Source organism: Barbus barbus (genome assembly GCF_936440315.1).
Source record: "Barbus barbus genome assembly, chromosome: 2".
NCBI lineage: Eukaryota > Metazoa > Chordata > Actinopteri > Cypriniformes > Cyprinidae > Barbus > Barbus barbus.
In genome coordinates this window covers 1,170,706-1,242,794 of record NC_136730.1, presented here as the reverse complement: position 1 = coordinate 1,242,794, position 72,089 = coordinate 1,170,706, and the positions used below count along the sequence as shown (strand labels likewise).

The 72,089-nt window shown below is 40.7% G+C and overlaps 3 protein-coding genes across 12 annotated transcripts in view; all 3 read left to right on the top strand.

The window, feature by feature from the left end:
• The first annotated feature begins 21,184 nt into the window (after positions 1–21,184).
• LOC306878729 (calcium-binding protein 2-like) lies at positions 21,185–27,551 on the top strand. The gene is made up of 8 exons (XM_079431237.1): positions 21,185–21,320; positions 23,201–23,245; positions 23,454–23,598; positions 25,702–25,732; positions 25,844–25,987; positions 26,071–26,180; positions 26,667–26,814; positions 26,944–27,551. The coding sequence occupies exons 2-8, from the start codon at positions 23,208–23,210 to the stop codon at positions 26,970–26,972; spliced, it is 645 nt and encodes a 214-aa protein (XP_079287363.1). The 5' UTR covers positions 21,185–21,320; positions 23,201–23,207; the 3' UTR covers positions 26,973–27,551.
• A 2,017-nt stretch (positions 27,552–29,568) lies between these two features.
• Positions 29,569–49,358, top strand: LOC306884781 (transcription factor p65-like). 2 transcript variants are annotated; one of them, XR_013785481.1, is made up of 12 exons: positions 29,571–29,696; positions 38,257–38,295; positions 39,019–39,155; positions 40,151–40,296; positions 41,830–41,921; positions 43,131–43,265; positions 43,337–43,441; positions 43,605–43,820; positions 44,245–44,319; positions 44,902–45,000; positions 45,924–46,906; positions 47,441–48,022. XR_013785481.1 is itself a non-coding variant. In XM_079440971.1 (11 exons), exons 1-11 carry the CDS (start codon positions 29,690–29,692, stop codon positions 46,601–46,603), a joined length of 1,731 nt encoding a protein of 576 aa, XP_079297097.1. In that variant the 5' UTR covers positions 29,569–29,689; the 3' UTR covers positions 46,604–49,358. The 2 variants fall into 2 exon arrangements, 1 of the variants encoding a protein (XP_079297097.1); XM_079440971.1 differs by having other exon boundaries at positions 29,569–29,696; positions 45,924–49,358.
• Positions 49,359–61,713: 12,355 nt separating this feature from the next.
• LOC306888084 (uncharacterized protein) overlaps positions 61,714–72,089 on the top strand; it is a 17,013-nt gene continuing 6,637 nt past the window's right edge. Inside the window, exons 1-7 of one of the 9 annotated variants that reach the window (XM_079446215.1) lie at positions 61,786–61,970; positions 62,042–62,151; positions 63,290–63,362; positions 64,172–64,265; positions 64,360–64,479; positions 68,429–68,519; positions 69,252–69,343. In XM_079446215.1, the coding sequence (XP_079302341.1) occupies positions 61,958–61,970; positions 62,042–62,151; positions 63,290–63,362; positions 64,172–64,265; positions 64,360–64,479; positions 68,429–68,519; positions 69,252–69,343 (593 nt within the window). In that variant the 5' untranslated portion in view covers positions 61,786–61,957. The other 8 variants (XM_079446217.1, XM_079446223.1, XM_079446219.1 and 5 more) reach the window with 8 other exon arrangements.

Sequence of the window (72,089 nt, the reverse complement as noted above, 5' to 3'; positions counted from 1 at the left end):
AGAGTGGGCATCCTAATAGCCATTGCTATTGTTGTGTTTTTTGTACTGTTCTGTTGTGTTGTGCCTTTCATCAGATCCATGCTGGCCAATGCTGCAGCCAAACAGATGCTTAACATATCGATAAAACCAACTGGAATTGACATTGGGTATACCCACAGACACACTGTGGACCTGGACTAGACGAATTGGATGACTTTGACCTGGACGATGCTGTGTAACACCTTCCTGTATAACAACGGAGTGGTAGGGAAGGGGTGCCTTTTGATTTTTTATAATTTTTTATTTTAAACTTTCATAGAAATATGATGCGCATGCGCGACGAGTGGTGATGGCTGCTTAGTGTTTCGGCGCTCCGCCTCAGATGTCCTTTTTCCCTATAAATTATCCCTGCTAAGACTTACGCTGAGTTTTTGAGTCACCTTTCTGTTTAAGAAGCTTCCGAGATGGCATCTAAACGGGAATTGCCACATTCACCTTCCAAAAAGCGGCCTAAAGATGACGAACGTCTACATGACGCCATTGCTGAGATGCTAGAAAAGCAATTGAGCGCCATAAAGTTAAGCATGTCGTCGATCGTTCGCGAGGAAATTTCAATGATTTCTACGCGACTTGATTCCTTGGAAAAAGATGTTAAAGCGTTTGGCGACAGATTTGACTACATGCAAACCACTGTGCGCGATATCAAAAAGGATTCGATTGCTAGCATATCTCGCCTGGAAGATTTGCAGGAAAAACTTTGGCTTTATGAAGACAAGTCCAGACAAAACAACCTAAGGTTGGTGGGTCTACCTGAAGGAGTCGAAGGTGGCAACGTAATCCGGTTTTTGCAGACCCAAATTCCTAAGTGGTTACCGGCCTTACAAGGGAAGGAGATTGAAATTGAACGCGCGCATCGCCTGTACGCGAACGAAGATCCCACCAGGAAGAAAGCACGTCCCTTGATCTTCAAGCTTCTTCGTTACAACGACAGACAAGCGATCCTGAAGGAAGCCAGAAATTCACCTTCTCTGAGCTATGAAGGGGCCAAGCTGTGGTTCTTCCCAGATTTTAGCAAGGGCACGTCTCAAAAAAGGAAAGCGATGTCAGAAAAAAGGAAACGCCTTCAACAGTTGGGCATCGAGTCGTTCCTGTTATACCCAGCGGTTGTTAAAGTGATAAACGGCCGTGAGCAGATCCTTTTCAAGACCCCCGCAGACCTCGAGAGATTTGTCTCTTCCCTGGATACCGACACGCGGATGGAATCTACCATGACAACGGGAACCCCCAACGACTAATTTCAGCTCCCTAGACTCGGTGCTTCATTATTTCAAGTAGGGACATAAGTTTCTATTGCCGTTATGGACATTTGGATAGGCGGGTCACTGATACCTGGGTTTTGCCTCATTGTTCGAGTGCATGGCCTCAAATACTTTTATTTTCCAGGCAGGTAAGAGAGTGTGTTTTATCTCTCTGCATGCTGCCATTTGTACTCTGTTTGTATTTTCGTTGGTTTGTTTGACCACTACGTTGTTTACACCAGGGTTTGCCGTATTCGATTATGCTATTAATATTGTGTTTATGTGGGGTGACATTTTGGTTTACATGATAACTATGGTTTCATCTGCAGCAAGCTTTTATTTTTTGCCGTATTGTTAGGATGACGGATTTCAATCTGATATCGTGGAATGTCAATGGTTTGAATTCCCCTGTAAAAAGAACAAAATGCTTAGATTACTTGCATCGTAAGCGCGCCGACATAGCTCTCATTCAAGAATCCCATCTTAGGGCCTCAGATGTCACTCGTTGTCAAAATAGGCATTTCAAAATCATAGCCTCCTCATCTCATACGAATGCTTCGAGAGGAGCTATCATACTTCAGAATAGAAGATTTCCATTCTTAATAGAGAAATCGGGAGGTGATGGATATGGGAGGATTACATATGTTTCAGGATCATGGAATAATTTAAAAATAGTTTTTGTTTCAGTTTATGCTCCCAATAATTTTGATGTAGATTTTTTCCCCTCTCTTACTAAACTCCTCCTTAGTTTTGCTGACTACAGCTTGGTTATGGGTATGGATGCTAATGCAGTTGTTAAACCTTCGATTGATAAGTCTCTTTCCACAGTATATGATGATCAGGCTTCACAGGCTCTGAATGATCTTATTGCGGATAATAACTTGTGTGATATTTGGAGGATGAAGAATGAAAACTGTAGGGACTACACTTTTTATTCTTCCCGACATAAGACGTTTACGAGAATAGATTATATTTTAATATCTAAGTGTCTTATTCAGTGTGTAAACAGTATTGGTATTCTTCCCAGGTTGATTTCAGATCATTCGGCGGTGATTTGTAATTTGTCTCCTCCTGTGAGATCCCAAAGGTCAAAGAGATGGCGTTTTAATATAACTTTGTTATCAAAAGAGGATTTTATTAAACAGCTACGGGCCAGTTTGTCAACGTTTCTTTCAGAGAACTCCAGTTCAGCTGCTAACCCACAGATTCTATGGGAAACAACCAAATGTTTTTTGAGAGGAAACTGTATTTCTTACGCCTCTTTTGATAATAAATCTATAGTAAAAGAACTAAATCGTCTTGAGGACCAGATCAAAATAATGGAGAAGGATTTGAAAGAAACTTTTTCAGAACAGAAAAGTAAGATTTTAGGTAACTTAAGATCTGACTATAAGGCAGTCTTACTAAAAAGGGCAGAGTTCTTGATCCATCGCACTAAACAAAATTACTATTTTAATGGTGAACGGCCCACTAGATTGCTGGCGCTTAGGCTGAAACACAATGACTCAATGTCGTCAATAACAGCCATTAAGGATAGTATGGGCATCCTTCATACTACCCCGGATGAGGTGAATACTATATTTAAGAATTTTTATGAGCATCTTTACAGTTCCGAGGTGGGTTTGGAGGATCAACAGAGAATTGAATTCATATCAGAATTAAATCTCCCTCACCTAAGTGATGAGCAACGTAATTTTCTTGACTCTCCAATTGAACTAAGTGAACTAAAAGAAGCTCTAGAGTCTATGAACAAGGGTAAGGCCCCCGGTTTGGATGGTCTACCCCCGGAGTTGTATTTGGTGTTATGGGATATGATTGGACCACTCCTTCTTAATTCCTTTAATTTTGCAACAGAGACAGGTTGTTTCCACAGAGATCAGAATACTGCCCTTATTTCTCTGATTCTGAAAAAAGGGAAGAACCCTCTCTGTTGCTCCAGCTATAGGCCGATTTCATTAATCTGCACGGACACTAAGGTTTATGCTAAAGTTCTAGCCCGTCGTTTAGATCAAGTTGCTGGCTCTCTAATTTCTTATGATCAGACAGGATTTCTTAAGGGACGTTGTGGTATGGATAATGTCCGACGTCTTTTGAATATTATAGACGTGCCCAATCCGACTGAGGATCAACGAGCTATTCTTTCGCTAGATGCAGAGAAAGCCTTTGATCGGGTCGAGTGGATGTATCTCTGGTCAGTCTTGAAGTGTTTTGGCTTTGGTCCCCATTTCATACATATGGCACAAACTCTCTACACAAGCTCTTATGCACGGGTGTTGACAGGGATGAGTTGCTCAAGTGCTTTTCTGCTGGGCAGAGGCACAAGACAGGGCTGCCCACTGTCACCACTGCTGTTTGCCCTCTCGTTAGAGCCTCTGGCACAAGCAATTCGTCAGGATCATATAATTTCCCCTATTACTATAGATAACTCTAAACACCACATTTCTCTTTTTGCTGACGATATCTTATTATATTTGTCTAACATTTCTACCTCTATTTCTCAATGTCTCAAAATATTCGATGATTTTAGTAAAGTAAGTGGTTATAAAATTAATTGGGAAAAATCAGTACTAATTCCTCTGTCCGGGCCGGGTGATACTGCGTCTGTGCCCTCTTTAATCCCAGTTAGTAATACATTCACATACTTAGGAATTCAGATCCTTCCCTCACTTCAGGCAGTGGTCAAGCAAAATTATAGTTCCTTACTCAATAATATTAGACGAGATCTAGACAGATGGAACGCATTACTAATTTCTTTGCAAGGTAGGATTGCAATCATCAAAATGAATGTTCTCCCCAGGCTGTTATTTTTATTTTCCATGATTCCTCTTTCTCCTCATAAAACTTTTTTCAAAGAATTGAACTCCATTATAATTAAATTCATTTGGAACAACAAACGTCCAAGAATTAAACTTAGTACCTTACAGAGAAGTCCTGCCAAAGGAGGTTTGGCGTTTCCTAACATCCAACTATATTTCTGGGCATGTCGGCTGCGCTCCATCAAGACTTGGTTGGAAGTAAACTCTGAGATTGCTTGGCGTAATATAGAAGCTTCCGCGGTGCATCCTCATCGACTACAAGATATATTATTTATTGGGTTATCTAAGAAATCCCTAAAGTTTGATAACAAAATTGTGGACAACTCTCTTAAAATCTGGTATGATGTCTGTAAATTCATCGGATGTTCTAGCAAATTTACTAAAGAGTCCCCAATATGGAATAATCATAACATACAATCTGGGAAAAAGCCCTTTGTCTTTAAGTCCTGGTCTGACCAAGGTGTATTTGTTCTGGGTGATATTTGTAATAATCAGGGCCTAAGGTCCTTTCAGGATTTGAAAGAAGGCTATAATCTTCCTGGACATTCCTACTTTCTGTATTTAAGGTTAAGAAGTGCAATGCGTGCTTATGGAGTACCGTGGAACTGTAACCTGGACACTCATCCACTGATGGACTGTGTAAATTTCTCTCAGACACGTGGAGTAGTATCGTTTATTTATAACAAATTGCTTAATCACGGCTCCGGTGCACTTCCCATCACTACAATATGGGAAAAGGAACTGGCCCCTTGTAAACCAAACTGGGACGGGATATGGGAAAGCATTCCTGCGATCTCCAAGAATCCGGCCCATCAACTTATACACTTTAAACTGATTCACAAGGCCTATGCAACACCATATGTGTTACACAGAATGAAGTGATTGCCTACCCCTTTGTGTACATTGTGTAATTCAAATACGGTGGGGACCTACATGCATATGTTCTTTGACTGTCCACTTATTAGTAAATTCTGGGATAAGGTGTTTCTTGTGGTCTCAGAACTTTGCAATAGGCTTATTCCTAAACATCCCATTATTTGTCTGTTGAATGATGATTCTGATCTTAATCTGAATGTTTACCAACGTAGAATGCTTCATACCGCACTAACTGCAGCCAAGAAGGTAATCTTTAAAATTTGGTATGAACCCACATTTCCGGCTGACAAAATGTGGCTCATAGAATTAAAAAATATAGTGCTGTTAGAGTGTTCAACAGCAAGAATTAATAGAGCTAAGCCAAGAACAATTAAGGCATGGTCAGAATTTGTTGAGAAACTTTCTGATATGATAACTAGATAAATAAATATAGTGAAAGGTAAATAGTGGATATTTCAGATGTGTATAAATGTGGTCACCCCTAGAGTGTATATTTTTATTTATTTTTCTTTATTATTATTATTTTTTTTTTTTTTTTTTTTTATGCAAACCCTGGCTTGTATATAGTTATTGTAAGCTATGTATGCTGGCTTTGTTCTACAATAAACAAATAGTCATAAAAAAAAAAAACTTTCATAGAAATATTAGAGAATTTGGATAGTGTAGGGAGAAAGTTAGGGGTACTATGTATTTTCCTTTGGCATATGCCCCTTCCTGAAGTCATTCACTCCTTATATCATTTATTTTGAAGTTGTTAATTTACTAACCTTAAATGTATAATGTGATTACAGCACATTAGGAAAGAAAGGATCGACGAGCACCTCAGTACTTAGCAACATGATTAGATTCAACTGGAGGTTTAAAAACCCATCATCTACTCCAACACCAGATAGGGCTGGAGAAAGCTCCTCTGGCAATGAGGGATAACATCACCAGATAGCGCTCTAGGCTACCGGATATGCCTAGAGTTCCTCTGGCTACGTGGGACAGACCAGTGTTTTGTTTTTTATTAGATGTGTTAATTAATCATTCATATATTCTACATAACCATGATACCCATGGGCAAGGCTAGAACATTTTGTGCACACGCTTACATACACAATGATGGTTGAATTATTGACCCCCAAAGAAGGTATAGATAGGAAGACAGATTATTTTACTCTTCTCTAGTCAAGGGTGAGGAGAGATGTTTGGGTCTGGCTTCCTCTGGAGTGCAGTTCCATGAAGAAACCAATTGTTAAGAGGTAATGAGGGACCATTATTGGTTCATAGAAAGAGTAGAAGGATGGGTGGACTCATGTAATTGCACTCTGGGTGAAGGATTTGATGGTGAGACTTGATAAAGTCTCAGAGGGGGGAATATATTGTGAAATTTAGTAGTAAAGTATAGAAATGTTATTATCTTACTGTAGTAAAATATAGAAATATTATTATCTTACTAACATTACTAAAAAGAGAATGTAAAATCATGAAAGTAATCAATATATTGGATAATGTGTTAAATTAGTCTAAAACAGAATATCTGCATATAGACTGTGAGTTTACATGAGCAGAGGTTGAAAGTTCCAGAGCAATATGCCAGGTGTGGACCAAGGACAGTAAGAAGAATGAAATCATTGAGAAGAATGAAATCACCTCCAACCAATGGGAGGCCAGATATTTTAAAAAGGGCCGTTTCAGCTATATTCCACCATTAGATTACAGACTGGGGGAGCTGCAATATATTGGTGGCAGGCCAAATAAGATATGGCTAATAAAAAACAGAAAGCGCTAACCTTGACACATTGTTGATAGGCAATTGAATGTAATGGAAAATACACACTTGCCACTTTGACATGTAACATGCATGAGATTTTTTCCTCACATTTTCTCCTGTTATATTGCTTATATTTATTTTGTGACATACTGCCAAGTATGGTGACCCATACTCAGAATTGGTGCTCTGCATTTAACCCATCCAATGTGCACACACACACCGTGAACACACACACACCGTGAACACACACACACAGCAGTGAACACACACACACCGTGAACACACACACACAGCAGTGAACACACACACACCGTGAACACACACACACAGCAGTGAACACACACACACTGTGAACACACACACACACACACCAGTGAACACACACACACACCGTGAACACACACACACCGTGAACACACACACACAGCAGTGAACACACACACACACCAGTGAACACACACACACAGCAGTGAACACACACACACTGTGAACACACACACACACACACCAGTGAACACACACACACACCAGTGAACACACACACACAGCAGTGAACACACACACACTGTGAACACACACACACACACACACCAGTGAACACACACACACACCGTGAACACACACACACCGTGAACACACACACACCGTGAACACACACACACAGCAGTGAACACACACACACAGCAGTGAACACACACACACTGTGAACACACACACACACACACCAGTGAACACACACACACACCGTGAACACACACACACCGTGAACACACACACACAGTGAACACACACACACACAGTGAACACACACTCGCGAGCAGTATGCTGCGGCGCCCGGGGAGCAGTTGGGGGTTCGGTGTCTTGCTCAAGGGCACCTCAGTCGTGGTATTGAGGGTGGAGAGATATTTATATTAAAGCCTGCCCTGCAGTATGTGATAGTATGACAATATGGATTGATAATGAACACGATTGATGTCCAGCTAGAAGATGCTTCTTCATTCTGTTCCTGTGTTTGATGGATGAACAGCTTTGGGAATTTTTACATTCTGTATGGGTTTGCTTTTAATTTGACCCTGTTCAATCTGATCTTCTGGCCTGAGCATTTAGCAATTCTTAATTATGTTTTGCTTTAATTATGTCTTATTGCTTTCTTTCTTTTTATCTTGTATCTTAGTTTTATACTCTGTAAAGCACAGTGGTCAACTCCTGTTATGTTTATTTGTGTTATATAAATAAATTAAATGAAAAAAATGAATGATCCTCTAAAAGGGCTAGGGAGAGATTTATTCTGCATTTCTATTTAATAAACGTGCTACATTGGAGCACTTTAGAGTCTGAAATAAATTATGGGTTATTTTAACTATTAAAAGACCAAAATAGTGGCACATTATGGAAAATACTTACACTTGATTGAAAAACAATTACACTTGAATACAGTATATGACCACTGGAATAGTCTCTTATTGACAGATGCAGAATGGCACAGAGAGTGTTTGAGATCTCAGCTGATCAGATGGATGCTGGAACAGAGAGGATGAAGCATCAATGTGATTCAATATCATCCTCATTCAGTAGAATTTGTTCAATTTAACTGACTTTTTTCTTTCTGTGTCATTTTACACTTCACAAACTGAGCAGAGATTAGGTGAATTCAATAGAGATGTTTGATCTTTCTACTGCAGAAAATAACATGGTGAAATGGTCAGTGCAGACATTTACTTGAACTTTGTTTCTCATTGGCTTTAATGATCCTTGCTAGTTAAGTCAGAATTATAATAAAGATGATGTCCACTGTCTTGGACTCCAACAACTGCTCAGGTGTTCACAGACGCCCGAGGAGTAATGTCTGCCATTTCTTTAGCAATGATACTGAAGAAATGGCAGACGTTGGCAGATGATTTTTGAAGTTTACAGTGACATTACAGAAGCTTACATCACTTTACATACAGTACATTTAATGTAAGATGTGATTATTTTCTAGAAATAAAAATTCCAGAAACTGCTAATTGTGAACTTTCAGTATTTGATTATTCTTTCTTACTAAGTTCTTAAAAATTCCAGCCAAAATCAATCACAACAATGCATACACAATTACAGATAATTAAGCATATAAATTGTTAGTTTGTTCACCTGATTTCTTGGCTTCATTTTTGAAGTAAAAGTAATGCTTTTAAGGTCTATTTTTAATTTTGACTTGTTTTAATAAAACTATGTAACCTTAAAATGTTGCATATGTTTTTGTGTCAAAATCAATATGAAGCTTAAATGTTACATTTTTCATAACCATAAACGGCATTTTGCAGAATTGTATGACTGGCATTAGTGTAATGTGGCATTTAAAAGTGTTAAGAATGAATAAGTTAAAATGTGTTACAAGGGTCAGATACTGTAAATCCAACTTTATAGCCAAATATTAAGCGTATAGTGTGAAAAGCTCACACAAAATTGACTAGGGATTATCCGTTTCTATAGTGACAGTCAACAAAATGAACCTGCCACTGCATAAAAATGTTACTGGCAGCTATAAAACACAATGCATTACATTTGTATGCTACTGATAAATATTGCAGAACACAGAAACCATGTCAGGTAAAAAATTATTACAAACAGTTTGTTTGTTTGTTATTAATGACGGCAATAAATATTGCTAACCTAAAGAAACAACAAAATAATAACAGTGTGAACACTTACATATGGTTTTATATTATAGTACATTATAGTATCTATATCTATTTTCCCCTTTTTTAGAGCAGTAATAGCTTTCTTTGAAAGTGCTGCCACCACGTGGTACAAGCCATAGCTTGTAGCTCTCAGAAAACTCCCAGTTCACAAGCTGTAATTACGAGTTCTACCAGGACGTGAACGCTTTTTACAAGTTGACTCACTCAACAATGCCTTTATTTAATAATGAAAATAGATATGAAAGAAAATATGAAAAATATACACAAGAGTGATCCTAAAACAGGCATAGGTTGATCAACAGCAAACTTAATCCTGAGGGAGAGGTGAACGGGGAATCCACAAACAGAAGACAGTCCAGGCAAGGTGCAAACACAAATCTAGTTTCCATCCAGAGTTTGCGCTATTGCGCTGTTTTGTTATCGACAAAGAGAATATGCGTTAAAAAAAAACTTCTACAGCTTCTGTCTACTGTCACAGTGCACACAGCAGGGAGGTACGCAGACACGGATGTAACTCAAAATAACAGACTTTACTGGAGACAGGGCAGGACAAGGCAAACTCACAGACATCAAACACTGTAGACCAGACGAACTCTAACTGAACAGACTGTAAATACACAGGTAAATCAAAGATAACGAGACACAGCTAGACAAGGATTAACTAATGATCACATAGGATGAGGACAGGAAACAAACCAAATATGGGCATGGAAACACAGGAAGCACGTGGAAACACAAGACACACAACAGAGGTCTGACATCTACAGCCTGTTTCCATCCAACAGGCCTTTTACCGATAATATGGTGTGCGTGATGACTAAAAAAACGAATTGTCGCATAAGTTTTGGTGTAACGCAAAAAAAAATTGCCCTTGAGCTGTTTCCATACATACTTTCTCCTATTGCGTAAATTATAGGCCATTGACTCGTAGGCTGTTCTTCATCCATTAGAAACAAAACAGCCTTAAATTGTATAAACCTACATAAAATCATTTTTATTAAGTGACATGAGGTTTTTTTTTTTTTTTTTTTTGTACTTTGTTATGGACTAGATCTAGATAGGTCACTGTTGATGTCATAATAAAATATCAAATTCAGTTAAGCCGGGCTCACACTGTGCGATTTTGGCCACGATTTGGTCGTCTGAGACAAATTTTGAAAATCCTAACATCCTAAAAGATTCCTATAATGCTAGGCTAAAATCGGTTGTCTAGATCGCTGGTTTGACATGTTCACCGACAGCCGATTAATGGCCGTTGCGATCAATTTTTTCCTCCGATTAAATTCTGGCAGTGTCAGAAGATTTCAGACACTTTCCTCAAGTTTCCTGCAGTGTGACATCTCCTACGACGACCGTCAAACCAAGAACCAATAGGAGCACTGAACTTGATGACGCAATTAGCGCGACAACTTCAAACCATTCATTATTTGTAAAAACAATATATGTACAAAGTAAAGTTTACTTAAAGTTTATTTATTAAGGGGCAGGATGTTTAAAGTCGAATAACAAAATTAGCTCAAGTTCGCTCTGTAGAACTGGAAGTCCATAAAGTCCTCTTTTGCCCAGCCATGACTTGCTCCACACACGTCGTCTTTTTCATTTATTTATTTTTTTTAACATCAAGGCATGTAATTAATAAAACTAACGCTACACGTTGCTGTTGTTTGCTAGCTACCATTATAGCGAGAGAACGCGGGTCACGTATTGATGACGTAAAACTCCGGACAAGTCTTCTTGAGTACGTCCGTTTTTATCGCGTCTTGACTGTCGTACAGTCTGACATTAAGACAACTGAGATCCTACAGTCTGACATGGGGATCATGTTCGTACAGTGTGACAAGCAACAATCGCAAAAGACTTTTAAAAATCGCACAGTGTGAGCCCGGCTTTAGACAAAAATATTGAAGAAACGTGAAAACAATATTTTATTTCCCCTCACTCCACAACAAATCCTTTCAATTCAACCTTACAAAGAACTCAGAACAAAACAAGAATACAAATATAAGAAGCTAACAAGCCAAAATAATTCATTTAAACTTACTTAAACATTCCAATATCCATGAAAAACTAAATGTGCTTGGCATAATATCACGGGTTATGGTGGTCAAGCTGAACGGCACGGACTACAGGCTATTTAAACTGAACAGTGCACTGTAAAATAATTATAATAATAAACGTAGGCTGCCGACTAACACTAAACTAAGATAAGTATGTTTGAGAGGTAACTCGCCTTTTTCTTACCATGTATCAAACAATTTTAGATACAATTTAATAATATGAATATGATTTAATGCTCTTTTGAACTACAGGTGAACGGTGCTTTAACGTGAGCAACACCATGAACACGAGCTGCCTATAGGCTAATTCTGTCATGTGACTCCACATTTATTTGCGTTAAAGCCCCTTTTCTTGTTTCCAAACTAATTTTGGTGATACTTCAAATGTCGATATGCAATTTATGCACTAAAGTTAAATGAAAAAAGATTTTGTTGACACAGGAGAAATTTAATCGATAATTGGCATTTCCGTCAGTTATATCGTAAATATTTTAAAGCGCTACATATTTTTTCACAAAAAAATCCTTGAATGGAAACCTGGTTACAGTCCAAAATAGCAAGGCAATGGGTAAATCCAAGACAGACTATAAGCTACAGAACAGGCAGAGATCAGAATTTCTCCATAAAGTTGCTAGGAGAGTGATAAACACACACAATACTTGGCGATCCGAAAGAGGAAGTCCAAGGCTTATAAAGTGTGTCTGATTGGATGCAGCTGTGTGTGTGTGTGTGTAATCAGTGCAATGGATGATGGGAACTGTAGTCCCGAATGACATGCAACAGTTTGTGTAGTGTGCCAGTCAATGTAACTGGGAGGCAACATCTGGTGAGCAGACGGAAAACCACGAGTCGGATTCATGACAATATGATACAAAATTTGTTGGAGTGCATATACGAAACAAATAATACGCATCTACCCCACAACCCTGTGTAGCATATGCACGCCAAAGTCAACATTTGTGTATCAATACCAAGAGTTTTTGTTTTTATTTGGCGTACCATTTATACGCACTTTCATGAGATCAGGTTGTGTATTTATAAAATGAACGGGACTAGCGTTGAAAACCAGCTCCTGAATGAACCATTTCTTACCTATGTAAGTTTACATCTCAATAAAATGCTGTGTTTATGGGCAGGGAGTTCTTCAGGAATTGGATATGTGTTAGACATACAGTCGGCCGGATCTCCTGATATCGGATATGTATCTGATTTGTTTTGTGCCAGTGTAAATGCAGATTGAATCAGCTTGTGTTTGGGCATTTTTTAGTGCATGAATGAAGTTCACAATATTTGTATTATTGATTTATTTATTGTGTCTTTTATTAAAATGACAAAGATCGGTAACCCTTTATTTTAAGGTGTCCTTTTTACACGTTACATTTATTTACTGTTATAATCATAAAGCAGGAATTGTGTGCACTCAGAACAAACAAAACAAAGGTTCTCAGGTGCGGAGAACAGAAAGAAGAAAGTGTTTAGTCCAATAGCTAGCTGAATTTGTCTGCACACCGCAGACCAGAGAGCAGACGTTTCAACCCATGCTTTTCTTTGGAGCACTGAAACGCCTGCTCTCTGGTCTGTTTTTAATACACTTTGCACTTTTTCACTTTTTCACTTTTGCATATGGAAAATAAATAATTGGATTTTTGGTAGATCTTGCAGTGTGCGGACAAATTCAGCTACCTATTGGACTAAAAACGTACTATTATAATAACACTTAATTATTCATAATTACATGCAAGTATTCCTAAACCAAACCCTAATCCTAACCATATAGTAAGTACATGTAAGCCTAGTTAATTAATATTACTCAGTACTTAAATGTATAATTACACGGTAACAATAACACCTTAAAATAAAGTGTAATCTAAAGATCAACCACTCAAAGCAACGTGTACTTCAATATCAGTTACAATGTTTTAGTAAAGAAATGTATTTCAAAGTCCCATCCAGTCCAGTCCAGTTTTCTGACGTGAATCGTGTCCCATCCAGTTTAGACAGTTTTACTGACAGTATTACTGTTTCGGTTTCAGTGTGACGTGTTGCTTTGTGTTGTGCTGCTCTTGGCTGGTGTAGAAACCGGACCCAGTAAAGGCTGACTGGACTCTGATTCTGCAGCTGATTCGACAGGTTCTGAACAATCCAGGATTTTAAGTGGACTCTGATCACCCACACCAGGATTGAACAGAGGAACGACTGATCCAGAGAATCTGCTGCTGATGGTCAGGAGATGTTTTCTCTCTGTGACGTTGTAAAATGACAGCTGACCGTCATCATAATCTAACAGAACTCCCAGTCGCTCAGGTCTCGGTGTCAGAGAGAATTTAACTGATGGATCAGTGTTGCTGTAAATGCCATTTTGTCCCTCTAAACACAGGAACCAGTATCCGTTTGATGGAGTTAAAGCAAGTTTGTTTTTGACACCAATGTTTTCTTGTTTCATCACACCAATTAACCAGTAGTTTTTTGGGACATTTTTTTGTACCAGCCCTACCTCCCAATAGTGTCGACCAGAAGAATATTTTTGGGCTCCAAATGCATGTAATTTGTAAGGAAATGCCTCTCCAGTGTGATGATATCCTTGATTTTCCTTCATGGATTTTCCATCCTGAGAAACCTTCAGATTTGGACATGCATGCAGACGATCAATACCAAACTTTTGATCTGGGAGGGAAATAAATAAATAAAGCAGCAATTATTAGTCCTCTTAAACTCATGTGTGAGATCATATTTATACATACATGCATTTATTTAAACATCTATGTGCATATAATACTGAGATTATATCAAACCGGCATATTTCCTCAGTTCTTCTATATCTGCAGCTTCTCCCACAACTACAATGAAAAATCAATAATTAGATGTTTTAAAGAAAACTACAGTTGTAATCAATATATAACCTGATACACAAATAAGCTTTTGTGAAACAGAAAGGTTCTTCAGATGTTAAAGGTTCTCTATGGAACCATTTAGACTAAAAGGTTCTTCTATGGCATCATGAAGCACCTTTATTTGTAAGAGTGTACCTTCTTTTGTCGGTTTCTTTATAGTTTCCTTCTCACAATCTAAAATGAGAAAAAAAAATGTTAAGGCAGAGAGACAGACTCTCTGATTAATACTATTAATTTATAATATTTAATTATGAAAAAAAATAAGAAAAGTTATGTTTAACATAGTTTTAAAAAATGAATAATAAAGTAGAACAATGTTGGTCCATCACGTATTTTTCACCTAAATTAATAGCTTTAAAAATACAAAAATTGAAGAAAAAAGAAACACATTACAAGCAATAAAACAAATTGAGTTCTGTCTCGAATCTGGTCCATGAGCGTCTGTTCACTCACCACCAGAGGTCACCCGCTCACCACATGGACTCTTGCCCTACCCAGGGCTGTCCAAGCTCGGTCCTGGAGGGCCGGTGTCCTGCAGAGTTTAGCTCCAACCCCAATCAAACACACCTGAAGCAGCTAATCAAGCTCTTTCTAGGCATACTAGAAGCTTCCATGCAGGTGTGTTGAGGCAAGCTGGAGCTAAACTCTCCAGGACCGAGCTTGGACAGCCCTGCACTACATTAACTGTTGCACTTCACCACGGACTACAGTTCCCATCATCCATTGCACTGATGACACACACACAGCTAGAAGCACTGGTTACACAGCTGATCTGTTCAGTCTTGCCGTTTGGCAGTTTAGACTCTGTTTGCCCCTGCTTGGACTATTACTCGTGTACTCGGATTACCCATCTTGTCAAGCCCTTTGGATATTGTTTGCTGATCGACGACCCACGCATGCTCTCGGAATACTCTTGTGTCTTGCCCTCGACATCTCTGTTTACTGATGTTTGACCCTGCCTGTGTTTGACTGTGTTTCTAAAGAAAAGCTTGCACATGGATCCGTACGCCTCATGTCTCGTCGGCTCCGTTACACACAGATCTCAGTAGTTCTCAATTCTTACAAATATTTAGCACAGAACAAACAATGTCTTCAAATACCTTCTTTTGCCAGTTTCTCCATAGTTTTTTCTTCACCACATACAATTAGAGAAAACATAAATGCAAGATTGAATTATTAATCTGCTTCACATATACTCCAGGTTTCGTAAAGCACATAAAATCAAGACTGTGTTCAGATGTTAAATGAAGTTACTCACTTTCTTTAGCTGGTTTCTTTCCTGCAGAGCAGATCAAAAATATCAACACATGAGATGAAACAAAAACCTTCTGAAAACTAAAATTTCATCCAGACTGTACCTGTTAGTCTGTGTCTGTATTTGTAGAGGATCAACCCAACCAAACCCAGAAGAGCACAGATGAGAACGGTGAAGAAAAGAGCCTTCCATGGACTTGATGAATCTGACGGATCTAAGAAAGAAAATCCAGATTATTGTCAAATCTAGAGTAAAAAAAAAAATCAATCAATAATATTAAGTTTTAAAAAAAACAATGAAAGTCAGTATGAAATGCCATTTGCATTAGTGCTCATGTTCATGTATGTTCACATCAGGCTTAGTTTCATGATGTTAAACAACGTTTGCTGAAAATAACTTCACAAAAAACTACTGTAGGACTACAAAAGACTTATTAGAGAATATGTTGCATATTATGTTGTAACAAATTGTCATGTTTGACTCACCAGTGATATTGAGAGCCACCTCTCGGCTGTCATATACTGTGTCTCCACTCACATAGCAGTGAAATGAACCTTCATCCTGAAGTGTGAGTTTCTCCAGCCGTAGAGAGACGTCTCCATCCTTCAGTCCACCAGACTGATCTGACCATGGCTTCAGTGAACTTCGGTTCCTGTACAGTTCCTCCTGGATATCCTGGATCTTCCCATGATTATAGAGCAGTACAGGGTTGTTGAACTGATCCTGGCGGTACCAGCGGATCTCCAGAGCTTCAGCGTTCTCAGGAGGAGAGATCCAGCAGGGCAGAATCACTGTGGATCCCACATGAGCCACTACAGGATCACCAGGAACCACTACAGTGAACGACTCTGAGAGAGAATTAAATATACTACTCATTACTCCAGTGCTCGAATTGAATCAAGTCTTATGGGAGGTCCCCACCATCAGACTTTTTTTTTGGTGGGGGTTAGTCTCTCAATATACAATTTATACAAAATAAACAATATATTTGATCGTAATATGCATAACTATATACTATTTAATGTTGCATAACAAAGAGAGATAAGCTACTATTCTTCTTTTAAATGGCTTACTCCAAGTAATACTGGATTTAGAGGGTGACAAAGCAGCAGACCCAAAAGGGCAACTATGGCAAATATACCAGGGGACTACATATAAGGCACTTGAAGATCCGTAAAAGCATGTGACATAAAAATACATTGAAATTTCTCAAAAACTGTAGAAAATATTCAGATGGCTTTCAGACACACTGAATGGTATTCAAATTCAGCAGTGGCACAGGAATAATTATTTCATAATGTTTCAGAAAGCAGTGATAAAGGAGCAGTCAGTAACTTCAAATGGACCTGTTTAAGGACCTTTTTATTGCTTAAACAGTAGCAAAAGGATGGAAAACTGTTATCAGGCTGTAATGATACTATAGAGATGAGATTAAGTATTATTCAAAGAGTGCAAGACAACTGGGCAAACAGGATATAGTCTTTATAATAGTTTATAAGTTTAACTTAGGCATGTCCAGGAGTCAAAAGTCAACACAAATAATAACAAATTTGTTAAATGTGAGCCTAAATCATCACAATTAAAAGAACAAAAGACTTAAACTACTTCAGTCTGTGTGCATTGAATTTATTTATTACACGAGTTTCACAATTTGAGTTGAATAACTGAAATAAATAAACTTTTCCACGACATTCTAATTTATTGAGATGCACCTGTATATATATTTATTTATTTTTATTTTTTTTAAAGTAAAAACATTAATATTGTGAGAATGTGAAACAGCTGTTTTCTATATTTGTCTATTTTCACATCATGATCATGATCCTTCAGAAATCATTTTAATATGCTGATTTCCTGCTCAGACATTTCTTATTATTATCAATGTTGAAACCAGTTGTGTACAAACGGTTTTCAGGATTCTTTGATGAGTAGAAAGTTCAAAAGAACAGCATTTATCTTAAATAGAATCTTTTGTAACATTTTAAATCTTTACTGTCACTTTTGATCAATTTATGCATCCTTTCTGAATAAAAGTATTAATTTCTTTAATTTATTTCCACCCAAAAACCCCAAACTTTTGAACGATAGTGTATAATGTTACAAATTATATCTAAATTTCAGATAAATGTTGTTCTTTTGAACTTTCTATTCATCACAGAATCCAGAAAAATAAATTGTACATAACTGTTTTCAACATGGATAATAATCATAAATGTTTCTGGAGCAGCAAATCAGCATATTAGAATGATTTCTGAAGATCATGTGTTACGTTCCCTTTTATTCTAGGGGTGACGGGGAAGTAGCATATACCATTAAAGGTGTATGAAAGCGTAAGAGAGAGAGAGTGTTGGCTTTATCTGCAATCACAGCACTCACACACAAGGAAACTCTTCAAGAATTCATTCACAAAGTAGTGTCTCTAGTACAGCAGTAAAAAACAAAAAAAACAGAAGTAAACAGTACAGGCACTGAAGACTGGAGTAATGATGCTGAAAATTGTTTACTATTGTATTATTATTATTTTAAATTGTAATAATATTTCATGATATTAGTGTTTTTACTGTATTTTGGATCAAATCAATGGAGGCTTGGTGAACAGAAATGACTTTTGAACAGTAGTGTACGTTCAATGATTTCAGTGCAGTTGACATAGTTACGTCCAGTAGCTGGCGGCGTGGACTGTTATGAGTGAGTCTGTCAGTCAGCAGACTATTCAACCATTTCTGTCCAAAAGTCTGCTTTATTCAGGAAATTACTATGGCTATCAATATGTCAATCATAGCTATTTCAAGAGTGAATCCCGCATTTATATGCCGATGTAATTCCCGAAACTTTGCAGCGTGTATGTGGCCGTTGGTCTTAGCAGCATGAAAAACAAGTTTTATACAATTCTGAATGTATTATATATAGCACAGAAACCGCACAACGAGCACTCCCTTTATAATTACTAAAAAGCTGTCACTCATCTTCATCGAGATCTCTAGCACCCCAGAACCAGGCCTAATAATAATTTATGCAAGGAATACAAAAGACATGGAGTTGATAAATATAGTGGAGAGATATAGAGAGAAAATTACCCCTCAAAAAAGTCAGTAAGAAGCTTCCTCTTCCCGACTGCGAGTGGAGGTTTGTTATTCTGCATTTTTTTAGCTGAAGTTAGCTTGACGGAGCGGCGCCAATCAAGCAGTCATGTCAACGATGTCCTGCGCTTAGCGGTCTTTAGATGTGGGCGGGGCGTTTGAAATTTAAAGAGACATGACAACTAGCCCATAAACAAACTTAATATAAATTATTGTAAATAATTCACGAAATTTAATTTACCATATCCATTGCTTGAATTTAATCACATTTGTCATTATCATTTTCACTCAAATAAAAATGTCTGAGGGACCCCCCTAAGTCGATTTTTTACTTCTTATGAGGGGTCCCTAATGCCTTATGGGGGGTCCCGGATCCCCCCAGCCCCCCTTCAATTCGAGCAGTGCATTACTCGTTATTTACTGTGATTCCAGCTCTGCAGCATTTATAATCTGCACACATTATAAATACAGGTAGGGACTATAAACAATGGATCAGTGTAAAGTTTTGCACTTTAGACCCGTGCACTGCACTTTAATGAGTACTTTAGAGTAAAGTTTGAGATAAGAGATTGTGTCTCAGATTAGTCTAAACCACTGTCCACATTCTGAATCTAAAGCTGTAATATGCTATTTAAATTGATCATGTATATAAAATACTCGATAAAGATGAACATTTTGATGTCATCCGGTCAGTATGAAATATTTAATATTTAATTGTGGTGTTCTTACCTGAAGTCTCTGTGAGGAGATTCACCAGTAAAGCGATAATAATCCACAACATGCCTGTGAAAATACAGACAGACTCACACAAAACAAACTCTGAGCGAGATTCTTCCAGAGTAAATGATATGAGACACAATTCAACTCACCGGAGACTGTTAAAGAATCACAGTTAGCTGAAGATGTGTTCAACACAACAATAGCGTCAAATATAAATCAGTCAGAATCCAAGCGTTCTCTTCCTTGTGTTTTATTTTCACTTTAGCTTTAGTTTATGACCCTCAATAAACAAATACACGTCAGCAGAAATACAGCAGGTCTAGGCCTATGTACAGGGCTTGGGAAAAACAGCGTGCATTTATTGATGAACTGCAAGACTATTACATTTAGATTGTAAAAGATCAGCAGGGCCGGACAATAACGAGCCATACTTTTTTAAAAATTGCAGCAGATTTCATAGTGGAACCAATTACTGTTTCATTTCAGTTTAACTTCAAATGTAATTCCACATGCATGGAAATCAGCTATGGTTCTCCTTTTGTTAAAATGGGGTGACCCTTTTGAATTAGACAATTACAGACCTATTTCAAGGATATCAGCTATTGTGACAGTATTTGAATCTCTTGTAAATGACCAAGTAAAACAGGTTTTAATGGAAAATAATATTTTAAATGAATTTCAGTCAGGTTTCCGGGCAGGTCATAGCACTATTACAGCTGCTGTGTTGACTACGAATGATATTATTACATGCCTAGATAATAAAAAGTACTGTGCTGTGTTCCTCGAGTATGGCGAAACTGCTTTTCCTCCTATGGTCCTATAGGCTATGGAATGAAATGCAGAGTGTTATGATGTTAGAAACAATTCTATCTCTAAATAAACTCCCTGGTAGAAGAGATCTATATCTCAATGGGACAATTCCTGGTAAAATAAAGGATAATAATAAGACATTAAACTATTTAATGTAGCCTACAGATGTTGATACAGCATAGAGTATTTTACTGGTGAAAATAAATGAACATTTGTTAATTTAGCAGGGCGTTCAGTGTCTCTAGTGGAGGGCTAGACTGGAGAAGAAGGAAGCTTCATTCTGTTCCTCTGCTGAGGTTTAAGTGATCAGTTTGTTTCAGGCTGTATTTGGTCCTCTAACAGCCTGGGCTGGGTGACAGATGGATTTATTCTATACATACATCCATCCGTCCGTCAGTCCATCCATCTGTAAAAAATGTTATAGAAGTTGTAGACTATATATGTTTGTATATTTCTGTATGTATTTATGCATGCATGCAAGTTATTCAGCTACAGATTAGCACAAAGAGATTGCCATCTACAGACAGGTAAAGAAATGTTCGGTCAATTAATGTCCATTAATCAATTGATAACTTAGAAATCTGCTGGTTTTTGTTTTGAGTTTGATCTCTACTGTAGTTTACAACCTTAAACAATAAGACAAAAACCTGAAAGTTTTGTCCTAATTAGACACAGTCATGAAAAGTGCCGAGTGTCATGATATTGTTTCCCTGACTTATACTGATTTTCTGTCCACGATGTTCAGCTATAATTCTGAATGTTGAGATCTCTGCTGCGCTTTAATAACTCCAGGACCATTCTATATTAATGAATAAATGAATAGGCCTATATAATCACTGAAGCAGCCAGACTTGAGGAAAATACTGTTTAACTGTATTTGCTCTTCTCTGTTGTTCCAGCAGGAAAGCTGAGGTTACGCCAGAGCCCTTGCATGATCAGGTTCCTCTGGTGTTTTCTCTTTGGCCGCACACATGCTCCCTGTTTTAATCTGGACACGTTTAGCCAGGTAATCACCTTTAAGATGTTCTGACGCAGAGACGGAGGCACAGATTGAGCAGGACCTTCAGATCCTCGGAGGAGCTTCATCTTCTTCTGTCAAAGGTAAGATCTGTCTGAAGAAACAACTGCTTTGGGATTTGACAGAGAAGTAGAGGTTTGCATTCAGTTTAACCAGGTTTGAGTGTGTGGTCTGAGCTTTGATGTGGTTTCAGACTGAATCTGTAGGGTTAAGGGTGGATGTCATTTTTTGATTCATTCAAATGCAGAATGTGTGCTGGGAAAAAATCACATATGGCTTTCTGTCCAGAATATATTTTTAAAGAGTGAAGCTCAATTACAGTTTTCTTCAATTGCTAACATCCCTTTTCTAAACTCTAAACAACATCCGTCTGTTGTGACCACACCATTAACACAATTCACGCTGTTTTCACACAATATTCAGTCAATTAACACATTTCTAAAATGCTTAAATGTTCTTTTGACACAAGCTTGCCCCATACCAAAAATTATTATCTTTTTTACAAATGCTTAAACACAACATGACAGAAATGAAGACCTAATGCTCCAAACTTTAAATATAGTGTAAAGCCTCTATTTCTGCAACAAAAGCAGCTTAAAGGTTCTGCTAAGAATTATTTTAATTACTAATAATTGAGAAAGATGATTCCGATCTTAATGAATAATTCCAAGTCTTTCCATACAAGGCCATGCACAATAAAAAGGCACTCTCTGGATTGGTTTTGTTCAAAACAATACAGAACAAGGCAGAGAAGCATAAAAAGAAAGAAAATGTTTGGATGAGGGAGAGTTGGATGAGGAAAAGGACTGGCTGGACCAGGGAGAGCACAAGGTGGACCAGGACAGTCTGGTTTGGTTCAGCTACAAAACCAGGCATCGAGAGACTACAGCAGACAGTCAGGACTACTGAGAGGAATATGTGTGCCCCCCTGCCCACCCTCCAAGACTTTACATCTCCAGAGTGAGGAAAATCACTTTGGACCCTCACACCCAGCCCACTCTCTCCTTGAACTGTTCTTAACACAGGCTATATTGAGCCTGAACAATTCATAACAATACATTGTCCATCATAACTGGCACATTTATACAGAGAAAACCAAAGATTGTTCATTTGTGAACTGCACACTTGTATCTGTTCATTCATTTAAAGTTTTTTTTAATCACTGACAGCAATTTCATTTAGCCAGTAAAGCCTTTACTGCTGCAATTCTGCCACTTCTTTTACAATCCATAAAGTACTGATGATCCTTCACTATGCTGTACACATACTAGCTCAAATTAATCCACTCACACGCACTAAAATGACCTTGCTGGCTGAATTATTATTATTATTATAGTTGTTGTTATATTTTTTAATGGATCTCATATTGTAAGTTCTATACAGGTCACACTGAGACATGATAAGTAATGCAGGTTTTGTAAGGCCATTAATTGTTGGCATTTTCAGAGTCTATGCAGTATAATTTACTACATGTTCCTGTTGGATAGAAAACCAGTGCTAATGTTCTGACCAAGTGACTCGATTTTGATTCTGGCTTGCTGTTTTTTGACAGAGTTAGTATACGAAGAAAAAGGTATTCAGTAGAGTTTGTATTTATTTAACAAAATGGGGTTTTGGCCAAAAAATTAACTATTTGGCTAACTGTGTGATGTAGATATGTTCCTGTGTTAAGAGTTTAGAAAAAGTACTTGAAGTGTTGGCAAATGCTTGTAAGAGATTGAAAAAAACTGCAATGACATGTTTTGCCATATGGGATGGTTGATGTTCAGGGACAAAAGAACTACAGCAGTTTGACATCTGAAATAAAATTACAGTACTTTAGTAAAGCACTCTTGATGAAAACCTATAAAGTGTTTGTGAGTAAGTTATTCATTGAACTGTTTGCTGTGAATCAGGTGATGCTTTTCTAAAGAGAATCCCTAGTCATCACATATGATATTCTGATTATGTCTCCCATGAGCAGCTGAAGAATGGCCCAGAAAGCAGACAGAACTCCATCTACAGAGAGGTGAGAGACGTTTGCAGCGGTCTTCTGAATCAACTGAACTCGTGTTAAACCACAGCCAAAGAAGAATGATGAAGAATAATACAGAATGTCCTAACCCAGATTGATTCAGTTTTTGAAAATCTGAAATAGTGTTGCATGCAAATGTGTCTGTTCTGATTAGTTTCTCACACATCTGCATGTTTTCTTCATCAAACTGAACCAAATCCAGCCCATCAGCTGATGGCTCTGCCCCCAAATCTGTCCTCCACAAGACGGAGTCCAGTGATGCCTCCAAGAAGAAGAAATGCAAGAAATCCAACGAGGATGCCATGAACAAGGTGTACACTAACCTGCTGAGCAGCATCTTCGGACAGGTATCTCACACTCCGTCACTCCTGCTCTTCTGTTAGAGATTCTTACTACAGCCTTAAGCACCTCAATCAGATCTTTAAATCAATTATTCATGCAGAAATGACAATTCTGCCCAGGCATTTTCTTCTGCAAAGCACTAATTTCTTTCACTCTGCCTTTCTAATACCGCTTCATTGTGATCACAACCTAACAAGCTCCGCAAAGAAAGAAAAAGCCATGAAATGCCAGTTTTGAAGTCATTTAATAGCTATTGAGTGATGCACAGACCCAAACTGAAGTCATTATTGGCTGATAACCTTCCCTTCATGATGGTCACTAAACATACAACAGCCTACAGACGTCAGAAGCGTCACACCTAGTGACGTATCTGACGTTTCCATGCTTAAATGTGTGAATGAGATTAATTGAATGTTTATTTGTGACTGGAACGTTCCATTGACAATCGAGCTCAAGCACAGTGCATGCAATATTGTACAGTAGAGTCTTCTATGCTTTATTGCTGGGATTCGGCACTGATGACAGCAGTATTCCTGTTGATTTCATGATGATATCAAGCACAGAGTGCCGTGTCTTTGTATTTAGTGCACTGACTCTTGTGTTTTGTGCGTCTCAGAGCGGGATGTGTGTAGTGCGTCTGTTAAACACTCGTTAACCCCTGTAATCGCACTCAGACTGTAATAATAGCACATGACGTGGTTCAGTGTCACTCTTCATTTACTCTAACGAGGTTTAACGAGGCTTCAGCGGATGGAACGGGACTGAAGGACAGGGGTGGTGTTTGATTCATGACTTGACTCGTGCTCTACACGTGTGTTTCCTACCTGCCATACAGATCCATTCTTTCTTATAGTGTTGAACACAAATGTTTTGATGCTTTATAAATGTTTCGGGCTTCTTTTATAGGAAATATCAAATCTGTTCCCATTCTGCTGTTCTTAAAATAATAAAATAAACAAATTATGTAAACTTGATGTTAATGTTTTTTGATAGGCAAACTCAATTAAAAAATTGGTATCTGGCTTGCAAACCTCATATTAAAAATCAACTGAAGATGATGAAAGAGCTCATTTAATACTCAGTTTGACCTTTAGGGGTCACCATCACCATTTCCATTCTTTGAGAGTTTCAGACTTTATTTTGTACTTTATTCTCAGTTATGAGTGTTTGCTGAACCTCATCAGAACTGAGTTTAGTGACTCTGTTTGTGTTGCTGTCATCACAGGTGATGTTACCACAACGTTTCTGATCACTGACACACATTTCTCGACTGATAGCTCATGACATTGTGACAGAAACACCAAGGCCTATTTGAGTAAAAAAAAAGAAGAAAAAAAAAAGACAATCATGAAATTTTTTAAAAATGTTTTTAATTTGCAATTTTTTAATTTTAATATGTTGGTATTTGCAGCAAGTAGAGTGTTTGTGTTTTTGCTGTTTTGTACATTGCCTATTTTGATATTTGTTATATGTTATTATTTTAATATCTGAGTCCTGTCCTGTTGCTGTCTCTCTGTTGCACTGTGGAGCTTCTGACACTACAACCAATTCCTCGTATGTGTAAACATGCCTGGCCAATAAAGCTCATTCTCATTCTGAAAAATGTATAATAAAAAACAAAAAAGCAAAATAGAGAAACTGAATTGATTTTTTTTTTTTTTTCAAATGTATAACATTTCAACATGTAAGGAGTTAAGTGTAAGTAAAAGTGAGTAAAACACAATGAAATAGCAAAATAGCACCATTTATGCTGTGTAAAATTGGACAATAAAAAGCAAAACAGAAAAGAGAGTGAGAAACTGACTAGGAAATGTTTTCATCAGATTATTTTTTAAATGTTTTTGATTTGCATATCACAGCATGCGATGCTAATCGAGGCAGAGTGAGAATATGAAAGAGAAGCACACAAGTAAACAGTGACCATGCAGTGGATTCTTGAGCGACTGTTCTGTGACCCAAAACACATCATGGATTGAGTCGGAAGCTTTAATCTGAATGTGTCGATGATTCTGAGCCTCTAATCAAAACAACACTTGATTCTTTCAGATCATCAGCTCTTATAACAACCACATACGCAACTAATGTGATGTCTCTGTGTTCTCTGTCAGGAGCGAGAGCTGTCTCAGCCAGAGCTGGATGGTGAGTATCCCACCATCTGACCACATTCACATCTCCACTCAACATCAAATCATCTCAGATCATCACATCACACCTCCTCTCAACATCAGCTCACACCTGCTTGTGTTCCAGAGCTGGCCGAGGCCTTCAAGGAGTTTGATTATGATCAGGACGGCTATCTGAACTATAAGGATCTGGCCGAGTGCATGCGGACGATGGGCTACATGCCCACAGAGATGGAGCTGCTGGAGATTATCCAGCAGATCAAGATGAGGCGTCTGTATCTGTACACACTAAAATAATGAACTGAAGTATCATATATCAGCGTCTCAGGTCACGTGGTGTTTCTGTGTGTTCAGTTGGAGGTCTGATGGATTTCGATGATTTCTGTGAGTTGATGGGTCCCAGGATGATGGTGGAGACGGCGGATATGCTGGGACTCAAAGAGCTCAAAAGCTCCTTCTGTCAGGTACAAAAACAACCACAAACACTCATATCAAGTTTGGGGTCAGAATGATTTATTAAAGGAAATTAACACTTTCTATTCATCTGTGAATCCTGAAAAATAAAATTCACACTGATTTATACAACATTTTACTCCTAAAAACATGGTGAAAATGTGTTTGTTTTCTATAAGTTGACATTATTTTCTGATTTATGGAGTGGAAAACCTACTAAATCAAACTATAGTTTTGAACCTGAGTGCACCCAGTGTTCAGATTAATGGGCTGGACATGTATGCAAATTAGTGCATATTTAATTAGATGTCTCATTTGCATATTTGAACATAACATTTCATAAAACTTGTAATACAAAAAAACCTTTGCATCAATCAGTTGTAGTATGGTGAAATCTATTTTTTACCCTGTTCAGCTGTAATGTCTTGCTTCAGATGTTACTGAGCAGTTTAGTTTGAGCAGTGAATGAGCTGTGTGTGTTTGGTGTTTGTGGTCAGTTTGACACTGACGGTGACGGGAAGATCTCTCTGGACGAGATGAAGGAGGCTCTGAAGTCTCTGTTAGGAGAAAAACTCAAGAAAGGAGAGCTGGAGGAGATCCTGAAGGAGCTGGACCTGAACGGAGACGGAATCGTGGATTTTGACGGTGAGAGATCTGTTCGAACTGCAATATAATATTTTATAATACAATGCAATATAGTAACATGCTGAAATGTAAGCATTCAGAGATGTGAAGCAGCAGTGATCTGATGTGAATATGATCTGACTCTTCCAGAGTTTGTGATGATGCTGTCGGTGAGATAACACCCTCATCCTGATCCAACAGCAGACGATACGGGAAAAACTGGAAACTTCTGAGATGTTTATAACTGTGACTTGCAGATGAAGGCTGCAGTGATTTCTGTAATCAAAATGCATTTCTCTACTCTATAGTATTTCATGGACTAGATATTGGTCTTTATGGAGTAATGCTAATAACTATAATAGTTTAAATCTGTTCATTTTGTACATTTTTTCCTAATATATGAATGGAGATTGCCAAGTATTTTCAGTGAAATGAATTCATGAATGTCTGGAAAAGTCATAGAAATGAATTCTGGAAAAGTGTGACGCGCATGATTATAAAACTGTGATTTGATCTCAAACTAGCTTCAGGTAGAAATAACTCATTTGTAACATTTTTACATTTTCTAAATGATTTGTTAAAGTAATGCAGTGCAGTATGTAGATGACTGTGATTTTAATGTAAAATACTGTATATGTGTCTGATGTGTAAATGAATAGAGATATTTTTATGCATAGACATCTGAACAAGTGTACAATTTTTTTTTTTCAATTTCGTTAATAAACAGTAAAAGCATGAGAATTTATATAAACATTATTAAAAACAGAGAAGAGAATTGTAAATATGTTTGAAACGACACAGAAGTGAGAGCTGAGACACAGGGAATGTAAAAACTATATTTCTAGAGCATCAGAGTGAACTACAACAGCAGTGTTTTACAGCAGTGTTTTACAGCAGTGTTTTACAGCAGTGTTTTACAGCAGTGTTTTACAGTTTTTTACAGTGTTTTACAGCAGTGTTTTACAGCAGTGTTTTACAGTTTTTTACAGTGTTTTACAGCAGTGTTTTACAGCAGTGTTTTACAGCAGTTTTACAGTTTTTTACAGTGTTTTACAGCAGTGTTTTACAGCAGTGTTTTACAGCAGTGTTTTACAGCAGTGTTTTACAGTTTTTTACAGTGTTTTACAGCAGTGTTTTACAGTGTTTTACAGCAGTGTTTTACAGCAGTGTTTTACAGCAGTGTTTTACAGTTTTTTACAGTGTTTTACAGCAGTGTTTTACAGTGTTTTACAGCAGTGTTTTACAGCAGTGTTTTACAGCAGTGTTTTACAGCAGTGTTTTACAGTGTTTTACAGCAGTGTTTTACAGCAGTGTTTTACAGCAGTGTTTTACAGCAGTGTTTTACAGTGTTTTACAGCAGTGTTTTACAGTGTTTTACAGCAGTGTTTTACAGCAGTGTTTTACAGTGTTTTACAGCAGTGTTTTACAGCAGTGTTTTACAGTGTTTTACAGCAGTGTTTTACAGCAGTGTTTTACAGTGTTTTACAGTGTTTTACAGTGTTTTACAGCAGTGTTTTACAGCAGTGTTTTACAGTGTTTTACAGCAGTGTGTTACAGTGTTTTACAGCAGTGTTTTACAGTGTTTTACAGCAGTGTTTTACAGCAGTGTTTTACAGTGTTTTACAGTGTTTTACAGCAGTGTTTTACTGTGTTTTACAGCAGTGTTTTACAGTTTTTTACAGTGTTTTACAGCAGTGTTTTACAGCAGTGTTTTACAGCAGTGTTTTACACTTTAGTGTTTTACACTGTAGTGTTTTACAGTGTTTTACAGCAGTGTTTTACAGCAGTGTTTTACAGCAGTGTTTTACAGTTTTTTACAGTGTTTTACAGCAGTGTTTTACAGTGTTTTACAGCAGTGTTTTACAGCAGTGTTTTACAGTGTTTTACAGCAGTGTCATCAGCAAACAGTGTCATGGAAAGAGTCTGGAGGAATAAACGAGGAGCCTCTTAAGCTCTGTCTGGAAACACAGGATTATCTCCAGCAGAACATGATGAACACAAACGGCACAGGGCCCCGGGTCCCTCACTGACCCCTACAGGTCAATGTGATTACTACAGCTCAAACAACCAATCGACAGCAGAGCTGGAGTGCAGTCTGAACGCCTCACACTGGGACACACTCATAACACACTGATAATGATCCGTATCTAGTTAAAAGTGTAATGTGTAAGTCTGTATAGTCTGAAGCACATTTATTTTTATATATATATATATATTCTAACGTGGTGGAAATGGGTTTATGTACTATCATGACATGAAATCCTTTGCTAGGTGTATGATTCATAATTTTAAAGTGCACCTTTTGCTGCAGTCTTTTAAATGTAATTTTATTTATTTTGCTGCACAATACATTTTTTGTGCACAAAGTATTTTAATCATATTTAAATCATATTTTAATATTATTAAAACACTATTTTAGTATTTTTACTTCAAAAGTTTCAAAAGTAACAGAGTTAGTGCGCCCTCTGTTGGAGAATTCCGATCTTCTGAATAAACAATGTTTTAGTTTCATTTTTGATTTTAGTTTTTAACATTTTTCAGGAAAGTTAGCTGTTTTCTCTGCTCATTCATGGTCACACATCCACTTGTTCTCGGTGCATTGATTGATTGACTCTCTCTGGGGTCACAGGCTGAACGGTGTTTTCTCGTGTAGTGGTTAATTGGTTGGTTTGACCGGTTCCGGCGGTGAAGTGTGTGTTTTGAGGCGTTTCTTCAGAGTTTTTGTGATTTTGTGTTGGCGATGTAAGCGCGTCATCCGGGTATTTCCGCGTACGTGCGCGCGCACGCTAAAGAGTCGAGGCGGGGGCGCGGAAGAGAGCGTCGTTCCGTGTCGTTCATTCTTCACTGCAGCGCGGAAACGCGACGGAGAGCGACCCGAGCCGCAGCGACGCGCGACATGGACGGTAAGTCCAGCGTTGTACCGCCGCGCTATTCCTCTGAGCGGCGGGAACGGTTTGTTTGTGTGTCTGCGCGGGAGGGAAAGCCCCGCCGCCGAAGTTTTGCTCTCGGTTTTTTCCGCTCTCCGCTGATCCCGACAAGAATCAGACGCGCCAACACGACTTTAGTTCTGACGCGTTATGGCCTACAGGTGTGTGTGTGTGTGTGTGTGTGTGTGTGTGTGTGTGTGTGTGTTTATTTATTTTATATATATATACACGTGTGTGTGTGTGTGTGTGTGTGTTTATATATATGTATATGTGTGTGTGAGTGTGAGAGAGAGTGTGTGAGGGACAGATTTGTGAAAAGTCACCGATAAAGTAAAACATGTCAGTTCGGGACTGGCTTATTTGGTAAACTTGTTTTAACAGGTTGATTCTGCTGGTTAGTAGTGTGATAGGTAGGTTAAGGGGCGGGTGGGTTACAGGTGGTTAGGGTTAATCCTTTGGGTGGGTTAGAGTTAGTAAACATCACCTCCTCAAAAACATCATGACCTCACAGATAATAGTGAAACTAAACCTGCTCCTCAACTAGACACACACACACACACACACACATATATAAACACACACATATATATACACACATATATATATATATATATATATATATATATATATATATATATATATATACACACACCCACACACACACATATATAAACACACATATACATACACACACACACACACACACATATATAAACACACATATACATACACACACACACACATATAAACACACACACACATACACACACACCCACACACACACATATATAAACACACATATACATACACACACACACACATATAAACACACACACACATACACACACACACACACATATATATACACACCCACCCACACACACGCACATATATATATACACACACACACACACATATATACACACATCTATATACACACCCACACACACATATAAACACACACACATGTAAACACACACACACGTAAACACACACTCACACACATGTAACCACACACACACACACACACACATATAAACACACACACATATAAACACACGCACACATAAACACTCACACACGCAAATATAAACACACACACACATATAAACACAAACACTCACACGCAAATATAAACACACACACACACACACATAAACACTCACACACGCAAATATAAACACACACACACACATATAAACACAAACACTCACACGCACATATAAACACACACACACACACACATAAACACTCACACACGCAAATATAAACACACACACACAAACACTCACACACGCACATATAAACACACTCACACACGCACATATAAACACACACACACACACACATATAAACACACACACACACACATAAACACTCACACGCACATAAACACACACACACACACACACACACATATAAACACACACACACACGCACACACGTCACTCACTTGTGTTCAGTAGAGCAGTGCCAGGCGTTTCAATATTATTCACAGACCCCAATTATGAGAGAGACCCCATCCTACAAAGACTCATTTAAACCTTTTTCTCAGATTCTTGGTGGTGTGACATCACACAAACCCAGGCCCCACCCACCATTGATTGATTGACAGTAGCGTTTCACCTTAGCCCCGCCCTGAGTGAGCAGTCATCAGTCCTCCATTGTTTCAGCGCCGGAGCAGATGAAGACCAGAATGTCTCCGATTAAGCGATCGAGGTGTTTTGTTGTTGAATGTAGTAATGCACACAGCAGTCTGCTCTACCTACATGTGTCTATGTTCTCCTGAATCATTCGGGATCAGCTTCATCTACAGAAGTGAGTGTAAGCAGGGATGGGATTTTTCCCTATAGATACGGGTGACCCATGTGATTCGCACAGATCCGAGTTTTGTTATTTTACTACATGATGGTTGAAATCGTGCAGATGGCCTTAAGCTATTATCTAAATAAACTGCAAAAAGATTGTTTTCTAATAAACATCATGGACGCATGATCCTGAGAGCGCCATCTGCAGGACAGTTCAGAGAGGCCAGCAGAATCAGCGCTGAAGCGTGTTCAACGTTGATAATAATCAGAAATGTTTGAAAATTACACTGAAACCTGGAGTAATGATGAAGAAAATTCAGCTTTGCATCACAGGAATAACATTACATTTGATAATATATTAAAATTGAACACTTTTTTTATTATTTGTAATATTATTTCACAATATTGCTGTTTTTTACTTTATTTTGATCAAATAAATTCAGACTTGATGAGCAGAAGATATTTATTTCAAAATCAATAATAATTGTAATGTTTTCAAACCTTTGGCAGGTACTTTGATAATAATAATAATTACATTAATACTTTGTTATATTGTTATCATGATTATTAAATGCTGCTTTTTATTTTTTACGGGACAATAGTATGTATTATTACAATATAAAATGTCTTTTAATGTGCTAAAATATATATTTTTTATAAGTACTGGGGGCGTGGCTTGGGGCGTGGTCAGATTTTCCTCCTATTTTGTCTGTAGCTGATCACATGCCTGATAAGGTTCTTTTGTGAATCTTTGCCCATCACCTTTCCTAATAATGTGCTAGTTAGCATGTTCCACGGCTAAAGTAAACGGTCTCGTGAGAACTGCTTCACTCCAGGGAAGAGAGGGGCGGGCTCAGCAGAGCTCATTAGCATTTAAAGGAACATGCAACAAAATGGGTTGCTGAAAACTGCTGATTTTGACAGGGTGAAAAGCGTGTGGTTTTTTTTTTTTTTACCTAAAGAATCCTTAAAGACCCTGAATCATATCAGCTTGTGGAAAATGAGCATCCGATGACTCCTTTAAATTACATACATTTTTTCTACTCATTATAGTACTGACCTGTTAACTGTTTCATAAATCTTTATCTTAATCTAATTACATTTTTACTTTTTTGTTTATTTATATTTTTATTTATTTACCATTTTAATTAATTTATTTAAATCACTTAAGATTTAGATATAAATTAGTATTTTCAGTTATCTGTACTTTTATTATTTTAATTTCCTTATTTAAATTGAATTGTATTATTTTAATAAAATTTTGTGTTATGTAATTGTATATTATTCACTGATATATTTTCTTCTATTTATTTAAATCTTTTTATTTATTTTAGAATAATTTTGTATTTTTGTCTGCCTTTTATTTTAATCTTTTTTACTTATGTAAATATTTGTATCATATATTTTGTAAACAAATTTTATATTATGTATTTATATCATATTTACTTATTTTAATCTATATATTAAAGTCATTTTTATTTATTTGTATTTAAAATATTTTTGTATGTAATATACTTTAATATTTTGTATATTTAATACAATAATATTTACTTATTTTAATTTATGTATTTATTGATTTATTTTAAATATATTTATTCATTTAATCTTATTGTTTACACTTTTTAAACAGTTTTTCTGTAAACTTTTTTACGGACCCTCAGCACTCTCTTGTGGGCCCCAGTGGGTCCCTGGTCCTCAGTTTGAAAACCCCTGGTGTATGGCATTTGCTCGCTCAGTGAACAGAGAAAGTCAAGCTTCTGGAAACAAACGCTCCTCAAAAGATCCTGATGATCAGATTTGAGACGCACTGATTTATCTAGAAAATGATTGATGGAGAATCAAGTAAAGCTGAGCTGCTTCAGTCCAGTAAGAGTTCATCTGGAGATATGACTGCAGTTATTCTGACCTTTACTTGATCAAAATCAGAGAAGATTTGACTCTGAAGCAGCAGCTGAACAATTACACTAAAAGAGCTTCTACTGGATAAAACCCTCAACTATCAATCAGAAGAGATGAGGAGATTGAGTGTGAAACCGGTTTAACAGCAATGTTGATCCTTTAGAGGCCTTTATGTATGAAATATGATCTTTGTGAGTCTCAGGAAACACAGCAGCTGTACTGGTGTCAGATTGCAGAGCACTTGATCTCCTCGCTATCGTGTGTTCTTCAGTGAAGCAGCACAGATGATGAAGCAGCTCAGCTTTACCTCCAGCTCTTCATCAGTCTGAGCTCATGAGTCTTGATTCAGGTTCCCAAGATGATTCACTTGCTCTGTCAGCCGAAGTCATCGCTTCAGCGTTCATTATCCCCTTCCTTCCTGGTGTTTGTGCTTGCTTCTGGAGTGTTGTGTGGAAACGTGGCGTTGCTGAAGCGATTGTCGTTGATGTTAAAAGCATTGCAGAATGTTTACACACGGAGCCTGAGATGTTAGATACGCTTCATCTAGCAGACGGGTTAGTCATAACCAGGTTTAAGTAGGTCAAAGTGTGTTTGCCGTGTCCCTCCCTTTCTGGATTTTCCTCTTTGTCCGTCTGTCTCACGCTCAGGATTGTCTTTAGTTTAGTGTCTGATTCATGAATATTCATAAATCTTATGAAAACACACTGTAAGAAACAAAAACTGTAGGAAAATGGGAAAGGTAGCGGCCGTTTCCTGACACGATAAACACAGCAAAATACAACGCATAATTCATTCAAAATATAGGAAAATCACCTGTGATTTATTTTTTAGATTGCAATAAAGCACGTCAGGTTGCATTCCACTCCAAAATAAGGGGTAAAAAAATTACCCAAAGAAGCTATTTTTTACTTTTAGTAAATGAAGCCACGAAATGATATTTAGTAGTAGCCCTTTAGATTAGATTAGATTAGATTCAACTTTATTGTCATTTATGCAGAGTACAAGTACAGAGCTAATGAAATGCAGTTAGCATCTAACCAGAAGTGCAAGAATATAGTGTTTTATATACATATAAGTGCAGAGTAAATGAAGATATGATTTAGGCAAGGCAAGGCAAGTTTATTTATATAGCACATTTCATACACAGTGGTAATTCAAAGTGCTTTACATAAAAGAAAGTGAAATAGACATTAAAATCAATAAAAACATGGAAATAAAAATAATAAAAACAAGGAATTTTAAAATGATATAGAAAATGATTTAAAATAAATTTAAAGAAAATGACACAGTTAAACAGATGAGTTTTGAGTCTGGATTTAAATGTGGCTAATGTTTTAGCACATCTGATCTCTTCTGGAAGCTGGTTCCAGCTGCGGGCCGCATAATAGCTAAAAGCAGACTCCCCTTGTTTTGTGTGAACCCTTGGTATTTCTAACTGACTCGATCCTAATGATCTGAGTGGTCTGTTCGGTTTATATTCAGTGAGCATATCAGCAATATATTTAGGTCCTAGGCCATTGAGTGACTTATAAACGAGTAAAAGTACTTTAAAATCAATCCTAAATGTAACTGGAAGCCAGTGTAAGGACCTGAGGACTGGTGTGATATGCTCAGATGTTCTGGTTCTAGTCAGAATCCTGGCAGCAGCGTTCTGGATGAGCTGCAGCTGTTTTTTTTTTTTTTACAGAATGTACAGTGGAATTGCTATATACAGTATTGAGCAGAGTATATACAGAATATAAATAGGAATGCAATGTAGGGATTGTATGTACATTATGAACAGAGCAATGTAGATTATATAGATTACAGATTATATATACACATTATGAACAGCAGAAACGTGAGAACAGTGGTAATAAATAAATACAGCTGGATGAGTGTGCAAAGTATTGATAGAACAATGTATTCTATGCAAAATAGCAGTAGTGCAATATTTTAGAAATAGTTTACTGTGCTTTGTATAGTAACAACTTTATACAGTTTATAGTGTAATAACTTTAACAATGTGCAGTCTGTGCAAAATATGAGTAGTGCAAATGCATGTGTGTAAAGTACTGTGACCAGTGCAGTAATAATAAGCAGGTGCAGGAGTTAGATTGGTGGTGTGGCGTTCAGAAGTGTCACAGCCTCGGGGAAGAAGCTCTTCCTGAGCCTACTAGTGCGAGAGCGTAGGCACCTGTAACGCCTGCCGGATGGAAGGAGGGTGAAAAGTCCATGGTTAGGGTGAGAGGCATCCTTGATGATGTTTCTTGCCCTGCCCAGACAGCGCTTATGATAAATGTTCTCAATGGAAGTTAACTGGGTGCCGGTGATCCGTTGAGCAGTTTTCACCACCCGCTGGAGTGCTTTGCGGTCAGATGCGGAGCAATTGCTGTACCATACTGAGATGCAGTTCGTGAGTATGCTCTCAATGGTACAGCGGTAGAATTCCACAAGGATCCTGGGATTCAGGTGAACTTTCTTAAGGCTCCTTAAGAAGTAAAGGCGCTGCTGTGCCTTTTTGACCAGAGTGGAGGTGTTATGGGACCAGGTGAGGTCATCAGAGATGTGGATGCCAAGGAACTTGAAACTCGACACACGCTCCACTTCAGCTCCGTTGATGTAGATGGGTGTGTGTGCATGACTCCTAGTCCGCCTGAAGTCCACAATGATCTCCTTTGTCTTCTGGGTGTTTAGTTCTAGATTGTTGGTGGCACACCACACAGCCAGGTGCTGCACCTCATCCCTGTAGGCTGACTCATCGTCATCCTTGATCAGACCTACCACTGTGGTGTCATCTGCAAATTTGATTATGGTGTTGGAGCCATAAACAGGAACACAGTCATGGGTGAAGAGGGAGTACAGGAGAGGGCTCAGTACGCAGCCCTGTGGCACGCCGGTGTTCAGGGTGATGATGGAGGAGGAGAGGTTATCTAACTTAACGGACTGAGGTCTGTTAGTCAGAAAATCTAGAATCCAATTGCAGATGGGTGTGCTGATTCCAAGCTGGCTGAGCTTGGAGATCAGCTTGGAGGGGATTACTGTATTAAATGCAGAACTGAAGTCTATGAACGGCATTCTCACATGTGTGTTTTGACTGTCCAGGTGGGTGAGGGCAGAGTGAAGTGCTGTTGAGATGGCGTCCTCTGTTGACCTATTGTGACGATAGGCAAATTGGAATGGGTCTAGTGTAGCAGGGAGACAGGATTTTAAGTGGGATGCAACCAGTTTCTCAAAACACTTGGCAATGATGGGGGTGAGTGCAACAGGACGGAAGTCGTTAGGGACCGAGGCAGTGGAGTGTTTCGGTACTGGTACAATGGTGGAGGTTTTGAAGATAGTGGGGACAGTTGTTTGGGCCAGGGACAGATTGAAAATGTCCGTGAAGACCTCAGCTAGCTGCTCCGCACAGGCTTTAAGCACACGACCAGGTATTCCGTCAGGGCCAGCTGCCTTCCGTGCATTCACCTTACGCAGAGTGGAGTAGACATCTGATGTGGAGAGAGTGAGAGGCAGTTCACTGGGTTGATGCTCAGCTTTGAGTGAGATCTCCTTATTATTTTGATCAAAACGAGCATAAAAGTGATTGAGCTCGTCTGGGAGGGAGGCAGAGCTGGAGGGGGGCACAGAGTTAGGTGGTTTGTAATCTGTGATAGATTGTATGCCTTGCCACATACGCTGGGGGTCTGAAGAATTGAAGTGATCTTCAATCCTCTGTTTGTGTGTGAGTTTGGCCTGGCAGATACCCTTCCTCAGGTTGGCTCTGGCTGAGCTGTAAGCCTCCTGGTCTCCAGAATGATATGATTACCTAGGTAATACAGAATGATTACCTAGAATGATAATAATAGACCGAGCTGTGCACGGCTCACTGCACTCTCTTTATTGTCACTAGTCACAAGTACCAGCGAAATTAGTCCTTGTTTTTTGGTTTTGGGATGAATTCTGACTTTGATGTGATTCACTCACCTACAAACCTCAGTTCATCAGATTCATACGTGTGTTTCTTCATCAGGTTTGTATAAATGTGTCTCTGCATCAGTGTCTCAGCAATGGATGCTCTGCAGTGAATGGGTGCCGTCAGAATGAGAGTCCAAACAGCTGATAAAAACATCACAATAATCCACACCACTCCAGTCCATCAGTTAACATCTGGAGAAGACTAAAGCTGAAACTAATCCAGCATTAAGATGTTTTTAACTCAAATACCATAGAGTCCATAATAACTCTTCCTCCAGTGAAAAAGTGTTCTGGTCTGAATCAGGAGAGAAATCTGCAGATCAAGCAGCGTTTACAAGACAAAACAGATCTAAACTAATATGTGGCTGGATTTAGATGCGAGAGACAACAGGAGATGCACTTCTTCACTGGAGGAAGAGTTATTGTGGATTATGCCGGAAGTTAAGAACATCTTTTATCAGCTGTTTGGACTCTCATTCTGACGGCACCCATTCACTGCAGAGCATCCACTGCTGAGACACTGATGCAGAGACACATTTCTACAAACCTGATGAAGAAACACACTCATCGTAATCTCGGATGACCTGAGAGTGAACACATTTCATTTTCTAATTTTCATTTTTGACTAAGCTATTCTTTTCATTTCAAATCCATAATGAATCATGAAGATCTAATGAATGAGCACCATTATGAAATGATATTATTATTGTTAAAACCTGATTTTCTGAGTGAAATATGTGAATTATAAGCAGATCTAGCGGTGTCATGTAAACCAAGCGTAACATGGAGTCAGGAGCATCTGTGTCTGGTTCAGGTTTGTGTCGTGTGGCGTCTCTGGAGAGAGTGCTGTAATCTGCTCTGTGTCACTGATCTCTCTTCACTTGTTCTTTCAGGACTGTTTCACCAGTGGGGACAGCCCCCGGTGTCCCAAGGTAGGAGAAGTTTATAGTATTTCTGTCATTACGCTGGCACTGTGTTTGGATTCTCTCAATGACGTTTCTCTACTGAACAGTCATGTTATGTTTAACGATAATAATAGACCGAGCTGTGCACGGCTCACTGCACTCTCACAGACCCCAGAGACACCATTATTCATCAAGGATGCATTAAACTGATCAAGAGTGACAGTAAAGACGGTTCTGATGTTACAGAAGGTTTCTATTTCAAATAAATGCTGTTCTTCTGAACTTTCTATTCATCTGTGAATCCTGAAAAATAAAATATATATCAGTTTCCACAAAAATATTGTGCAGCACAACTGTGTTCAACATTGATAATAATCAGAAATGTTTGTTGAGCAGTAAATCAGTATATTATTATGATTTCTGAAGATCATGTGACACTGAAGACTGGAGTAATGATGCTGAAAATACAGCTGCAGATCACAGAAATACATTACAGTTTAACACATTAACATAGAAAACAGCTATTTTACATTATAATAATATTTCACAATTTTACTGTATTTTTGATCAAATAAATGCAGCCTTGATGAGCAGAAGAGGCTTAAAAAAACATTTAAAAACCTTACCAACCCCAAACGCTTGAACACTAGCACATGAGCTATAGATAATTCTAGATGATATTCTGTAGATTGTTTGAGATGAATTCCCAAACATGCAGCATGTTGTAACTGTGTGTGTGTGTGTCTAAAGGCCATCCGTACGTGGAGATAATCGAGCAGCCGAAAGCACGAGGGATGCGTTTCCGCTATAAATGCGAGGGTCGATCCGCCGGCAGCATCCCAGGAGAGAAGAGCAGTGACACCACAAAAACACACCCCGCCATCAAGGTGAGGCGCTGAGACCTGCTCGTACCTGACACATGACACTAGGGCTGGCCGGTATATCGAGTTTGTACCATATATCGATTTATTTTTATAAGCGATACCGTTAATATAGAGTTTGATACGAGTGTGTCTGAAAAAAAAATCTATAGGGAGGACACAGACTGAACTGCTGCGGAGAAAGTGCATAATACACTTTGTTCTAAACATGTGACAAGCTTTATATGAAGGGCTTTAAAAACTGGTAAGATATAGAAGCCTCTAGTTTGAGTTTAAAGCGGCTCTGACAGAAAGGCTGCGTGTACCGCTGACAGAGACTCGCACTGTTTAATGTGTTTGAGATCTGCTGTTTACCTTAATGCATAACTTACATTTCACAGGTATATTCTCCATCTGTAAATGTTAGAAAGCCATGGAAATATTTCCATTTTGCTGTAAGAAGTGCACGAGCTTTTGCTTTTCAGAGTCTCCACTAAACTTCCCAGACTTCATTCAGAACGAGAGCATGCGCACCAAACAGACAGAGCACAATGCAATAGGAGCGCAATAACTCTGACTAAAATATACATTTAGCTTAAATCTTTGTAGTTAGACAATAAATGTAGAATTTTAAACCTACAACTAAGTGTATTTGTATGATAGCACTAACTGTAATGGGTTATCAAAACAGCCTTTTTACTCAATTAGTCTGTGCTTTTTTAGTATTTAAATTTTTTGTTTAGTAAATTTAACTTCTGCTTTAAAAGCATTATTTTTGTTTTTAGATTACAATGTGACGATGTTAGAATGTAATGTGATTTTAACCCTTTTTTTGCACATAATATATGCCTACATGCTTACATTCACTTTATTTGTTTAATCCAAATACAAAATATTGAGATATTGAGATACCATATTCCGCAAATCAGCCAAAAAATACGGAGATATGAATTTCTGCTCATATCGCCCAGCCCTACATGACACCGCGGCGGTCACATGACTCTGTGCGGCTCTTCTCATAGGTTCACAACTACAGCGGGGCGCTGAGAGTGCGGATCTCTCTGGTGACCAAGAACCAGCCGTACAAGCCACACCCACACGAGCTGGTGGGCAAAGACTGCAAACACGGATACTACGAGGCTGACCTACAGGAGCGGCGGATACACAGGTGTGTGTGAGTGTGTGTGTGAGTGTGACTGTGTGAGTGTGTGAGTCTGTGAGTGTGTGAGTCTGTGTGTGTGTGTGTGTGTGTGTGTGTGTGTGTGTGTGCGTGCGTGCGTGTGTGAGTCTGTGTGTGCGTGAGTCTGTGTGTGTGTGTGTGTGTGTGTGTGCGTGCGTGCGTGCGTGAGTGTGTGTGTGAGTGTGTGTGTGAGTGTGTGAGTCTGTGTGTGAGTGTGTGTGAGTCTGTGTGTAAGTGAGTGTGTCTGTGCGTGCGTGCGAGTGTGTGTGTCTGTGTGTGAGTTTGTGTGAGTCTGTGTGTAAGTGAGTGTGTCTGTGTGTGTGTGTGCGTGCATGCGTGCGTGTGAGTCTGTGTGAGTCTGTGTGAGTGTGTGTGTGCGTGTGTGTGAGTGTGTGAGTCTGTGTGTAAGTGAGTGTGTGTGTGTGTGTGTGTGTGCGTGCGTGTGAGTGTGTGAGTCTGTGTGTAAGTGAGTGTGTCTGTGTGTGTGTTCATAATACAATTAAGAAAATGTAATTTTTTTTACATTTACAATTTACAGAATGAACAGAAAATACACTAATAAGAAAGAATAGTGCAGACATTTAATATGTATTGATATGCAAATAAGCAGACTTTTTATTTTATTACCAAAACTTCTTATACACTAGCAAAACATTACTCTTCAGTATACTTAAATATATAACATACGTGTGCAGACAAGTAGAAGAACGACGATTACAAGACACAAAATTAGTGTAAACGTGGCTACAGAGAGTATTGAAATGCATTATACAGATAGCAAAACACATTAACATTTAAAGGGGAACGTTATGAAAACATACTAGTTTATTATCATTTGAATCTACAGCAGTGGAGACATTAATTTGTGTTATTTTACCTAAAATCAGGTTTACTTCACACATACCTGACAGTAATGTAAATATGAGTTTGATTTACAATAATAAATCCAGTTCAGAGCTCATTTTGAGCGGATCATTGAATCAGTGAGCTGTTGACTCTTTTGATTCACAAATGAATCGTTCGGAGTGAGTTGTGAAGCGATTCAACAGCTTGATTGTAAAGAATCGGCTCATTCAATCGCTCTTGTGTCTTAGAGCAGGTGGTGATTTCTTCAGTTCAAAGTAATGAAGAACAAGATGTTTTTATGAAATGTAGTGGAGTGTAAATGGCGATATTATGCTTTGTTTGGAATGCAGTAAAGTTCCCCAAAATAAAGAAGTACAGTATCTGTAAAAGCACTCTTGTTCCTGTCCACCTCTTCCAGCAACTGATTTTAATTCATTCAACTCTGTTGAAACACATGGAAACGAGCAGATTGGTCTCTGGTAAGTGTGCGTGTTATTTTTGGTCAGTGCTATATTTAGTGCTGCTGTCGGAAACATCTCATCACAGCGCTGCTTCCGGTTTGGGCTCACAGATGTGTGTTGGTGGGAGCTCCATCTCGCGGCTCGAAGCCGTCCGTTTCCAGAGCTCAGTCTGTCTCTGCTTTCATCCGTCTGCAGACTCATTTCTCTCTTTCAGTTTCCAGAATCTGGGTATTCAGTGCGTGAAGAAGAAGGATGTGGGAGATGCAGTTTCCTGTCGCCTGCAGACACAAAACAACCCCTTCAATAGTAAGACACACACACACACACACACACACACACACACACACACCAGGACACTCAGCCTGTGTGTGGAAACCCTGATTCACTTTACTTCTCAGGAGTCACAGATGAACAGAGAGTTCACAAGAACAGTAGTTATAGGAAATAGGAATCTTTTGCTACATTATGAATATCTTTACTGCCACTTTTGATCCATTTAATGAGTCCTTGATAGAATAAAAGTATTAATTTCTTACTGACCATAAACTATTAAATAGTAGTGAATGACGGTCTCCACAAAAATATTGTGCAGCACAACTGTGTTCAACATTGATAATAATCAGAAATGTTTGTTGAGCAGTAAATCAGTATATTATTATGATTTCTGAAGATCATGTGACACTGAAGACTGGAGTAATGATGCTGAAAATACAGCTGCAGATCACAGAAATACATTACAGTTTAACACATATTCACATAGAAAACGGCTGTTTTACATTATAATAATATTTCCCAGTTTATACTGTACTTTTGATCCATTTAATGCAGCTTTGTGAGCAGAAGAGACTTCTTTCAGAAACATAAAAAAAATCCTAATTATTCCAAAATGTTGACACATAAAATCTTTTGTAAATTCAAATAATATTTCTGGTATAAATTACATAAATAATAGGTTTGTGCAATGACTGAAGCTCATTGTGTATTTATGACCCTAATATGTGACCCTGGAGCACTAAACCATCATAAGGGTCAATTTTATGAAATTGAGATGTATACATCATCTGAAGTTGAATAAATAATCTTTCATTGATGTATGGTTTGTTATGATAGGACAATATTTGTCTGAGATACAACTATTTGAAAATCTGGAATCTGAGGGAGCAAAAAAATCTAAATATTGAGAAAATCTCCTTTAAAGTTGTTCAAATGAAGTTCTTAGCAATGCATATTACTAATCAAAAATTAAGTTTTGATACATTTATGGTAGGAAATTTACAAAATATCTTCATGGAACATGATCTTAATATCCTAATGATTTTTGTCATAAAAGAGAAATGTATAATTTTGATCCATACAATGTATTGTTGTCTATTGCTACAAATATACCTGTGCTACTCATGACTGCTTTTGTGCTGCAGGGTCACATGTTTGATTAGGCGTCTGTAGAATCATGTTTTGTCAGTTGCATGAGAATTACTCTCCGTGTGTGTGTGTGTGTGTGTGTGTGTGGTGCAGTCCCCGAGCCCAAGATCTGGGAGGAGGAGTACGATCTGAACGCGGTGCGCCTGTGCTTCCAGGTGTCCATCACGTTGCCCAGCGGAGAGCTGTACCCCCTGGAGCCCGTCGTCTCGCAGCCCATCTACGATAACCGTGAGTCCCGCGCCGGACACACGTCTGACCGCTCACACCTGAGCCTGACCCTCTAACCTCTCTCTCCTCAGGAGCGCCCAACACGGCTGAGCTCAAGATCTGCCGCGTCAACAGGAACTCGGGCAGCTGCGGAGGAGGAGACGAGATCTTCCTGCTGTGCGACAAAGTGCAGAAAGGTCAGAATACACACACACAAACACACGACAAGCCAGCCTCATTCAGCAGCACTGAGACAAAAAAGTAAAGTAAATCATTATTATTCTGCAGCTTGTGTAGTTTGAGTGCTTGTGTGTGTCAGTAGTGATGTGTTGTTGAATGTTTTGACGCTGTGTGCTGTAGAGGACATCGAGGTGCGGTTCTTCCAGGACTCGTGGGAGAGCAAGGGCTGTTTCTCTCAGGCTGATGTTCACCGGCAGGTGGCTATCGTCTTCCGCACGCCGCCCTACCGCGACGTTAACCTGACGGAGCCGGTGCGTGTGAAGATGCAGCTGCGCAGGCCGTCCGACCGCGAGGTCAGCGAGCCCATGGACTTCCAGTACCTGCCGGCCGACCCGGGTGAGAGCCCTGCCCTGACACACCTCACACCGGAGCTCCGCTTGAGGAGAAACACCACACTGCTGTTCCAGCTCTATATACTCTACAACACCAAACACATTCACTTCAGTGTTAACTCCGCGCTAGATTTACTCTCACTGATTCACAATCACAAAACAACACTATCTGCATGTGCTTTAAAGCCTTGCTGCTTAAAATAAAAATGGAAATAATGACACAGATTTTTTATCTCCACCCACTTTAGCCTAAATATCTGCTATTCTTTTTTTATATTTGTTACCTTGATAGGGAAATTAGTTTGTCTGTACTGCTCAGACAACTTGCAAAATAGTCAAACCAACATGAGAGAGAATTGTGATGAAGTTATGAATCGTGATATTTCTGAAAGAATCGTGATATTGTTTGTTCTGTGTTGAATGAGCAGATGAGCACAGGCTGATGGAGAAGCGCAAGAGAACACAGGGCATGCTGCAGAACCTCAAACTGGGCATCACCACAGGTGTGTGAGAGAGTGTGTGTGTGTGTGTGTGAGAGAGAGTGCGTGTGAGAGAGAGTGCGTGTGAGAGAGAGTGCGTGTGAGAGAGAGTGCGTGTGTGAGAGAGTGCGTGTGTGAGAGAGTGCGTGTGTGAGAGAGTGCGTGTGTGTGTGTGTGTGTGAGAGAGTGCGTGTGTGTGTGTGAGAGTGTGTGTGTATGAGTGTGAGTGTGTGTGTGAGTGTGTGTGTGTGTGTGTTTGAGTGAGAGTGTGTTTGAGTGAGTGTGTGAGTGCGTGTGTGAGTGAGTGTGTTTGAGTGAGAGTGTGAGTGTGAGTGTGTGTGAGTGTGAGTGTTTGTGTGTGTGTGAGTGTGAGAGTGCGTGCGTGCGAGTGCGAGAGTGCGTGCGAGTGTGTGTGTGTGTGCGTGCGTGTGAGAGTGCTAGTGTGCGTGTGAGAGTGAGTGTGAGAGAGAGTGTGTGTGTGTGCGTGCACGCGTGCGTGAGAGTGTGTGTGTGTGCGTGTGTATCACAGCATCACTGCAGTATAGTGTTTATTTCTTGTTACTGAACACACAGAGCTCTAGGTAATGATCAGTGCATGTGTTGTAGGTGCAGGATCCTCCATGCCTGCAGACCGACGGCCGTTTAGCACCGCTAAACGAACACTAGGCTTCTCTAAACCCACAGCGGCCTGCAGCCTCCCACCAGGTAACCAGAGCTAACCTGATTCATGTGGATGAGTAGGAGTTAAAGAAATAGTTCAAAATGAGCATGTGCAGAAAATGTGTTCACCCTCAGGTCATCCAAGATCAGGATGAGTTTGTTTCTTCATCAGGTTTGTAGAAATGTGTCTCTGCATCAGTGTCTCAGCAATGGATGCTCTGCAGTGAATGGGTGCCGTCAGAATGAGAGTCCAAACAGTTGATAAAAACATCACAATCAGCTTTTGTCTTCTCCAGATGTTAAAGGATGGATTGGTGTGGATTATTGTGATGTTTTTATCAGCTGTTTGGACTCTCTGGACTATCTGAGAGTGAGGATATTTTGTTTTTGGGATGAACTATTCCTTTAACATCTCTTTTTTTCTGTAAGCTTGTTGTGAAACTGTGATACATTTTATTTTTCAGGATTCACAGACGAATAGAAAGTTCAAAAGAACAGCATTTATTTGAAATAGAAATCTTTTGAAGCATTATAAATGTCTTTACTGACACTTTTGATCAGTTTAATGTGTTCAGAGCTCTGAATGATGGTCTTACACGTCTGTTTCTTCCACACGTGACCCTGGAGTACAAAAACAGTCATAAGTAGCACATATTAAGTAAAGATCATGTTCCATGAAGATATTCAGTAAATTTCCTACTGTAAATATATGAAAACTTCATTTTTGATTAGTAATATGCATTGCTAAGAGCTTCATTTGAACAACTTTAAAGGAGATTTTCTCAATATTTAGATTTTTTTGCTCCCTCAGATTCCAGATTTTCTAATAGTTGTATCTCAGCCAAATATTGTCCTATCATAACAAACCATACATCAATGGAAAGATGGTTTATGACTGGTTTAGTGCTCCAGGGTGAGGTGTGCTGCAGGTACAGTGTGTAAAGTGCGTCTCTCTCTGTGTGTTTCAGTGGCGTCTGTGGGTGTGTCGGTGAAGCCACAGACCTCCGCGTTCTTCTCTCCTCCCCCGGGTCAGCTCTTCACTCCAGCCACTCAGAGTTCGCTCAAGCTGGATCCGCCGGTCTCCAGCTCCACCAGCGACACCTGGAAGTTCCTGCAGAGCCTGACGATGGACTCCCAGCCCAAACCTGTGCTCTTCCAGAGCCCCAGCGTGCCGCAGGACTTCCCCACAGTCAACCTGTTGGACCTGCAGGAATTTCCCCTGAGCAGCTACATCACATCGGAGCAGATGTGCGCTCCGAGTGCCGCCGAGCCCGGCCCCGGACCCAGCACCGCTCCCCAGGAAGCCTTCAGCGACGAGCTGCCCGAGTTCCCCAGCTTCTCCGAGGTGCATGGCTCCGACGTGGACAACATCAACATCGAGGATTTCCAGGCTCTGCTGGGTCAGAGCGGCCTGCCGGGCGAAGCCAGGCCTGCGGAGGACCCCGCGGGGCCCGGCTCCACCTGGATGTCCTTCCCTCCCAGCATCGCCAGCCTCATCCAGAGCGAGAGCATGATGGATAGCGCGGCCCCCGTGGCCCCGGCCGTCCTGGACGATCTGGAGGTGCTCAACTCCATCGAAGACGACCGCTTCATGTCCATCTTCACCAGCACAAACCAGGTGGGCTTTCTATCCGGACACCCCACCTAGAGCACGGGAACCTGAGGGCCCTTGTATTCCTGATGACTGCAGACGGTCTTGTGTACAGTGCTTTCTCCTCGCATCTCTCACCCTGAAGCAGGATCGCCAGCTAAACCAGACGGTGCCTTACTGACCGGCTCAGCCAATCACTGCGCAGCATCCACAGCCTCGCCGACCAATGACTGTTGAGAACTCTGAGCTCTAGTGCTCACCCAGCAATTATGGCCACTGTAGAATGTACTTCTTCAACTAAGAAGAGTTTATTAACACTTTTAAAGGAGTCATCACCGTTTTTGTCTTATTTTTTAAACGGTAAACCTGTTTTCATTTGATCATTTAATTAATCTGTTAAAGTGGAGGGATAACACATTTACAGTTTTATTATTCTTTTAAGGTTTTATGCCGTTATTTACTTGCCACTGATAATACTTTTATTTTAAATCATAAATCCAGAAAAATTAAGACAACAGAGATTTTCTGAAAAAGAAAGGATTTCATAGAGCACTATTGTGTAAAAATGTTAATACATTATTAAAATGTTATTATAAAAATTTAAGCAAGCCATTAAAATGGACTGAGAAGAATAAACAAAAACTGATTTCAAAATTAATTTTTGTTAAACTTATAATAAATTGTTGCTTATTAAATTAGACAAGGAATTAGCCATGCTTTATAAGCACTACTTTATTATTACTCAAATGGAATTTAAAATAGAAAATTATAAAATTGAAAGTAAATAAAACTGACTTCATAGGGCCCAAAATATAAATTTTGTTATATTGCGTATGATTTCAATTAATCAGACAAGCTTTGTGGTTACTAAAATGTAATTTACCATTAAAACAGGATCCAGAAAAATGAAAAGGAAAGAAATGGAGCTGCAGGACTAGCCCTAAATCACTATGAGCACTAGTAAGTCTTGTTTATCTAGTGCTGGTCCAGTCAGATGTGGAGTTAAAAGCATCTCTGAAGGCTTCAGCTTCGGCTTCATTCCCATTCCCCGTCTCGTCTGTTTGTCTTTTATTGTCTGCTGGTTTCTTCTGGTGATCCGTTACACACATGATGCATGAGTCAATCTGACAATACCTGGCCGTTTGTGCCGAACCCAGCACTGACAGCTGCGCTGCGCATTCACACGCTTCTGCAGCTCTAAGGACTTGTAAATATCTGATCTGAAGAAGAGCTAACTGTGTGAAGGACAGAGGTGACCGAGTTCAGTAAGATCCACCGCTGCAGCTTTAATGCAATCATCCTTCATGATGTTCTGTTGTAACTGTAGGCAATCATGTTACTGCAATAGTTAATCACTCGCTTGCATGGGAAGAGAGACCGAGCCAATCGTTTCTGTTTCCTGGCCTTAACACAGTTAATACAATTATGAAATATTCTTTTGTACTATTTGAGCTGTAATAAATGCATTTACATCTCAGTTCTGCCTTTCATAATTTTGTTTACATCGTGCAATACTGAGTTGTTTTCATCTCGTCGTGTGGTGCAGATGTCCTGTTTTGACATGATTCGAGGAGGACCTGTGTTGTGCACAAATCAAACACACTTTTGTCTTATTATGTGAGCTGCAATGAATGCAAGCAACTGCTTTATCTCAGAAAAACACTGTTTGAAATGTCCCAGATATATTTGGCAAAATGAACGAATGAACCAAACCGGCCTTGTCAAATATAAAAAAGACACTTTAAAAGGAAAAACTCAAAAATCTCAAAGCCCTTCAACACTTGGGCTCGTCTTCACGTGCAGTCATCGCTGGACGTGGGCAACACAAGAGACTACGAGACGGGGCAGGGAAAGGAGCTTCGCGTCACCTCCTGGTTGATGATGTGCGAGTGGCGAGGAACGCTCTCCAGGTCGAACATGCTCTCGTAGATGGTGGGCAGATCTTCCAGCGGTTGTTGTGGTAGATGCCCAGGTACGAGTAGACCTCAGGTTTGTAGTAGAGGATGCACTTGACGATGGCAGCATCCAGACGCATCACCTGCTCCTCGTCGGTGAAGTTCTGGTTGTAGACACAGATGACGTGCCTGGAGTCGGAGTGCGGGTCTCGGGGGCTGACTTTGGCCGAGTCGATCTTGCCGTCGAGTGATGCTCTCCCAGGCGCGGTCCACCTTGAAGCCTGTGTCCAGGTGCATCAGCCACTTGCCGTAGAGCACGCTGTGATTGAGCTCCAGCAGCGTCTCCCAGCTGTCCTGCAGCCCCTCCACGTCTCCGGTGTCGTTCCAGTACTGCGGCCCAATACTTCCCCAAAATTAATCAAATATTCCCCCAATTTAGCACATATAATCCAACCCAAAAACTCGGTTTCATTCTTGGCGAAGAAGCCAAATGTTGTAATATAGCTGCTAGATTTGTAGCATCTTGTCATCTCCTGAGAGACAGCCAGAGAGAAACAAACAGCCAATAAACACACACTCACTCACAGCACAAACACACACACATTACAGCTACACACATCTATATCATCTATACAATGTTCAGTTCTCCAAGTTCAGTTGTTACATGATGCCTATAGTATAATCTTTTATTGATTATTATAATTCTTTATTTTATTAACAGTATTAGCATTTTTTTTGTTTTTACTATATCTAGCCATGTGTTTATGTAATAATGCTTTTATTTAGTTTCATTATTACTATTATTTTCTCTAAGCTTTATTAAATGTTCAGAAATTCTAAATCATTTTCTATGTTGTTTTAATGCTTTGGCAATACAGAATGTATGTTTTTGTCATGCCAATAAAGCTTTCTGAACTGAATTGAATTGAATTGAGAGAGAGAGAGAGAGAGAGAGTGTGTGTGTGTGTGATAGAGAGAGAGAGAGTGTGTGTGTGTGTGTGATAGAGAGAGAGAGATAGAGAGACATTTGACATTTATATCTCTTTATTTATAAAAAAAAAAAATATATATATATATATAACTTTTTACGTGTTTCTCACAATTTCCAAAATACTGATCTCATATCACATTCAAAACTACATAACATTTAACTTTCCACCAAAATTAAAAATTAAGAATGAAGTTTTCCTCATGATCCATAGTACACAGCACATCATTTAAACCCCATGTTTCCTTAAAACAAACCAGATTTGTTTGTCAGTTTAAAAAACACAAATTCTGCTCTAATCCTTGAAGTCACAAAAGCTCTTAATATTCTCTCTGGGTCTACTAAAGCTTCTTCATTTACCATTTTTTTCCGTGTTACCCATATTGCCATTTTGGTTTCCGCTATTAGAAAGTTAATTATACCAATTCTTTTCTTATCTGAAGCCTTATATTCAGGCCCAAAAATAAAAATATTATAATTAAACTCTTCCCCTAGCTTTCCAATCCAGTTTTTTAACGTCTGAAATACACTTCTCAATCTAGAGCAAGATAAGAACAGATGATCAATTGATTCCTCTAAATCACAAAAGGGGCACTTCTTTTCTACAGTGGGATCGATATGTGCCACGTGTCTGTTTGTAGCTACTGCCCAATGTATAATTCTCCACTGTAGATCTGCAGTTCGTTTTTCAATAGGAGACTTATACACTGACCTCCAGCATCTTCTAGGAGAAGAGTTTGGCCCCAACACATCTGACCACTTGGTTTCTTTACAGTCCCTCAGAATTGACTGCTGAGCAACTTTTACACAAGTCAAATACAATGTTTTCTTTGAAGCATCTTTGAACCCATGTATCTCTGGAGTCCTGAACGTGAGAATTGAGTCGTCCTGTGGTTCTTCTTCCACCAAAGCAGAAACGTTGAGGTCAGGAAAAAACTCCTCTTCTATCTCTTCCTCTTCTTCGTTCATATCCTCTTCTCTTAATTTTTGACGATGAGTAGAAGGAAAAAAAGAGACAATCTCATCCATTACGTGTTTCATGAATCTGCTGGATTTGATTCCTGTCAGGTTACACATTTCCTCTGGGCTTTTCCACCCATCATAATGTTTTAAGTCCATTATCCTTGTGCATCCAGCTCTTGCCATTACTTCCTGAAAACTTTTGGACATAAGCGCCTTTACTTGAAGTAAGGGATTATGAAAAAGAGGTTCTTCGTTTATCCAGGATTCAGAATAAAGCAGGTCTCTCTTCAGTTGAAAATTTGAAGACCATGTTTTCAGCATTGTTTTGTAAAAAGCAGATGTGTCTTTTAAATCCATTTCTGTTAATTTAATTAAAAACAAATGTAAGTCATATTTCAAAAACATCAACTTTGTGTAGCAGTTTCTTAGCGGTATCAGTCCAGCACCTGTTCGAGTACAGCAACTTTTGTGTTGCCTGCAGCCTGAAGGTATTAATTCTGCTTTTAATGTCAATTAGTCCTTGTCCACCTTCATTTACTGGTAAGAAAAGAACAGCAGCTTTAGTCCAGTGTTGTCCAGTCCAAAAAAAATTGACTAATCTTCTTTGTAATTCATGGACAATATCATCTGGAGGGTCCAAGACATTCATTTTGTGCCACAGTGCTGAAGCTGCTAAATTATTTGTGACCAAAACTCTTCCCCTATAGGATAACTGTGGTAGCACCCATGACCACTTAGACACATCTTCTCCACAATTCCTTCCCAATTTTTCATCTTAAAACCCCTAAACATTTCAACCCCTCCTGACTCCACTTAACACCACCTGGAAGCTCTGGTGGATTTTCATTTACCTTCAGACCACAATAAAAACCTTTTCCCAATTCACTCTAGCAGTCGATGCATTTTCATACATTTTCAGCGTTTCTTTTAAAACGGATACATCTCTCTCATCCTTAAGAAAAATTGTGACATCATCAGCATATGCAACAAACTTAATAGGCTTCTCAACAAAAACCCCTTGTAATGTTTTCTTTAACCTACACAGTAAGGGTTCAATGGCCAATGAATACAACATCCCTGATAGCGGGCATCCTTGTCTAATTCCTCTCAACACTGGAATGGGCCGACTGAGCCCACCCCCCACTTTCAACATTACAGATGCATCATTATACAACATTTTTATCCATGAGATGAAATTCTGACCAACCCCAAAAGCTTGAAGTGTTTTAAACAAGTAAAAATGACTAACTCTGTCAAAAGCTTTTTCTTGATCAATTGCAAAAATACCTAAATTTTCACCATTCAAACTTGCAATGTCTATCATGTCTCTTACAAGAAACAGATTGTCCATTATTGTTCTATTGGGGATGCAATACGTTTGATATTCATTGACCATACATTCTAAAAAGGGTTTTAATCTATTAGAAAGGCACTTTGCCTAATTTTATAGTCCGTACATAAAACAGCCACAGGTCTCCAATTTTTCAACAAACCAAGATCACCTTTCTTCGGTAATAAGGATAAAACTGCCCTTTTACAACTAGTAGGCAATTCATGTTGTTGATAACAATAATTAAACACTTCATATAAATCATCCTTCAGAAGGTTCCAAAACTGTTTATAAAACTCCGCCGGAAGTCCATCTATACCCGGTGCTTTTCCAGTTGAGAGTTTTTGAACAGCTTCAGACAGTTCTTTTAACTGGAGTCCAGAGTCCAGCTGTTTACTCTGTTCATCAGAGAGTTTCAGTAAGTCTTTATGCAACTCCTCCATGCAGTCAACGTCACATTGTCCTTCTCCAAATAAGTCCATATAAAATTCTGAAGCAATTTTTCTCATTTCTTTAAGATCTGAAATCACATTCCCATTTACATCTTTCAAATACAACATCGTTTTTTTCTCTTTTACTTTCTGCTCCAAATTAAAAAAGAAGGAACTTGGTGCATCCATTTCTCTCAAAAATGCAAAGCGAGCTCTAATTAAAGCTCCCTTTGCCTTTTCATGAAATAACGAGGCTAAATCTTTTTGTTTTTTTCACATTATCTCCAACACTTAACTCTCCTTCGATCTGTTGTATCTCTCTTTCTAATTCAAAAACAGTTTGTTTAATTCTACCATTTGTATTATATATATAATTTTGACAAAATATTCTAATTTGTGCTTTTCCTATATCCCACCACTGAACAATATCATCATAATTATTTTTTTGTTTTTTCCACTCAATCCAAAATATATAAAATATTTCACAAAAAAGCACATCTTGTAACAATTTCACATTGAAGTGCCAATGATAACTATGACTTTGTGACTTCCTTACATTTATTTCAATTATACATAAATGATGATCAGAGAACCCATTTGGACAAATTGTAGATTTTAAAATTCTATTACTTTTATCCTTATTAATATAAATTCTGTCTAGCCTAGCAGTACTAATATGATCATGGGAACACTTTACCCATGTATACTGTTTAACTGTAGGGTGTTGTAGTCTCATACATCAATTAAACTAGAATTACTAATAATATTATAGAAACATTTAGCAGAAGAGGGATGAGGTTCTTCTCCATTTCTATCTAAAGTAAAATCTACCGTACAGTTCCAGTCACCTCCCAAAATCAACCATACATTTTCATCACAGTTTTGTTTTAAAAACTCATGTAACTTTTTAAAAACTTGTATCCTCTCTGCACCAGTATTTGGTGCATAAATATTAATAAAGACAAACCCATTTATAATTGCTTGAACAGCCAAGACTCTTCCTCTTTCTATTTCATTGACAGACACAGTGGTTATATTAATCGTCTTTGAAAATAAAATAGCAACTCCTCCACTAACATTTGTACCATGACTCATGAATAAATCACTTCTCCAACCCATTTTCCATTCCACTTCATTTTTCCCATCACTATGTGTCTCCTGTACAAATGTTACATCCATACTCTTATTTCGTATGTATTCATTTAAGCTCATTCTTTTTCTGACATCTCTTCCTCCATTTATGTTAATGGAACCTATTTTAAAGCTCTCCATGAAAAAAGACAGAAAAAGAAAAGATAAAGAAGACACTACAGAAAGGAACAGATAGTTCACCCCTTGTGATTCTTTCATTAATAAACTACAAGGAATTTTCAAGATTTTTTTCTTTCCTCAAGTTTGTTACCATTTTTTTCAACCGAAATCTTTTTCTTCTACTTAATTCTTCATAACTGACGGTCTTTTGTATCTTGATCACTGAAGCCAAAAACTTTTTCACATCAGGAAAAAAATCCTTAACTTCCACTTTCCTACCAAAGGTTTCATCAAGGAAATCGTTAATCTCTTTTACAGTATATAACTGCTCTTCATCATAGCTGGAGGGAAAATCTGACATTTCTGAAAGACAATCATCGTCTGTCATCTCCTCAGTCACATCAGTGCTTTCAGAGAGCTGAGACAGAGATATATTATCAATTAGATTCTCAACAATGTCTTCAACATTATGATCAGACCTCTCAAAATGAGATTTTTTCACATCACTTATCCCTGCCTCTTCCCAATTCTTCCTTTTATTTTCTCCATCACAATTATTTTTTTTTTCCATTTTTTCCCCACTTTCTTTTCACTCGATTCCTTCTGTTCTATGCCTTCAGTAGATTCACTTTGTCCATGAGTGCTCAGTTTATTGTTTCCACTCTGCTCTTTGTCAGTTCTATTATCTGTCTCTATTTCATTACTTTCATCTATATTCCTCCCTTCACCAGCGGCCGCCTGTTCACCTTCGTTTGTTTTGTTAGTATTTTCTTCTGTTTGTGCTTTATGTGGGCATTCCATTTTTTTGTGTCCAAAATTTCCACACACAAAGCATTTCAAATGATTTGTGCTCGCATAGATCATATATGACTTGTCTTCATGTTTAACCCGAAACGAGATATCTAGCGTCGGCGATTCTAGAACCATAAACAGCTGCCGCCTAAAAGACAACACGTGTTTTAGGGCATCATTTTTACACCTGAGTGGAATTAATGTCATTCCGCTTACTATTTTCCCAAACCTTTGCAGTTCATTTTCAATGCATTCGTTAGATATATATGGTGGACAATTAGAAATGTTCACCCTTGTCGACTGCGATACCAACGGTGAAATAGTAACAAAAGCTCCACTTACCCAAACGCCGCTCACGATGAGTTTACTCACAAAACTTTGATCCTTTAAAAAAATCACCACGGCCTTGTTCATTTTTGATGCGGATACAATATTTTCAAACCCTGTTTGTTCTCCAATCGCCATGAGCACATCTTCGACTGTCGCACCAGCGTCAGGCACACACCTGACTCCATGGCGGAGTGACAGGGAGGAAAACTCCATCTCGGTCCTCCGCCACGAGGTCAAAAAACTCCTACCTGGTGACTATTACTCTTCAAAAAATAAAATAAACAAAAACCAAATAAACACTATAACTATAACCTACATAAACTTATTTTTAAAAGAAAAGAAAACAGAATAGTAAAGAAAACTACCCCCAGAAACGCTCCTCTCACCAGTGAACCTCACATTCCCCAAACTCCCAGCATGCACAGAGAGAGAGAGAGAGAGAGAGAGAGAGAGAGAGAGAGAGAGAGAGAGAGAGTGAGAGTGTGTGTGTGAGATAGAGAGAGAGTGTGTGTGTGAGATAGAGAGAGAGTGAGAGATAGAGAGAGTGTGTGTGTGTGAGAGATAGAGAGAGAGTGAGAGATAGAGAGAGTGTGTGTGTGTGAGAGATAGAGAGAGAGTGAGAGATAGAGAGAGAGAGAGAGAGAGATAGAGAGAGTGTGTGTGAGAGAGAGAGAGAGAGAGAGAGATAGAGAGAGAGAGAGAGAGAGATAGAGAGAGTGTGTGTGAGAGAGAGAGAGAGATGAGGCAGCAGCTGAGAGAGATACAGGAGGAGAGAGAGCAGCAGAACAGCGAGATCCAGGCCCTGAAAGAGCAGCTGAGAGAGATACAGGAGGAGAGAGAGCAGAGAGAACAGCTGAACAGTGAGATCCAGGCCCTGAAAGAGCAGCTGAGAGAGATACAGGAGGAGAGAGAACAGCTGAACAGTGAGATCCAGGCCCTGAAAGAGCAGCTGAGAGAACTCCTCCTGGCCAGAGAAGAACCAGCACAGACCCACAGAACTCAAACATTGCCCTCCACCCCAAACTCACCTAACACAGGGAGTCAACACCCACCCCTCAGCGCAGACTCAGAGAGAACCGACCCAGACAGCTCACAGCCATCACAGCGCCCCCTGTCAGGCTCCCCAGCACAACAGCATCAGCCCTCGTCTCACAGCAGCCCAGCACAAACCAGCACAGAGGAACCTGAAGTAGCTCTACTCATCGATTCAAACGGCAAATTCATTGATACAAAGAAACTTTTCCCCCGACACAGAGCTGTTAAATTCTGGTGTCCCACCACCGACAAAGCCCTGGAGCTCCTGACAGAATCCCAGCTAGGCCGGCCCAGCCACATCATAATCCACACGGGCACCAACGACCTGCGGAGCCAACAGGATCGAGTGTCTGACTCCCTCAGAGCCGTCGTGGAAAAACCTTCGTCGCTAGAGAAACCTTCCCCAACTCAAAAATCACCCTGTCCACTCTACTCCAGAGATTACAGAGATAACAATTAATAAAATAAACTCTAGCATCTCCAGACACTGTGCCCTCCTGCCCAACGTACACTTGGCCCACCATCCAGACCTGGACACCGACTGCCTATATGACCACGTCCACCTTTATAAGAACCTGGTACATATTTTTGCAAAGAAACTCAAAGATGTCACTCTAAACAGGACCAACCAGACAAGTAGAACCAGCTTTAACCCAGCCAACCCAACGAGACACACTTCAGGAAACTACATCCCAACACCTCATCTAGAGCCCTGACTGGAGCACCGCCCAGACCTTCAGCTCTCAGGGGTCCACACAGAGCTTCAGCGCCCAGAGAGTATCCGTACGGACAGAGACTGTCATATAACAGCCCCAACGCTCCAGCGGCTGAAGCCCGACCACAGCAGAGCCCGGCCCAGCCAGACAGACCGAGCTACGCCCAAGCTGTCAGCGGAGGAGCGAGCCGAGCTAACGCTGAACTCCACGACATCCAACACATGCTGAGTATCATCTGCTCTCACTTACTCACACACAGTGGACAGTGGTAAAAAAAAAAAAAAAAAAAAAAATATATATATAAAAATATCTCTGTGTGTGTATATATATATATATATATATATATATATATATATATATATATATATATATATATATATATACTTAGATATACCATTTACCAAGCCACATTCTTAGTATAAGTGTACATGTAATTTAAAATGGATTTGTTGATGTGTTTGAGTTCCTACCATAACATTACTTCCATCATTCATTATTTTCTTTTACTCTATTGTATTTTTGTATCATTCTCTTTTCTCAAAATGGCAAACAAACCATACCGATTATTTTAAAAGTTTGTGATGAAATCACTTAGTTTTTCTACATGGAATATTCAAGGTCTAAACTCCTCAATCTTTGGCCTAAAAAGTAGAAATTGTGACTTTATGAAAGAACTTGAAGACATAGATGTCATCATCTTACAGGAGACCTGGTGTAGAGGAGATGTGTTCACTGGCTGTCCCTCGGGATACAGAGAGATAATATTACCATCAGTCAAACTCACATCAGTCACACAGGGGAGAGACTCGGGAGGGATGATCATCTGGATTCAATCTGAACTGGCCATAGAATTAGTTAAGAGAGATCAATACCACCTGTGGCTGAAAATACAAAAAGGATTAATATCAGCATCTCAGCCTGTTTTCCTTTGTGCCATATATATACCCCCCCTCGAGTCTCCGTATTTCCAAGAGGAAACCTTTCAAAACATTGAACAAGAAATCAGCCATTTCCAGGCCCAGGGAAACGTGCTGCTTATGGGTGATTTAAACGCTAGAACCGGAGAACAATTAGATTTCTTAGAATCACACGGTACCAGATTCATCACTGGCAATAACGACTTGTACCCTTCTTACCCCGCCAGAGAAAACTGTGATCAGACAGTGAACGCTCACGGACGGCAGCTGCTGCAGCTCTGTACATCGTCAACGGAAGACTGCGAGGAGACTCGCTCGGCCGATACACCTACAGCTCAGCTCTCGGTAACAGCACTGTAGATTATACCATCACAGATCTCCACCTTTCCTCTTTGAGAGCATTCACAGTCAAACCCCTGAAACCTTTCTCAGACCACAGCCAAATCACACTCTATATAAAGCAATCTGAAACATCACCCACACCAATTAGGACACAATATCAAATGATCAAAATTATGTCATTCAAATGGACAGAAAACAGAGCCACAAATTACATCAATGCTGTTGAATCTCCAGAAATACAGTCCCTCTTACACTCATTCCAAACACAGGCATACCCTAAAAATCAATTCGGCATCAATCAGGAAGTACAAGATCTAAACAACATATTATACAAAACAGCACAAAAGAGTCATTTGACCATTGTTAAACCAAAGAAAAAATGTTTAGATACTGACAAATGGTTTGATTTGGACTGTAAGACTGAGAAAAAACCTCAGAAATCTATCAAATCAGAAACACAGACAACCAGATAATCCTCCGCCTTCATTACTGTGAGGCACTAAAACTATATAAAGCCACACTCCGGCGGAAAAAAGCACAGTTTTTGCAAAACCAGTTTGAAGAAATTGAAAAATCTATAAATTCACACAAATTTTGGGATAAATGGAAATTATTATACAAACCAAATCAAGAAACTCTGGCCATCCAAGATGGGGAGACGTGGAAAACTCATTTCCAAGAATTATATAGCCCAACCCAAATACAACATTTGAATCAAAATGAAATAATTAATAAACTAGACAATTTAGAAAGATCGATTAAAGCGAATCAAAACCCCTTAGATTTCCCCATAACAATGAAAGAAAACACCACCCTCCAGATCGGGGAATGCGGACGCCTCTCTGGCTGACGAGCTGAACACTTTTTATGCTGGCTTCGAGGCTGCAGCTAATCACGCTAACGGCGCTAGCAGTGCTAACTGCATGCACGCTGAGGAAGCCGGTGAGGACAACGTATTCACCATCACGGAGCATGACGTGAGGAGGGCATTCAAGAGAGTGAACATCAGGAAGGCAGCAGGACCAGATGGCATCACAGGTCGGGTTCTGAAGGCCTGCGCTGACCAGCTAGCACCGGTGTTCACCGAGATCTTCAACCTCTCCCTGGAACAGTCCATAGTCCCCTCATGCTTTAAGCAGTCCACCATTGTTCCTGTCCCCAAGAAACCGCAGCCCACCTGCCTAAACGACTATCGCCCTGTAGCCCTCACATCAGTGGTGATGAAGTGCTTTGAGAGACTGGTCAGAGACTTCATCATTGCATCACTACCAGACACACTGGATCCACTACAGTTTGCATACAGACATAACCGCTCCACGGAGGATGCCATCTCACACCTCCTCCACACCACAACAAGTCACCTGGACTGCAGAAAAGGGAATTATGTAAAAATGCTGTTTGTGGACTACAGTTCAGCGTTTAACACCATAATTCCCTCCACACTCACCTCCAAGTTGGAGGTCCTTGGTCTCAGCACATACTTGTGCCAATGGATCTCCAGCTTCCTGAAGGACAGACAGCAAGCGTACGGATGGGTAAACACACCTCATCCTCCATCACCCTAAGCACCGGAGCCCCTCAAGGTTGTGTTCTGAGCCCCCTGCTGTACTCACTGTACACTTATGACTGTGTGGCCACTTCCAACTCCACCACCATCATTAAGTTTGCTGATGACACTGTTGTGTTGGGCCTGATCTCAGACAACGACGAGACGGCCTACATACAGGAGATTAAGAACCTGGAGAGTTGGTGCCAGGTGAATAGTCTACACCTGAACATCAGCAAAACTAAGGAGCTGATAGTGGACTTCAGTACGAAGCAGGAGCGGTCGTACCAGCCGATCACGATCAGCGGGACTCCAGTGGAGAGAGTGGACAGCTTCAGATACCTGGGTGTTCACATCACGCAGGACTTGACTTGGTCCTGTCATACCAGCACCCTGGTGAAGAAGGCCAGGCAGCGTCTGTACCATCTGAGACGCTTAAAGGACTTTAGACTTCCCTCTCGGGTGCTTAAGACTTTTTACACCTGCACCATCGAGAGCGTCCTGACGGGCAGCATCACTTCCTGGTTCGGGAACTGCACTATGCAGGACAGACGAGCCCTCCAGAGGGTGGTGCGTTCAGCGGAACGTACCATTCACACCGAGCTCCCTGACCTGCAGGAGATCTACAGCAAGCGGTGCCTGACCAGGGCCAGGAAGATAGTGAAGGACCTCAGCCATCCCAACAATGGACTCTTTTCTCTGCTGCGTTCAGGGAGACGCTTCCGCTCCATGAAGGCGAACACAGAGAGAATGAGGAGGAGCTTCTTCCCGCAGGCCATTCGGAGTCTAAACCACTCTCCACTCTAATCACATCACCCCACACTTCCACTTTGCACATTTTTCAAGTACAATCTGCACTAATTTGTAGAAGGTTACGGAAGGATAAATGAGTGGGACTTACATACCATTTGTCTTTGTCTTTAGTATCCTTTTACTCACTTATACACTTTACTGCACTGCACAGCACACGGACACTTTATCACTGACATACACTTTACTTTTTATAGAATCTATATAGAATCATATTCTATTTTTTATTCTCATATCTATTTGTTATTTTATTGTATTGCTAGTTTATTCTGTATATATGTTTACTGTACTTTTTCTATTTGTATTTTTGTAAACTTGAGGTTTTTCTAATTTTGTTGGACAATTTGTTGGACAGTCGTACAATACATTTCACTACATGTCGTACTACGTATGTATATGTATGTGACAAATAAAATTTGAATTTTGAATTTTGAGAATTGGAAGATAAATTAGGGGTCCTTGAGCCCAAGAAAGCCTGTGGTGTCGACAGCATCCTGAACGAGATGCTGAAACACACAGAGCAAAGCTTCAAACTGGCCATGCTCAAACTCTTCAATGATGTTCTGTGTGTCGGGTTCTTCCCTGAGATCTGGAACAAGGGCCTCATCAGCCCCGTTCACAAGAACGCAGATAAACTAGACCCCAACAACTACCGAGGCATCTGTGTGAACAGTAACCTGGGGAAGGTGTTCTGTAGCATCTTAAACACCAGACTGTTACACTTCCTTACGAAGCACAATGCCTTGAGTAAATGCCAAACTGGCTTTCTCCCAAAATGTCGCACATCCGATCACATTTTTACATTACAAACACTAATTGACAAATATGTACATCAAAACAAAGGAAAATTTTTTGCTTGTTTCGTTGATTTCAAGAAAGCATTCGATTCAATCTGGCATGAAGGACTATACCTAAAACTTATCGACAGTGGAATAGGGGGAAAATTCTATGATTTGATCAAATCAATGTACACAGCCAGCCATTGTGCGGTTAAAATTGGGAACCAAAGAACCGAATTCTTCCCCCAGGGGCGTGGAGTGAGACAGGGATGCAGTTTAAGCCCCGCCCTCTTCAACATCTACATCAACCAATTGGCCAACACATTAGAACACGCCCCCTTTCAAGGTCTCACTCTACACGACACAGAGATAAAGTGTCTTCTCTACGCAGATGACCTGGTCCTCCTGTCGCCCACTGAAGAGGGGCTTCAGGACAGCCTGAATCTGCTGGAGGATTACTGTCAGACCTGGGCCCTGACGGTCAACCTCCAAAAAACTAGAGTAATGATGTTCCAGAAACGCTCCAGATCTCAGGGACCAACACACACATTCACACTATCACACAGAACCATTGAAACCACAAAAACATACACTTACCTCGGCCTGAAAATAACCCCAACCGGTAACTTTGCTTTGGCTGTGAATGAACTCAAAGAGAAAGCTCAAAGGGCTTTCTATGCCATAAAAAGATCCATTAAAATTGACATCCCAATCCAAATCTGGCTCAAACTTTTCAGATCTATAATTGAACCAATTGTTTTATATGGCAGTGAAGTGTGGGGTCCTTCTATAAAATTTGACTTCTTAAATTGGGAAAAACACCCGATCGAAACTCTACATTTAGATTTCTGTAAAAGAATACTTAAAGTTCAAAGAAAAACTCCAAACAACGGATGCAGAGCAGAATTAGGCCAATACCCTCTGCTTCTAAACATCCAAAAAAGAGCCCTGAAATTCTGGAAACACCTAAAAACAAGCGACCCCAACACATACCATTACAAAGCCCTAAAACAGCAAGAGCTGAGCGTAAGTAAGAGTCCCCTCCTTCAGCTGGTGCTGAGACTGACTGAGCTCACACACCACACACACACACACACACACACACACACACACACACACACACACACACTATCTCTCTGTCATACAGGTGCCACGGTGTTCTGGAGCTGTGGACTATGCGCGTTGGTTAGACTGGAACAGGATCTTATTAATCACAGAGTGTGGGAGCAAGCTGGAGACCAGTACACGTCTGTGAGGATTGCTTTGGTTGTAGCTTCATTTAAACTATGGAGGTCACTCGTACCTGTATGAATGATAATACATAGCGGGCTGCCGTTCATCACTAGTGAACACGTCTTGTGTTTCTGCAGCTAGCACCGCTGTCTGGGGAAGAGGTTCTTGGGTTCGATCTTTCCTATTGAGTCCATCAGAAGAACTACTGAGGCCTGAGTCGCTGGTGTTCATCACATGGCCACTGACTGTGTGTGGAGCTGTGGAGCTGTGGCACTCCTCTCAGTTGTTGTTGTTGTTGAGAGATCAACTCTTCTTCTTCTACTGCTCCTCGGTTGTCGTTAGCTCATTTCCGCCACCTCCCGTGATGGAGGGTGAAGCGCTTGTGTTTAACGAAAATAAAAACAATAACGATAATAAAAAATCATATTTACTCTATATCTGTGACTAAATTCTATTATAAAAACGTGTTTTTATTTTAAGTTGTTTCGGTGTCCGACTTTGTAACTTTATTTAAACACCCGGAAGCACAAAGAGCGCCGTAAAGCAGCGAGAGCTCGCGCAGCCAGAAATCCCGCAAAAACCACCGTAAAATACCGATAAATATCGCAGAAAGGCACGGACGGTGATCAGTGCTGGCGCTTTAATCGTTTTAGCGACGGACCTGCAGGAATCCAGCGAGTTTATCCTTCGTATTTATTGATTTTGAGAGCAGACTGCGACGGAAGCGAGCCAGAGCCGCGTTTGTGCGCCGAGATGCCGAGCAAGAAGAAGAAATACAACGCCAGATTCCCCCCGGTGAGCCCCGACACTGATCCACACACAGCCGAGCAAACACACGGCTTCTGATGCACATGTGCTCCAGATGAGCAAACGCCGGGGAGTTAGCCTCAGCCCGCTAGCCGCTAGCTCGCTACAACCAGTGTGTTTGCGACGAATCCGCTTCAATCTGACTCAGTCTATCAGTCTGTGACGCGAGGGGCTGGATCCCGTCATATTTACTCGATTAGAGTGTTTTAGTGAGGGTAACTGTGGAGATTTGCTCATCAGGGGAGTTAGCATGAATGCTAGCTAGCCCCGTCCCTCTCTGTATTGTTCTGTTGATCCAGTCTGATGTGTTTAACAGCGTTTTCAGACTCGATTTAGTGTGAAACATGCACTGTGAGATCAGACCCATCCTTCATCTGATCCGGTTTAGTCCGTGTTCACACTGGACTCATTCAGACTGACTCCGGTCTGTGATTGTGTGTCAGATACAGTCAGACATGTGCTTGTGTTGACATCTCTCACGCATGACTGATCTCTGCCTTACGTCTTTCACTTCTCATATAGAGATGAAGCACGCCGGCGACTGAATGACTGGAGAGTCTTTGTGTTTGGTTTTGCAGGCCAGGATTAAGAAGATCATGCAGACGGATGAAGAAATCGGCAAAGTCGCCGCCGCAGTTCCGGTCATCATCTGTATCCTTTTGCTCTCACTGTTTGTGTTGTTTTGGGGCTATTCTGCTTCCACACATCGTCTTGTTGATTTTAGGATCATCAGGTTTGTATAAATGTGTCTCTGCATCAGTGTCTCAGCAATGGATGCTCTGCAGTGAATGGGTGCCGTCAGAATGAGAGTCCAAACAGCTGATAAAAACATCACAATAATCCACACCACTCCAGTCCATCAGTTAACATCTGGAGAAGATAAAAGATGGTAAAGTTTAGAGTTGTTTTGTCTTGTAAACGCTGCTTGATCTGTGCAGATTTGTCTCTTCATTCAGATCAGTAAAGTGTGTGTGTCGGCCGCATGGATGGATGTAAAGTGTGTGTGTCGGCCGCATGGATGGATGTAAAGTGTGTGTGTCGGTGCATGGATGGATGTAAAGTGTGTGTGTCGGTGCATGGATGGATGTAAAGTGTGTGTGTGTGTGTGTGTCGGCCGCATGGATGGATGTAAAGTGTGTGTGTGTGTGTCGGCCGCATGGATGGATGTAAAGTGTGTGTGTCGGTGCATGGATGGATGTAAAGTGTGTGTGTCGGTGCATGGATGGATGTAAAGTGTGTGTGTGTGTGTCGGCCGCATGGATGGATGTAAAGTGTGTGTGTGTGTGTCGGCCGCATGGATGGATGTAAAGTGTGTGTGTGTGTGTCGGCCGCATGGATGGATGTAAAGTGTGTGTGTGTGTGTCGGCCGCATGGATGGATGTAAAGTGTGTGTGTGTGTGTCGGCCGCATGGATGGATGTAAAGTGTGTGTTGGTGCTCTTTCCTTGACTCTGATCTGAGCTCGTGCTCTGGAGCTGTTCCTGGAGTCTCTCCTGACCAAAGCGTGTCACGTCACACAGTCACGCAACGCCAAAACCATGACCACCTCACACCTGTGAGTCACAGCCGCCTTCCACTTCCACGTGTCTTTCCAGCTGCCCGCTGGCCCGGTTCCTCATGTGCGCGCGCGTGTGTGTGTGTGTGTGCAGGAAGCAGTGCATCGAGCTGGAGCAGCAGTTTGACTTCCTCAAGGATCTTGTGGCGGCGGTTCCTGACATGCAGGGTGAGGGAGAGGAGAACCACACGGAGGGAGAGAAGATCCCGCGCAGGTCAGGAGTGTGTGTGTGTGTTTCGCAGGTCAGGAGTGTGTGTGTGTTTCACAGGTCAGGAGTGTGTGTGTGTGTTTCACAGGTCAGGAGTGTGTGTGTGTGTTTCACAGGTCAGGAGTGTGTGTGTGTGTTTCGCAGGTCAGGAGTGTGTGTGTGTGTTTCGCAGGTCAGGAGTGTGTGTGTGTGTTTCGCAGGTCAGGAGTGTGTGTGTGTGTTTCACAGGTCAGGAGTGTGTGTGTGTTTCACAGGTCAGGAGTGTGTGTGTGTTTCACAGGTCAGGAGTGTGTGTGTGTTTCACAGGTCAGGAGTGTGTGTGTGTTTCACAGGTCAGGAGTGTGTGTGTGTGTGTGTTTCACAGGTCAGGAGTGTGTGTGTGTGTGTGTGTTTCACAGGTCAGGAGTGTGTGTGTGTGTGTGTGTTTCACAGGTCAGGAGTGTGTGTGTGTGTGTGTTTCACAGGTCAGGAGTGTGTGTGTGTGTGTGTTTCACAGGTCAGGAGTGTGTGTGTGTGTGTGTTTCACAGGTCAGGAGTGTGTGTGTGTGTGTGTTTCACAGGTCAGGAGTGTGTGTGTGTGTGTGTTTCACAGGTCAGGAGTGTGTGTGTGTGTGTGTTTCACAGGTCAGGAGTGTGTGTGTGTGTGTGTGTGTTTCACAGGTCAGGAGTGTGTGTGTGTGTGTGTGTGTTTCACAGGTCAGGAGTGTGTGTGTGTGTGTGTGTTTCACAGGTCAGGAGTGTGTGTGTGTGTGTGTTTCACAGGTCAGGAGTGTGTGTGTGTGTGTGTGTGTGTGTTTCACAGGTCAGGAGTGTGTGTGTGTGTGTGTGTGTTTCACAGGTCAGGAGTGTGTGTGTGTGTGTGTGTGTTTCACAGGTCAGGAGTGTGTGTGTGTGTGTGTGTTTCACAGGTCAGGAGTGTGCGTTTCACAGCTGGAGTGTGCGTTTCACAGCTGGAGTGTGAGTGCGTTTCACAGCTGGAGTGTGAGTGCGTTTCACAGCTGGAGTGTGAGTGCGTTTCACAGCTGGAGTGTGAGTGCGTTTCACAGCTGGAGTGTGAGTGCGTTTCACAGCTGGAGTGTGAGTGCGTTTCACAGCTGGCGTGTGAGTGTGTGTGTGTGTGTGTGTGTTTCACAGGTCAGGAGTGTGTGTGTGTGTTTCACAGGTCAGGAGTGTGTGTGTGTGTGTGTGTGTTTCACAGGTCAGGAGTGTGTGTGTGTGTGTGTGTGTTTCACAGGTCAGGAGTGTGTGTGTGTGTGTGTGTGTGTGTTTCACAGGTCAGGAGTGTGTGTGTGTGTGTGTGTTTCACAGGTCAGGAGTGTGTGTGTGTGTGTGTGTGTGTGTGTTTCACAGGTCAGGAGTGTGTGTGTGTGTGTGTTTCACAGGTCAGGAGTGTGTGTGTGTGTGTGTGTTTCACAGGTCAGGAGTGTGTGTGTGTGTGTGTGTTTCACAGGTCAGGAGTGTGTGTGTGTGTGTGTTTCACAGGTCAGGAGTGTGTGTGTGTGTGTGTTTCACAGGTCAGGAGTGTGTGTGTGTGTGTGTTTCACAGGTCAGGAGTGTGTGTGTGTGTGTGTTTCACAGGTCAGGAGTGTGTGTGTGTGTGTGTGTGTTTCACAGGTCAGGAGTGTGTGTGTGTGTGTGTGTTTCACAGGTCAGGAGTGTGCGTTTCACAGCTGGAGTGTGCGTTTCACAGCTGGAGTGTGAGTGCGTTTCACAGCTGGAGTGTGAGTGCGTTTCACAGCTGGAGTGTGAGTGCGTTTCACAGCTGGAGTGTGAGTGCGTTTCACAGCTGGAGTGTGAGTGCGTTTCACAGCTGGAGTGTGAGTGCGTTTCACAGCTGGCGTGTGAGTGTGTGTGTGTGTGTGTGTGTTTCACAGGTCAGGAGTGTGTGTGTGTGTTTCACAGGTCAGGAGTGTGTGTGTGTGTGTGTGTGTGTGTGTTTCACAGGTCAGGAGTGTGTGTGTGTGTGTGTGTGTTTCACAGGTCAGGAGTGTGTGTGTGTGTGTGTGTGTGTGTTTCACAGGTCAGGAGTGTGTGTGTGTGTGTGTGTTTCACAGGTCAGGAGTGTGTGTGTGTGTGTGTGTGTGTGTGTTTCACAGGTCAGGAGTGTGTGTGTGTGTGTGTTTCACAGGTCAGGAGTGTGTGTGTGTGTGTGTGTTTCACAGGTCAGGAGTGTGTGTGTGTGTGTGTGTTTCACAGGTCAGGAGTGTGCGTTTCACAGCTGGAGTGTGCGTTTCACAGCTGGAGTGTGAGTGCGTTTCACAGCTGGAGTGTGAGTGCGTTTCACAGCTGGAGTGTGAGTGCGTTTCACAGCTGGAGTGTGAGTGCGTTTCACAGCTGGAGTGTGAGTGCGTTTCACAGCTGGCGTGTGAGTGTGTGTTTCACAGCTGGCGTGTGAGTGTGTGGGAGAGTGTGAGTGCGTTTCACAGCTGGAGTGTGAGTGTGTGTTTCACAGCTGGAGTGTGAGTGTGTGGGAGAGTGTGAGTGCGTTTCACAGCTGGCGTGTGAGTGTGTGTTTCACAGCTGGCGTGTGAGTGTGTGTTTCACAGCTGGCGTGTGAGTGCGTTTCACAGCTGGCGTGTGAGTGTGTGTTTCACAGCTGGCGTGTGAGTGTGTGGGAGAGTGTGAGTGCGTTTCACAGCTGGCGTGTGAGTGTGTGTTTCACAGCTGGCGTGTGAGTGTGTGGGAGAGTGTGAGTGCGTTTCACAGCTGGCGTGTGAGTGCGTTTCACAGCTGGCGTGTGAGTGCGTTTCACAGCTGGCGTGTGAGTGCGTTTCACAGCTGGCGTGTGAGTGCGTTTCACAGCTGGAGTGTGAGTGCGTTTCACAGCTGGAGTGTGAGTGCGTTTCACAGCTGGCGTGTGAGTGCGTTTCACAGCTGGCGTGTGAGTGCGTTTCACAGCTGGAGTGTGAGTGCGTTTCACAGCTGGCGTGTGAGTGCGTTTCACAGCTGGCGTGTGAGTGCGTTTCACAGCTGGCGTGTGAGTGTGTGTTTCACAGCTGGCGTGTGAGTGTGTGGGAGAGTGTGAGTGCGTTTCACAGCTGGAGTGTGAGTGCGTTTCACAGCTGGCGTGTGAGTGTGTGGGAGAGTGTGAGTGCGTTTCACAGCTGGAGTGTGAGTGCGTTTCACAGCTGGAGTGTGAGTGCGTTTCACAGCTGGAGTGTGAGTGCGTTTCACAGCTGGCGTGTGAGTGTGTGTTTCACAGCTGGCGTGTGAGCTGGCGTGTGAGGGTGTGTTTCACAGCTGGAGTGTGAGGGTGTGTTTCACAGCTGGAGTGTGAGGGTGTGTTTCACAGCTGGCGTGTGAGTGTGTGGGAGAGTGTGAGTGCGTTTCACAGCTGGAGTGTGCGTTTCACAGCTGGAGTGTGCGTTTCACAGCTGGAGTGTGCGTTTCACAGCTGGAGTGTGCGTTTCACAGCTGGAGTGTGCGTTTCACAGCTGGAGTGTGCGTGTGCTTTTCACAGCTGGCGTGTGAGTGTGTGTGTTTCACAGCTGGCGTGTGAGGGTGTGTGTTTCACAGCTGGAGTGTGAGTGTGTGTTTCACAGCTAGTGTGTGTGGGAGAGTGTGAGTGTGTGTTTCACAGCTGGAGTGTGTGGGAGAGTGTGTGTGTGTGGTTTCACAGCTAGTGTGTGTGGGAGAGTGTGAGTGTGTGTTTCACAGCTGGAGTGTGTGAGTGTGGTTTCACAGCTGGGGAATGTGAGTGTGTGGGAGGGTGTGAGTGTGTGTGGTTTCATAGCTATCGTGTGTGAGTGAGAGGGTGTTGTTTCACAGCTGGAGTGTGTTTCCTGTACCCTTAGAACTGTTAATCCATAATGTGCTGATCTGTTTTAATCTGTTGGAGCAATCAAAAAATTAGATTACAAATGAAATTTGACTTGTAATGTGGAGTCAAAAAAAGTGTATATAAGGAAGTGTGTGTGTTTGTGTGTGTGTGTGTGTGTGTGTGTGTGTGTTTCAGAGGTCGTAAACTTGGCTCAGGACGTAAGAATGGCGGCGCTGGAGCCAAAGGCAAAGACAAGAAACTCTCCGGCACCGAATCAGAGCAAGAGGTAAACGAGTAAACCGTGTGAGACTCTATCCCACAATGCCATCTTTACGTCCACACAAAACTTGATTAGAAATGCAACGTCTCCAAGACGCTTCAAGAAACCTCCTGCAAAGCTACAGTGCTGTTAACAGTTTTAGGCACTTGTGTAAAAATGCTATAAAATGAGGATGCTCTCAAAATTAATAGATTTCATAGATTTCATCTATCAATTAACTTCTATTAACTAAACTAAATCAACATTTGTTGTGAGCATGCTGTGTTTAAAGCAGCTTTTGTCCTCGGTGCACTTGAGCAGAGTTTCTCAGGAGCTTTGCAGGAGGTTTCTTGAAGCAGAGACACAGTTCTTCTGGATTTAGTCTGTCTCAGTTTGTTCTGTTTCTTCATGTCATTCCAGACAGACTGATGATGATCAGATCTCAAAAATCTCACTGGATTATTACAATTAATGGCAAAATGAATGTTTGTAAATGTAAACTGATATTTCCTACTGACACACTACAGCAGAAGATAGAAATAACTGACTTAACACCATATTTAGCTGCTGATATACTAGTGTTCTGATCATTTTGGCCAGCGCTGTATGTCACATTTTGATCGTGTGAAGCATGCTGTGATTTATACTCTGAAGCAAGTGATATAATGCAGTGAACATCAAGCGTGCAAAGCCTGCTCAGTGCATTTGCTGCATGAAGTTTTGAAGGGAAGTCAGGTCTGAATATGTTTGTGTGTTCAGGACGATTCAGAGGACAGTGAGACAGACGGAGAGGAGGACGAGGACACATCTCACACCAGCACAAACACACAACCTGCAGCTTTCTTCCACAGGTACAGCTCAGACCACCACAGACCACATTTCTGTTCATTTGGATTAGACCGTTTTAACACAAACTAATAAATTAATGTGAGTCATACATTAATGAAACGGGTCAGATTCCTGCACTCAAAAAAATCATGGCATAGTGTAGGATTTACTATTTGCGTATATATGTACACTAGGGGTGGGAGAGAAAATCGATTACCCGATGCATTGCGATTCTCTCAATGATTCTGAACAACGTTTGTTGTGAGCATGCTGTGTTTAAAGCAGCTTTTGTCCTCGGTGCACTTGAGCAGAGTTTCTCAGGAGCTTTACAGGAGGTTTCTAGAAGCAGAGACACAGTTCTTCTGGATTTTATAATTGTTGTTTAAACGATGTGTGATTTGACATTAGAGATCGACCGATATATCGATTTACCGATATTTTTCACGATATTTAAGCATTTTTCCATAATCGGATATCGGTTTTGTAATATCGGATTCACAGATAAACACCGCCATCTTGTGGGTGTTTTGAGAATTGTGCGCAGGATCGCAATTGCAGCGCATCTGAGGGGAGATGAGACAACAACGGCGTGCAGGTACTTGATTTGTTGTAGTTAGTAAACTATTTAATATTACAGTCATTAATGCACAAATTAGATGTATTACATAAATGCCTGATATGTAGTTTATCCAACTTGGCTCTAAGAAATATGATAAATAAGATACTCTGTCAAGCCCGGTCCCTATAAAGATATAACTTTGCCTGAAATAACACAGCCATGAATTAGAGCATGTTGGAAATAAAAGCACTGAATTTAATTCTCTCTGTGGTCTATTAGTCTCGTGAAGTCGGAGTCACGTAGATAATCCGTCAAGTCCTCTCCCAATAAAGACGTAACTTTGCATGAATTAAATAATGCAGCCATGAATGATTGCGTGTTGGAAATAAAAGTACTGAATGTAATGCTCTCTCTGTTGTCTATATGCTCATCATTAGTCTCGTGAAGCCGCTTTCATATTGCAGTTCACTCAGCGGTTGATGCTCAAGAAATACTCAGCACAGCCACTGCATGTAACTTTTAACAAGACTCACTTTTTTGAAGCACCCTAAATTGTGTTAACACTTACTATATAACCATTATTTCGTTTATAAACATCTAAATTAATACAACTCTATGGAAATTCTCTGCAATCGATGGCAGTTTGAGTAGCCTATAGTTCTGTGTAAATGCATAGATAACCGCGCTGTCAGCAGCATAATTTAGAGCATGCCAGTTGAGAAATGCAATAAAATACAATGCTTGTTATATTCCAATATTCCAGAGAATATTATTCCGTGAATTAACATTATCCAGTGAATTATTCTTCACTCTTTAGCCTATTAAACAGCTTATAAACCTACTAAAACTTAAAAATGAAGTTGATATGACTCCTGTCCTTATTTTCTCCATTTGAAAACATTAGACATTCTACATTTATTTTGCTTACTGCTAATATTAGTGTTGCTGCTAAAGCTTTTTATAAATGTTTTTTATTGTTGTAATACGAAGATTAAATTGAACATGACAGGGCTCTAGACTGCGAACAAAATGGTAATTGTTTGCGAGTTAAAATTTGACGTGGTCGCATTTGTACGAGTGGCTGGTCTGCGCTGCTCCAAAGCGTCTGCTTCATACAGCGCGCGCTGCCAGCCGCAGCACATTATAGCAGGAGTCAGATTTCACTGATCACGTGAAGAGAGGTGCTTTCAGCACGAGCGCTTCAGTAGAGCCTGCTTTATACTCGCCGCGCGAGCGCTTCAGTAGAGCCAGGTGTATACTCGCCGCGTAAGCACGAGCGCTTCAGTAGAGCCAGGTGTATACTCGCCGCGTCAGCGCGAGCGCTTCAGTAGAGCCAGGTGTATACTCGCCGCGTCAGCATGAGCGCTTCAGTAGAGCCTGCTTTATACTCGCCGCGTCAGCACGAGCGCTTCAGTAGAGCCTGTTTTATACTCGCCACGTCAGCACGAGCGCTTCAGTAGAGCCTGCTTTATACTCGCCGCGTCAGCACGAGCGCTTCAGTAGAGCCAGGTGTATACTCGCCGCGTCAGCATGAGCGCTTCAGTAGAGCCTGCTTTATACTCGCCGCGTCAGCACGAGCGCTTCAGTAGAGCCTGTTTTATACTCGCCACGTCAGCACGAGCGCTTCAGTAGAGCCTGCTTTATACTCGCCGCGTCAGCACGAGCGCTTCAGTAGAGCCAGGTGTATACTCGCCGCGTCAGCATGAGCGCTTCAGTAGAGCCGGGTGTATACTCGCCGCGTCAGCACGAGCGCTTCAGTAGAGCCTGCTTTATACTCGCCACGTCAGCGCGAGCGCTTCAGTAGAGCCGGGTGTATACTCGCCGCGTCAGCACGAGCGCTTCAGTAGAGCCGGGTGTATACTCGCCGCGTCAGCACGAGCGCTTCAGTAGAGCCTGCTTTATACTCGCCGCGTCAGCGCGAGCGCTTCAGTAGAGCCGGGTGTATACTCGCCGCGTCAGCACGAGCGCTTCAGTAGAGCCGGGTGTATACTCGCCGCGTCAGCACGAGCGCTTCAGTAGAGCCTGCTTTATACTCGCCGTGTCAGCGCGAGTGCTTCAGTAGAGCCGGGTGTATACTCGCCGCGTCAGTGCGAGCGCTTCAGTAGAGCCAGGTGTATACTCGCCGCGTCAGCGCGAGCGCTTCAGTAGAGCCTGCTTTATACTCGCCGCGTCAGCACGAGCGCTTCAGTAGAGCCGGGTGTATACTCGCC

Excerpts from the sequence above, each read along its gene's own strand:
- LOC306884781 (XM_079440971.1), top strand. Across the intron at positions 41,922-43,130 it reads ACAAAACAACCCCTTCAATA|TCCCCGAGCCCAAGATCTGG; the intron begins GTAAGACACACA and ends TGTGTGGTGCAG. Across the intron at positions 45,001-45,923 it reads GGCCTGCAGCCTCCCACCAG|TGGCGTCTGTGGGTGTGTCG; the intron begins GTAACCAGAGCT and ends TGTGTGTTTCAG.
- LOC306878729 (XM_079431237.1), top strand. The coding sequence starts at position 23,208 with ATGGCCCAGAAAGCAGACAGAACTCCATCTACAGAGAG. Across the intron at positions 23,246-23,453 it reads AGAACTCCATCTACAGAGAG|CCCATCAGCTGATGGCTCTG; the intron begins GTGAGAGACGTT and ends AACCAAATCCAG. Across the intron at positions 25,988-26,070 it reads CCAGCAGATCAAGATGAGGC|TTGGAGGTCTGATGGATTTC; the intron begins GTCTGTATCTGT and ends CTGTGTGTTCAG.